This window comes from Dipodomys spectabilis, unplaced genomic scaffold (assembly GCF_019054845.1).
Source record: "Dipodomys spectabilis isolate Male_0828 unplaced genomic scaffold, ASM1905484v1 ptg000145l, whole genome shotgun sequence".
In the NCBI taxonomy this organism is placed as follows: Eukaryota; Metazoa; Chordata; class Mammalia; order Rodentia; family Heteromyidae; genus Dipodomys; species Dipodomys spectabilis.
The window spans coordinates 26,205,208-26,277,296 of record NW_024870822.1 but is presented as its reverse complement, the minus strand read 5'-3'; the positions used below and the strand labels follow the sequence as shown (position 1 = coordinate 26,277,296).

Here is a 72,089-nt window from a genome sequence, read left to right as displayed (position 1 = left end):
GACATACCAAATTGAATCCCCTTGGTACAATTATAACAGTTAATGAAGTAAATAATAAAGTTTTTAATGATCAATTATAGAGTTTTAATAATTTCTTTAATGACAAATTATAGGGGTTTTCCTTTAAAGGTATATTTTCATGTGCCTTCAAGTATCCTTTCTCCACTCTGTCCACTAATTCTTACTTAATGTTGTATTTTGGAGTCACACAAACTTTTGTCCAATATGTAAAATCCACTAACATTCAAACACATACATGTGTATGATAATCTATTTAGTGTTTACTATATGCCAGAAAGTAAGATGAGAGATCTTTTAATTCTTGTAACTCCATCAGATAAATATTATAACCATTTTACAGTTGAGAAAATTTTGATGTAGTTAAAACAGTTTGCTCAAGTTTATGACTTTAACGTATGTTCACTACTGCTTGTAGTAAGAAGAGCTTCTTGGCCTCAGAGTATCTGACATCGGCTGGATAATTCTTTGGGCAGGGGTTCTCCTGCTTAATGGAGTATATTTAACCTCGTCCTTAGCTTCAACTCAATAAGAACTTCTAGCTGTGACAATCAAAGCTACATTCAGACACTGCCAAGTTGTCCCAGTAGCAAAATTGCCTATTGTTGAGAAACATTGACTTAGAGATTTATAGTAAAAATGACCCCTGAGGTGGGCTCTGTGGCTCAATACTGTAAAGGAGACAAGTATGTATGGTTCAAAGGCAGCCTGGGCAGGAAAGCCTATGAGATTCCTATCTCTAGTTAACCACCAAAAAGCCAGTAGTGGAGGTATGGCTCAAGTGGTAAGGGTGTTAGGCTTGAAGACAAAAGCTCAGGGACAGTGTCCAGGCTCTAAGTTCAAGCCCCAGGACTAGCAGGCATGCATGGACACACACATACTCACACAAAAACAGAACAACTGGCTCACAACTATAATCTTAGCTAATGCAGGAGAGTGAGATCTGCAGAATCCTGGTTCAAAGCCAGCCTAGCAGAAAAGTCCATGATACTCATGACCCATCTCCAAAATAATCAGCAAAAAGCCAGGCTGGAGACATGGGTCTAGTGGTAGAGCACCAGCCAAGCAAGCAGTCTGGGCAAATGTGAGGTTTGGAGTTCAAGCTCTAATACCACCAATTTTTTTTTAAAGTGTCTAGGGAGATAGCCAGGAGAAAGAGAAAGCATATTTCCTTATTCTAAAAAATAAAAAAATGAATTCATGTATTTTCTTATAATTTTGAGGAATATTATTTATTTTTGTTTGGTTATTTATACTGTTTCAAGATATTTGTTGTCAATGAGTCATATTTGTATCTTGTTTCAGTCTCTCAAGAAGCTGGAAACTGGCTCTGTGTGTGAAGTTCCTGGGATTCTTCTCCTTACTGTGATAGAACTTCATATAAATCATACAACACATTATGAACAGGTGTTAACCCAAGACTGAGAAATACTGTAATCCTCTAGGAGGACAGATTTGAACTACAGCAGACTTTCCATTTAGGACCTTTCATTTAGGAGGCTGCAGCTGCAGGATCAGTTGATGGCCATCTCAAACCCTCAAGACATGGCTCCATCTGAAGAAAGTAAGGTCCTGAGAGCAGATTTGTCCTGGGGACATATGACTGTCATGGACACCAATGGTTTGGAGGCATCTCGTCAGAAGTTCAGACATTTCCAGTATCCGAAAGTGTCTGGGCCGCATGAAGCCCTGAACCACCTCTGGAAGCTCTGTCTTCAGTGGCTGAGACCAGAGATTCATACCAAGGAGCAGATCCTCAAACTGTTGGTGCTGGAGCAATTCCTGGCAGTCCTCCCTGAAGAAGTCAGGACCTGGGTGAATTTACTGCATCCAAAGAACAGCCAAGAAGTGATAGCCTTCATCGGGGCTGTGATTGAAATGCTCCAAGACGAAGGTGAGAATGTACAAAGTTAGAGATAGAGTAGTTGACCTCTTCTCATAAGAAGAGAACTTACCATTTTCTCAAAATAGAATCAAGCTCCAGGTCATGAAAGACATTCTGTTTCTCTATTAGGAAGCCTGGATTGCATTCTGTAGGTGGGAGAGGGGTGAGAATTTGATCTCACACATTGAGCTTGGAGTAACACAGTTTGATTTGCCTTCTGGATATATTATATTGGTGCCAATCTTGGAGCTTGAACTCAGGGCCTGGGTCACTGTCCCTGAGCATTTTGGACTCCAGACTAGCACTCTTATCATTGAGCCACAGCTTCACTTCTGGCTTTTTTTTTTCCTCGTGATAAATTAGAGCTAAGAGTCTCTCAGACTTTCCTGCATGGGCTGGCTTTGAACTGTGAACTTCAGATCTCATCCTCTTGGCTATCTAGGATTATAGGTGTGATTCATGGGTGCCCTACTGCAAATTTCTATAGATATTTCCTGTGAGTAACATCTTAAAACGATTACTAGAAGCAGTAGAAGTTGCTGCAGGAAAAAACTTTCTAATATTTTTCTTCATCTTTCTCAGGTACACTTTGCCAGGACTCTGTCCTTCTGGACAGCGATTCCAAGGAGAAGCATGTAAAAGCTGACTCATCAGCAGGCACACCCCAGGTAAGTTAACGTTTTTTTCTTGAGTGGAAATATATATGTTTTTTTATAGCATCACCTCCTTTTACTTTCTTTTGTCTTTTAACTTTACTCAAACATTTCCATACATGGGCATGAGGCTCTCAGTCTTCCACAAGACTCTGGGAAACCTGCATGACAAAGAGACAGCAAGGCTTCATTTCTCATCTGAAAATAATAATAATAATAATAATGCCCTATCTTTTTCAGTAAAGCCTACATTTTTTATTACTGATTTCCTTTGAATCTACCTTTGAATCAACACTTTCCTGTCCTGAACTCTTTCTAGGTATATATCCCTTGTACTATGAAGTAGTAATACTTCACTCAATTGTCTTTTTTCTCTTCAAAGCCAAGTCAGCCTCAAGTAAGGAACTGTAGTTTTGTGGCTCTTACAGACAAACTATTTAAATGCCACCTGGATGGGCCCTTTAGACAGTTTGATATCTGTCACTTAGAACTCCAGTTTCGTCTGTATTGTGGTTCCCGTTCTATTCTTTCAGAATCCATTCCTCCTCTGTTAAGATTTTGGCTGTGGCCATTGAGTGAAAAGGAACTTGATGTTTTAGGAACCAATAACTCTGAGAGATGTGGTTGTGGAATTCAGCGAGGAAGAATGGGGACTCTTGGATCCTGCTGTAAAGAAGCTGTACAGGGATGAGATGCTGGAGAACTATAGGAACCTGAACTCGTTGCGTAAAGGTGCCCATCTGTCCTCTAGCTGTCTATGCATCTATCATGACAAAGCTATAGGACTGCTGACATTGTCAGGTTTATCTTGGGGCAGGCTTTCTAATATCACTGGGTACGAAAGCAAGATTGTCTTATTCTGTCTACTTGATAGTTTTTTCTAATAGCCAGAAATGCACAGGTCCAGGGTGCTTTTCTGGTTCTGGCCTTTGGCATCTGAGCCGACTGCTTTGGAATGGCTATAAAAAAATGTGTGAAGGGTCATGTATATGGATTGTCATTTTCATTTTCCCCCTCACCAGCTCGTGTACTTCGGGAAGCAGTTGAGACCCCCTCCTTGAAGAATACGAAAAAAAGATGGGTCAGAGAGGGAGATAGCCTCAAAAGGATCATATTGGGTAAGCACAGACAGATACGAGGTATCTGTCAGAAGTTACTGTTGGTTACCCACACAGGTAACGTACAGCTTGGCCTTTCAATGATCGGAACTTTGGTGGGCGGGGACCAGGAAGCATCATAGCCTTTCATTCACAGGTTCTTCTTCTTCTGTGGCAAAATAGTGCCATGAGCTAGGACCACAGACATTTATGCTGTGTGGCCTAGGACAGCCTTTGTGTCAGCTAGCTCTCCTTCACATCAAGGTGACACTACCTACTTCTAGGTTACTGAGAGGATTAAATATGTTGATACATATAAAAAACCTTATAGCATTACCTGGTATGTGCTATGTTTGATCAACAAGCATTTGCCAGCCTCACATTGAACATTATTTTTTCTTTTAACAAAAATGGAGAAATCTACCCTTGGATGTGTGACATGTTTGTAATTCCAGCTACTCAGGAGGCTGACATGCAAATGATTGAGGTGTGAGGTCAAGCTGGGTAGAAAAGTCTATAAAACAGCAGGGCTGGAGGTTGGCTGTCAAGGTAGACTGCCAGTCAAGCAAGCACATGGAAGGCTGAGCCCAAACCAAGGATTGCCAATAAAAATAAAGAAACCTCTGGTGCCGGTGGCTTACACCTGTAATCCTAGCTACTCAAGAGGCTGAGATCTAAGGATCATGGTTCAAAAGAAACCTGTTTTATATTAGCATGGCTTTTAATAATCTCCATTTTTCCTTTTTGGGTGTAGAAGTTCATAAGTTCTGCTTTAACTCCCTGCCTTCATTATAACCTCTTGATTTTCAGTAATACTTTTGGTTGAGAGTTATAAATAAGCAATAAATTCAGCTGGGCCCTAGTATCTCAAGCATGTAATACTAGTTATTCAGGAGGCCGAGACCTGAGAATCATAGTTCAAAGCCAGTCCTAGCAAAAATGTCCATTAAACTCTTACCTCCAATTAACCCCCCAAATGCTGGAAGTAGCACTGTGGCTTAAGTGGTAGAGTGCTAGCCTTGAGCACAAAAGCTCAGGGACAATGCCCAGGCCCCAAGTTCAAACTCCAGAACCAGTACACACACACAGGAAGGGAGGGAGGGTGGAAAGGAGGGAAGAAAGGAAGGAAGGAAAAGAAAGAGAAAGAAAGGAAGGATGAGAGAAAATAAAAAGGAAGGGAGGGAGGGAAGAATGGATAGACAGAGGGGCAGACAGATGGATTGATAGATGGATGGACAGATGGATGGAGAGAGGGAGAGAGGAAGGAAGGAAAGAAAGAGAGGAAGAAAGGAAGGGAAGGAAACTTCTGATTTAGAATGAGAAGATTCTGATTTCTAGCTTGGGTATTGTACAGACAAATTGCAATTTCTACCAGAAACTAAACCAGGTTGAATTGGAGATACCATTATTTTGTGTATTGCCTAACATAGATTAGATAAGAGAGAATAAAGACAATGATTATTCAGTGGCCTGCATTATAAAAATTAAAAGTACAGTGACTCCTTGAATTAAAACATAAGCATTGAAGGAAGTTCTTTCAAGTGTAAAGATGCAAACCTCAGTCTTTTATGAAGTTTTACTTCTGTAGACTTTATGAATAGGATTGCTTTTCTAACTTTCTCAGTATATATATTCTTGGTATATAGACAAGCTACTCATTTTACTCAATTTTATATTCTGATACTTTATTAGTTTTAGTAGCCTTTTGATGGAGTCTTTCAGTTTTTCTGTATTGATAATAATATCACCTGCAAACAAAGGTAGTTTGACTTCCTGTCTTTCCTAATTGCTCTGGCTTAAACTTCTAGTACTGTATTGAATTGAATGGTGTGAGTGACACCCTTGTCTTGATCTTAGAGGAAATGCTTTCAGCTTTTGCTCATTAAGCAGGATGTTAGTTTTAAGATTACCATGTGTAGCTATTATTATATTGAAATATGATCTTTCTATACCTATTTTGTCCTAGACTTTCGTCATGAAGGGATGTTGAACTATATTAGATTATTTCTCTTTGAGATGGTCATATAAATGTTTATCCTTGCATCTATGGATGTGATATATATCACAGTTATTGAGTTCCATTCTAGTTGATAAGTATCTCTGAGATGAAAAGAGTTTGCTCATGGGTGAATGATCTTTTTGATGTGTTGTTGAATTTGGTTTGCCTAGTAATCTGTTGAGAATTGTTGCCTCTATATTTATCATAAATATTAAACTGTGGTTCTTTTTCTCTGTGTCTGTCTCTCAGTCTCTGGGGGGGGGGTGCAAGGCAGTATGTCATTGTGAGTAATGCTACCTACATAGAATGGCTTTAGAAGGATTCTCTTCCTTCCAAAGCTGTATAGTAGTTTGAAAGAATTTCATTTATAAAAGTGAAGCAAGGAAGCAGTGACTTCATTCAGTCATGGGCTTTTCATTTTGGAGAGACATAACTTTCATTGATTCCATCTCAGTGTTTGTTGTATTCAACAACTCTTTGATATCTTAATGGTTCAACTTTGGTAGGTCATATGTGTCCACAAGTTTTTCCATATCCTGCAGGTCTTCCCGTGTGGTAGCATACACAGGTTACTTTGGTTCTTTGTAGAAGAGGAAGTGAGTGCTGACACCTCTTGTTCAGACCTCTTGCTCTAAGCTCACCTCACACTTTCATTCTGTATTTAGTAGTCATGGCATGCAAGTGTCCACCCTTCTGTGGTTTATCCTCCCTTTCGTTAAGCAGTTTCCTTTCTTTCAGTTACTCTACTTTTGTATTTCTTTTTAGACAGTGGGACAGTTTCAGAATACCAGGATTCGGTGCCACAGCAGATAGTTTCTGCAGAGGAATCATCCCCTGAAGCAGGGCTTACTAAAAGCACACATTCTTCCCTCCCTGAACGTAATCAAGATGAGCTGTGCTTGCAGCCAGTGAATGTCATTTGTGATGTACAGCAGGGACTTCCTATTGGAAAGAGGTCCCCAGAGGAGCAGAAGTCTCAAAGCACGTATAATTTAGACTCTGTGAGTAAGCGACATCCAAATGATAAAGAAGGTGAACAGGCCTTAAGCCTGAGTACACGTCATATTCAGCCTCCAAAACATCAAATCACCATCAGTCCATACGTATGTGATCAGTGTGGGACAGCCTTCAGCCGGAGTTCATCTCTCATCCGGCATCAGATCATCCACACGGGAGAGAAGCCCTATAGATGTGGTGAGTGTGGACGATCCTTCAACCGGTACACAAACCTGAAGAAACATCAAGAGATTCATACCAAGGCCAAGGCTAGGGAAGGTGACAAAGGGGAAGAAGCCTCTTCTAAGGGTGAAGACAGCAGTACAAGTCGAAAGAAACCCTATGAATGTGTTTCCTGTGGCAAATCCTTCACCCGCAGCTCCTGCCTCCTGAGACATCAGATGATCCATACAGGAGAGAAACCATTTACATGTCAGATCTGTAAGAAAGCCTTCAGCCGACATTCATACCTTCTTAAACATCAAAAAGGTCATGTGCAAGTCAAATCCTGAAAAGGAAGAAATAACTGGATGAGGGCAGGCAGAGTGCAGACTCATTCAGCATACATGAATTTATGTGAGAGGGAATCTTGAGTATACAATGATTGTGAAAAAGCATTTGTCTGAGGTTAATTCTTAAATAATGGCACAGTATTGGAGGGAAATCTATTTGTTGATGGGTTCCAGAAACTACTGGGTTTGAGGTTAAACATAATTCACCATGCAAGTCTTTGCTTCTCATTATTCTGATTTTTTTAACCTTTCTTGAGTATGTAATTGGGTCTGTGGTATACTTCTATTTGCCTGATTTATTGGTTAAGGGAAAGTCATGCCGTATTCATAAGGTGGATAATTAAAACTGTCAGCCCTTTAAAGAGGTTCACGGAAAATAACCAGGAGCATATGAGACTTCAGTACACTTGCTTAGGATTAATGTCTGTGGATGCATAGCAGGCAGACTGTGGTGGAAATGATCCCTATGAATGTGTTTCCTGTGGCAACTCCTTCAACCACAGTTCCTCTCTCCTGCGACATCAGATGATTCATTCTAGAGAGAAACAATTCGCATATAAGGACTGCAAGAAAACCTTTAACTGACATGCAAACCTTATTGTTTCCACAGCTGACAAGTCCTTGGCTTATCAGTCTCCTTAGTGACTAGAATTGGAGTTTCTAAGGAGCCTGGGGAACTAAGTCCAGTCACCTGGGGGCCTATAATTCCCACTTTTCGCAGAGAGGTGCAAGTGACTCCAGTCTTTTGTAGGATGCACCACACAGTACAGTTCTGTAGCCCTGGGCATTCTTTCTGTGCTTAACGTATTGTGTTGGCAGACAAATGCACTGAGTGTATTCCCAGGACCCTGCTTGGTGTCCAGAGTTACATGACACATAAGAATTGGAATCACCAGTAGACAACTATGTTGAAAATGAACTATACAACTTGTGGATGGGGAAGGGAAAGAAAAACTGGAGGAGAACAAAAGAGAGAGTGACATTGTCCAAAAAGAAAGGTACTCATTACCTGACTTGTATAACTATAACCCCTCTGTTCGTCACCTTTACAATAATTAAGAAAACTAACGAGTCACAACTGGTCCAGGGTCTCAGTGGGTTCTGATGGAATATACTTGATTTCCCTGAATCATTAACCTGAAGTTCCCCTAACTCTAGGATTTTTAACATTTGCTGGGACTTTGACCCTTTTAAGAATCTGAAGAAAACTGCAAACCGTCTCTTAACTCCTGTTCCTGCTCTTTTTACACACTCACACATGCACATACATGGAGAGAGAGGCCTACAGAATTGCAGTTGCTTTTGCATGGGTTGTTGGCATCTTGGATGCTGCCTTCCCCCAGACTTCCTGGTGCCCTCCAGGATGAGCAGCTGGTTTATTTACTAGTTATTTACCAGTTTCTACTGTTATAGAATTTTAGCTGGGCATGTAATAATGTAACTTTAGATTATTTCTCTTACTACTAAGTTGGCTAACGGGGCTCTGGGGGAACAGCTAGGCCCTGTTCTGTTTTCTTTGACTTCCCTTTCCCAGCTTTGCAGTGAAGTAATGAAATCTGTATTAACTATATATGACCACAAGAGGGAGCCAGTGTTAAGGTTTTTTTTTTTTTGTGTGTTTTTGTTTTGTTTTAATCTCAAGCAAACTGGACTGCTAATGAGAGAAACTTGTATCATATACAAGCTACTTTTTTATTTTTATTTTTTGGTACCACAGATTCCTACCTGTTTGTATAAACATCCCTCACTAGTATATTTTGGTCACTCTGTTAGGTTATTCAGCTAATCTCAGCCTTGAAATTTTACAAATTATACTCAGATGACCCTTCTGAAATACAAGTTTTGGGTTATTACCTACAAAAGTTCAAAGTTCATGTCAAGCCTAAACTATGAAATGAGATTTTTGTTTTCTTATATATTTTAAATACTTAACTAGTGTTAATAGTTAAGGAATTGGTTGTCTTATACAGTATGATCTATTCAGCTTAAAAACATTTTATTTGGCTATAATCCTGCCTACATTGGAGACTGAGATCAGGAGAATCAAGTTTCAAAGCTAGTCCAGGAAAAAATAAAAAGTTTTCAAGGCCCTCATCCCAACCAACAAAGGCTGTGGTGGGGAGAATTTTGGTGGTATATAATTGCTTTGAATGAGTATAAAATGAATACCAGGAAGTTGGGACATGAGGTGTGTGAGACTGAGGTCAAGGGAAGAGGGAAGTAGGGAATGAAGAGAGGAAGGCAGGGAGAACGCAGTCATAACATTCAAATATATATGTGAAAATGAAACAAGGGAAATTGAGGGGCTGGTTGAGTTTGGGGGTGATGGGGGGCGTGGATAATGAAAGGCGAGCTGTAGTAACCAAAACAGCCTAGTATTGCTACGACAGGCCACTGGGCTAGAATAGAATCACAGAAATAAGCCACACCACATCCACAGTCAAAGCGTCGATGTTATGACTGGACCAAGTCAGCCCCTTCCATAAATGATGTTAAAAAAAAAAAACCTGCCGATTCACATGCTGGAGATTCAGACTCCACTTCTCCCATTCTTCACAAAAATCAACTCAAAGTGGATCAAAGACTAAATGAAAGACTACAACTCTGGAATCATTAAAAAGAAAAATGGGCAAACACTGTAAGACATGGCCACAGGCTGTAGCTTACTGGATAAGACCCCCCCACCCCCAACAAGAAATCAATGCAGAAGTTGCAAATGGGATCACAACAGATTAAAAAGCTTCAGCACAGCAAAGGTAACATGGTAAGGAGACAACCTATAGAATGGAAGGAATACATGCTAAATAATCTTGCTCATTTCAATCACTAGCATGCTCCTGACATCCCAGCTATGTGGGAACCTGCTGGTACAAGGTTACACCAGACCCCATCGGAAAAGATAAAGCAAAACAACGGGCTCTGATATAGTTCAAGTGGTAGAGTGACTCCTTATGTTTCATAGATGATACTAAAACTAAAGTAGTGGCATAGTGCACAAAAGACCCAGGGCTGGATGCTAGTGGCTCACATCTGTAACTGTAGCTGCTCAAGAGGCTGAGATCTGAGGATCACAATTTCAATCCAGACAGGGCAAGAAAGAAAGTCCAGGACTCTTTTATCTGCAATTAATCATACACAAAGCTGGAAGTGGAACTGTGGCTCAAGTAATAGAGTACTAGCTTTGAGTGGAAAAAAAAAAAACACTCAGGGACAGCCCAGGCCCTGAATTCAAGCCCCAGGACTGGCACAAAAAGAATTCTAAGAATAAAATTGAAGAATAGACTAACCTATCACTGAAAATGTGAGCAAAGATAAAGTAGATGTTTATGTATGAATGTTATACAAGGTTTAAGAAAAAGGAGAGGAAAAAGTATAGTGTATAGAAAGAATGATGTTGCATCATTTGCAAAGAAACTGGGGGGGGAAAGTCATATAAAGTCAGGTCCAGGAGATTTTCTCTCATATGTGGAAGCTAGAATTCATTTATAAGTAAACACTTTAGGGTGGTATGCAAGTGTACACAGATGTATTAACCAAAATATGGTAAATTCAGGGGAGAACTCATGGTTTTCTTCCTTAGAAAAGCAAATTCACAGTCCAATAAAATAAACACCAGGAAGGCAAAGGATGGGGTCCCAGGGAGGAAGGGAGAGGAAGGCAGAGGGAATGCCTTCATAAAATTCAACACATATTCTACAAATTAAGAATTAATTACAATTAAGAAAATCAAGGGGGGGGGGCTGGGAATGTGGCTCAGTGGTAGAGCGCTTGCCTTGCATGCATGAGGCCCTGGGTTCGATTCCTCAGCACCACATAAGCAAAAAGAAAAAAGCCGGAAGTGGCACTGTGGTTCAAGTTGTAGAGTGCTAGCCTTGAGCTGAAGAGCTGAGGGACAGCGCTCAGGCTCAGAGTTCAAGCCCCCACGACCGATCCCCCGCCAAAAAAAAATTAAAAAAAAAGAAAATCGAGAGGGTAGGGGTGGAGTTGGAGGGATGGGGAGGATGTATATATTTTTTAAAAAAGTATTAGAGTGTATAAGCAGGGTCACATCATGAGAAATAGTCACAGATTATGCGTGTCTACTACAAACTAGAGCTGACTAAACTTTAGTCATACATATTTCAAGATTTTGCATCACTAATATTTTATGATGAAAAGTTCACACATTTGCCAGAGTAAAGAGAACTGTAAAGTGAGGTCTCATGCAACCACTCAACCATTACGAAACTTTTTGTCACCTTCCCAGCCCCAAACTTCTTCTGTAACGTTCTCTTCCTCCTTTTAAAAAAATGATACCATTGGTGTGTTAAATCCGAAATTTATCCCATAGAAAACTCATCCTCAAGTATCTTCTATGCACCAGAATCACCTGGACGAATTGTTAAAAACAGGTTCTAGCTAGGCACGAGTGGCTGAGGCTTAGTTACTTAAGAGACTGAGATCTGGAGGATAGTGATACAAAGCCACTCCAGGCAGAAGTATCTAAGATAGCCATCTCAAAACTAGCAAGCAAAATGCCACTTTGGAAGTGTAGCTCAAGTGGTAGAGTGGCAGCCTAGCAAGTGAACTGCTTTGAGTTCAAATCCCAGTACTGCCTGTCCCTCCCCCAGTACGAAGTTTTCTAGGCCATTCCTAGAGATTAATGATTCGGTATCAGATGGGCTTCAAGATTTTGCATTCAAGCTCCCAGGTGACACTCAGGCTGCCGGATCTGGGACTGCATATTAGCACTTTTTTGGTGTTGGTGGTAATAAAGACTGAACTCGGATCTTCATGCTCTACTACAGGGTGGAATGCTGCTTTTGTCCAGGCCAGCCTCAGATCACAATCCTACCTATGCTTCCTAAGCAGCTGGGATTACAATCATTCACCAATACACATTGCTTGTTTTTAAAACAAAGTATAACTTTCTCTGGGGCTAACCATGATTTTCCTATATCCACTTCCAAAGTAGTTTGGATTACAGGTTTGTACTACTATACCCAGTGTGAGTAGCAATTTTGTAGCACATCCTAGCCCTGCTTTGACTGAGGTTTTCTTCTGAAAAATGAATCTGCTGTACATTTCCTAAAACAGAATGTACAGATTCAGGCCTTCTATACTAACATTCCTCTAAACCTAAGTGATGCTAATTTCTAAATGTCATTGTAGTAGGAATTGCAAATCGGATCTACAATTCTCCCATTCCTTGTACATATATTAACTATAATTTTGTCATAAAAAATGTGTCCTCTTTGGACCCCAGTCTGTAATAGTACAGCATTTAGGAAGGTGACTTTGGCTGAATTACTTAGCATTTTTGTATCAGGATAAGGTACCATAGTGAAAAACTTCAATGATGAACTGTTGCAGTTAACAATTTGAAACCAGTCCCTGGCATTCCAAATATATTTACACTCCCATTGTATTTCCAGTTTAAAGGTACTCTTGTTACTTCCAGTTTCATGTTTACTGGGAGCAGGTGTCTGTCTATCTGCCTGGCCCCCAGCACACAGTGAACCCCTCAGTATCTTATACTTGGAACACCATGTATCTTTGTGCATGGTGGCTTGACCACTGGGAAACAGCGTAGCAGGGAGTTGAACCATCTGAGGTTTTGTTGACAGAAATGACTTTGGAGTCTTTTGATTGTTAGGTACTGGGTGAGAGAGTCAAGTAATTGAAGTGCTCACCACCAACTGGTTCATCTAGAAGGTGATTCCAATAGAGACAAATGATTGTGGTTGCTTGCGTCCTGACCAGTGAGAATGAACATCTGGGCCAAGCTTTTCCACCATGGCTAACGCCACTACCAGATGAAGACAAGGAATGATCATGTTAGGAATAATATGGGTCATCCCTATAATTTGCTTTTCAGTATTCCTGGTATGCAAAAACATGAAGTGTTCGCTATGTATTGTTGTCTAACTTATATTCTCATCTTACTATGCTTTGAGATTAAATGATTTTGAGAGGGTGTGAGTCGTAACTGGATTGAGGGCATTTTTTAAAGCCCATTTGGAAAGAGATGTGAAATTTAGGATTTTGTTTCAAACAATTGTTTGCTAATTAACAATATTAATCCACACAGCCCTTTGCTCTCATATACAGTAATGTCTTTTTCATTCAAAGGCTAGTGACAATGGGTAAAAGCAGGGCTATTTTTTCCTCTTTATATAGATTTCTTAAAATCACAAGAAGGGACAGCTTTTCTCTGTTAAAGTACAGAAAGTGTAGGAGATCCTAAAAAATCCCTATCTGTATGAACTCCTCCATTACTTAAATATGCTGTTGTCTGCTTCTAAGCTTGAGAAGTGAGGCTTACCGAGGGAGAAAAATGATAAGGATAGAGCATGGACATAAATACCTATGTGGAGCATGGTACTATAGATGTGAAAATTGAAATTGTTGTTTGTGCCAATACTGGGACTTGAACTCAGGTCCCAGACACTTTCCCTGAGCTGTTTTGCTTGAGCCAAAGCTCCATTTCTGGTGTTTTGGTGTTTGATTGGAAATAACTCTCATAGACTTTCCTGCCTGGGCTAGCTTCAGACTGCAATCTTCAGATCTCAGACTCCTGAGTAGCTAGGATTGTGTTTTTTGTTGTTGCAACCTTTTTTTTTTTTTTTTTTTCAAAGGAACCTCAGATCTGTGGAGCCCACCCTAGGAGATCCAACCAAACAAATGTGCTGGGCTTTTGATTTCTGACTGTGATTGAGATTTTTCTATTCCACCTTGCTCCCTAGCATGCCCACACCTTAGGATCAGCTGCCTCCCACGTGCAATTTGCTTATTGCCAAATCGAATGCTGGTTTTTACTTTGGCAGTGAAGTTCAGAGGGCTGCCTGAGGAATCCACCTAGAGAATGCTGCCTCAAACAAGGTGGTGGCTCTCTCCACATTCTTCTAAATCTTGCTGCTGTGTAAACACAAATAGGAAAAAAAAGCAACAGTTAAAATAAAAGGAAGCCATGCTGGGCCACCCATTCACTCCTTTGTTTCATAGCTGGCAACCGAGAACCATTCTAATTCTTGAAGCTACTGGATTCTAAGCCCACTCTGAGATCCCTACCAAGGTCATGACTGTACACCAGAGGCATCTGGTCATGTGGGATGTGGAGGAAATTGTGCTCTCCATATGTCAACACACTGTATGGGAACCGTCGTGGGTGATTTGATTCCGATTTTCCGTAAACATTCAGGGAGGCTCTGGCTCTAGTGGTCTTGGCGCTTGTGATTTCCTTATTGGCTTCATCTCATCTTCCAGAGAGCTTCATGGCTCACACTTACTTTCTGCAAAATGTCACCTTAGCAGTGTCTTCCTCATGAAGTTAGAGAAACATGACCCACCCTCCAACCCACCCCAGCACAACATCCTTTCCCCTACTGTTTTTATTTTTCTCCTCAAAGTAATTACCATCACCTGGGAGGCTGCTCTTCCTTATCTGTGCTCCTTGATTTAGAATGTAAACTCCAGGAGGAGAGGCGCAGCGGACTGGATATACTGTTCACTGCTAGGGAGCACACACACACAAAATCACCAGAAATGGCCACTATGGCGGATTACCTGATGAGGGAATTCAGGGATACTGTTTATTGGGAAGTCAGCCAGTCTGTGAAACAATCACTGAAAAGGTAGGGCTCAAATACTAGATGGCCTCCCCTCCCTCCCTCCTTCCTTCCCCCCACTATTATTATTGGTCATCTGCAAAGGAAGGAGCAGGTGAGGAGCAGGTGAGCAGAGAGGGCCCAAAGTGTCTTCTCCTGGGGCAAAAATCATGGAGGAAACAGGTGGGAGGCGTAGACATCCAGGCAGGGCCCCCCCCCCCGACCCTTCCAGCCAATGAGAAGAGAGACTCTCTGGGCGGGCCCCTGGAGGAGCCAACCACATTGGACCAGCCCACTCAGCCCTCACATCCGGCTTGCTGCATTCATAGCCCAGGAGAAAAGGGCTCCAGGGTCAGTATTCCCTTTCTCTTAAACGGGTACCTGCTGAGCCTCTGGTTTCGGACTTTCTTTCCCTCTGATTCTCTGGCTCTCCAATGTGGAATTCAACCTCACCACCAACGCCCAGTAAGATCCAAGGTATGAAAGGCCCCTTTTTCTATTGGACTTCGTGGGAATCCTTCTGGTGTCCCACATTCTGTATGAAAATAAGAAAGGTGATTCCCCCCCTCCCACTCCCCCCCCCCCCCCCAGTGAGGGGCAAGAACAAGGGTTCCCAGCACTCTCGGGCTGTGGCATGACTTGACAGCGGAGGAAAACGCTGGAAAAGGCAGTGGTCAGGGTAGGGTCTGTGGTCATCTGGGGTTAAGGAGGGGGTGCTAGAAGCAGAGTTCACAAGTAGCCTTTTTGTGGAGACCTAGTACTGCGTATCGCCTGCAGAGGCGTCTTAACTCTTCCCACATTAAAGTGGTGTCCATCAAGCAGAAAAGGTCAAAAGCTATGTACCTATGACCAGCTAAGATGACTTTAAGCAAAATGAACCCCAAGATAGGGACACAAGTGTGGTTTTTTTTTTTCGTTCTTGCTATTGTTTCGAACGTATTGATAAGGTACCATGTGATTTTTGTTGTTGCTTTGTATGTTTCTCCCCCATGGTATAACCTCTATTTTCACTATATTTGATGTTGGTATAACTTGGGGAGGGGAAGGGAAAAAACGAACTGTTTAAATAGGGATGCAGGTGGCCCCATTGTTACAACGAGATGTACAGGACACTGTTGAACGAGGAACTTTACAATTTAGGCGGGGGCGGGGAGGGTGGGTTTGCCGGGAAGGGGGAGTGTAGTTGTGGAAGTAGGAGGGAAGGGATGGTAGGGGAAAAAACAGAGGAGGAGGCAACAATGCTTGATAGGAAATATACTCATGACCTTGCTCATGTAACTGTAACCCCTCTGTACAGTATCTTCACAATAAAAAAAAACATAAAGTAGTGTCCATAGAGCCAGGCCTGGTAGGACGCACTTGTAATTCCAGCTACTCCAAGAGTCAGAGGTGAGGATTCTAGGCCAGCCAAGGCAAAAGCAATAATAACAACAAAACCTGGACCCCTGCCCCCCCATCAGAAAAATAACTAAAGCAAAAAAGGGGCTAGTCCAAGTCCTTGAATTCAAACCCCAGTACCTCCTGGGGGGGGGGGTAGTATGAATCGAACAATTTACACCTGTGCTGGTGAAGGCAGGCACTCCCTCCTTTTTGCTGCCAGCCCCAGCTGCCTGTCCTAAAACCCCTGGCTATTTCAGTCACCTGTGCAGCCTGGCATTCCTCCTCCCTAGCTCAGAGCTGCTGTCCTGACCCAACATGAAAACAGGTGCTCCAGTATACAGCACATCTCTCCTCTTTCCAGCAGACTTCTGGAGTTAGGGTATGGTCCAACCTACCCTCTCTAGCCCAACCTAGAATCGTTCTCCTACCCAGGACTATGAGCCACCAAATCCAAGTATGGTTGACAGATGCTCATTTCTTCCTCTGCGATTTGAGAAATGTTTATTGCTGCAGGACTGTCCTATTTTCGTGACTGCTAACTTTGCTTGAGGTAGTATGGGATATTGTGGTTATGAACTACCATGCTGGGCTCATAACTTCTTTTCTAGCTTCATATTTTAGCATAGACTAACCCCCTCTCTCCTCCTCTTGTCTCTATCTCTTCTATCTGGTTCATTAAAATTTGTAACTTAGTGAATAGTTATCAAGTAATACCTATCTGACCAGCTCAGGAACTAGAACATCACCAAGAGCTAAGAATCCCAGGATCATTTATCTCATTGGCAATTATTCCTCACTTCCCACAGAGATAATACTAAACTGGTATTTATGATAATTCCTTATCCCTAGCCTATTCAAACATATCCATCCACAAGCAATCCAATAGGCTTTTAAAAATGGAAATGTAGGGCTGGGAAGGTGGCTTAGTGGTAGAGCGCTTGCATGCATGAGGCCCTGAGTTCAATTCCTCAGCACCACATAAGCAGAAACAAAAAAGCCAGAAGTGGCGCTGTGGCTCAAGTGGTAGAGCACTGGTCTTGAGCTGAAGAGCTGAGGGACAGCACTCAGGCCCAGAGTTCAGGCCCCATGACCGGATCCCCCCAAAAAATGAAAATGTATAGTACATGATCTTGTTGGATTTGACATTCATCTTGGTGACATGTATCTTCATTGTATATAAACTCTCAATGTATGAGTTTATTCTAATTTATTTCTGCTATTGATGGAGACTTGGATCTTTTGTGGTGCTTAAGAATTAGATGAAACTCCTGTGGTGATGCATGCACACACAAATTTCTGCATGGAGATTTCTGAGGAATAGAATTGTTAGACCATAGAGCATGCATAACTCCAATTAAAACAAATTTTATCATAATATACTTTCATAGTTTATACTTAACTTCCTATGTCATAACTATGGCATATTTGTTGTAGCTAAGATAATTACTTAAACAACTAAGTTGCAGTCAATTGGGATAGCTGTAGTTTTCCCTAGTGTTGTTTTTTTGTTTGTTTGTTTTTGTCCTGTCCAAGATAACATATCACATTTAGTCTTTCCCCACCTCATCTCTTCTGGTCTACGATGGTTTCTCAATCTCTCTGTGTGGCCAATGACATGAAGAGTTTTGAGACATACAGGTCTTCCATGTGGGTTCATCTGATGTCTACTTAATGGTTGGGCTGAGGTTGTGGGTTTGGAGGGGAGGACTACCACAGTGGTGATATACCGTTCTCATCACCTATCAGTTGGGCATGGTATAAATAACGGCTGATGGCGTCAGCCTTGATCATAAGGCTGCTAGAACTATAAAGTTGCTCAACTCAACTCTATACCCTACTCTTTGGAAATAAATCAGCATGCCCATTATTAGGGGTGCGGTGGGATGGAATGGGGTTGAGCGCCACCTCCTGGGGGAGGGAGTAACTACACAAAAGTATTCAGCTCTTGTGTAAAGCTCTTCTGCTCTTTTTGTCTCCTTTATTTAATCTATACCACTATGGGTTTAGAAGATGGTGTAGGTTTATCTTTTATATTTCTAGCTCCAGCCTTCAAAATCGTGAGTTAGTATATTATTAAAACTTCATATGGTGCTGCACCTGTAATCCCAGCAATCAGAGGCGGAGGTAGGAGAATCGATTTCCAGGCCATTCCGAGCTATGTAACAAGACCTCATCTCAAAAAACACATGTTCAACTTCTGGCATATTATAATCTGAGTGCATGTATTACCTTCTTTAATCTTAGGAGGTGGGTAATCTTGCTACATCAGTTTACAGTTTCAATTTCAAGAAAATTGAAGCTGGATTCCCATGGTTCACTCCTGTAACACTAGCTACTCTGGAGGCTGTGATCTAAGGAGTGCAGTTTGAAGCCAGCCTAGGTAGGAAAGTCCATGAGACTCTTTTTTTGGGGTTTGGCGCATGGTCCAGGTGGTAGGGTGCCTGCCAGTGAGCATAAAGCATCAGGTAGTGAGTTCAAATCCCAATCTCTTGACAGAAAAGAAATGAAACCCCAAATATTTTTTGCTTTTTTTTTTTTTTAAATAACAGGATGGTAATGAGTTATCCTAATGGAATTCCGGTATTAAGTTTGAGTGAGGTATAATAGAAGGTAAACTATTGAAATGTCTGGAGAAGTCAAATGAAGATTATGTGGAATAAACGTTTATTTAATGTGTAACTCCTCTGCACAGTATTTTCACAATAAAAAACTTATTAAAAAGAAAAGAAAAAACAAGAAAATTATTTAAAAAATGACATTGGATTTGGTTATGTTTAAATGCTAAGGGAAGGATCTAAAGGACAGAGAAAGGTGAAGATAGAGAACAATGATCATGTTGAGAACTGCTGTTAATGCTGATATTGGAGATAGGCTCTATAGAAAGTGGATAATCCAGTGTTTAAAAAAAAAAAAACCTGGGTAGTGTGCAACGGTTACAAATAAATTAACTGAAGTATATTCTATGGACACCTCAAATAGTAAATCTTTTAGAGTATGTCAAAATCAACACCAGACAATGGGTACATCCAAGAGGCGTTTGGGGCCAAGGGGAGAAGGATAAATGAATGAAGTTGGGAAGGGGAGAAGAATACAGTCAATACCACAAAATTAAGAAAAGTAAGGAAAAGGATGGGTCAAAGGGGGTGAGCCTGTTGAAGGGGGTGATCAAGATGCATTATGCTGATAAACTGTTATATGACACCTCTTTTGTATAACTACTTGAAGATAATACATTTCTTAAAGTTGTTAAATATCTTCCCTGTTCTTAAAAAATTACTCCAGCTGGGTGTGAGTGGCTCATGCCAGAAATCCTAGCTACTCAGGAGGCTGAGATCTGAGGATCGAAGTTTAAAGCCAACTGGGGCAGGAAAGTCCATGAAAAACAGAAGGGGAGCTGTGGCTTAAAGTTGTAGAGCACTCACTAGCCTTGAGTGCAAAAGCTCAGGGACAGTGCCCAGGCCCTGAGTTCAAACCCACAACCCCCCGCCCCCAAAAAATACTCTTAAACTTGTGAGATTTATCTGTAATCTAAATATTTCTATAATGTAGTAAAAAAAAAATCCTAAAAATTCCTAAAACTGTTAATAGCTCACAAGTAGCTGTAGAATAATATCTGTATTCTGTGTTTTAGAAAGGTGGTGTGTTTTAAAAAGTTGGACTATTCCTTCTGTACATTTTTGTTTCCACTATCTTTCCGAGTGCCATTAACCAGGAGAGATGAATGATCAGAAATTTAAATTTAAGTTAAAGAACGATCTAAGCTGAATTCCATCTCTTTCATTTATTAGCTCTGTATCTTCTAGCAAACTACTGAAGAAGAGATGAACTTGAAGATGCTAGGAGAGAGTGGATTAAGTGATGGACTGAAATGTTCCTGCTAAATAAAAAAAAAAATAAGGCTCTTAAGACAGCTAATAAATAAGAGGAAATGCAAGACGTCAAGGATTGTGATTGCGCGGTTTCAAGAGCTGTCACAGTAGGGAACACAAAGCTGTTTAGTTAGCTGGAAGATACTAGTAGAAAATGGATGGAGAGTGTTGTTATCAGTGAGAATTACTCAAACTCTTAAATTGCTAAGTGACAGCATCAGAAAGAAATGCTCAAATGTGGTAAGGATATGGGAGTTGCTATCAAGGATATGAGAGAATGTTCTTGTAGGTGATCTTAACCCAGAGTAACTGATTTGGGGAAGTGAAGGTGGAAGGAGACAGTGAACTAGCAATACATCCTCAGTCATTATGGATTTGTGGCCAGAAATGACAAGGTGGTGACATGTTCCACTCATATGCATATACTTCAAGAATAATAGTGGCAGGGTACAAGAATCACATTTTTTTTTGTCGGCCGTGGGGCTTGAACTCTGGGCCTGAGTGCTGTCCCTCAGCTCAAGGCTAGTGTTCTTCCACTTGAGCCACAGTGCCACTTCTGGTTTTCTGAGTGGTTTATTGGAGATGAGTCTTACAGACTTTTCCTGCCCAGGCTGGCTTTGATCTGTGATCCTCAGATTTCAGCCTCCTGAGTAGTGAGGCATGAGCCACCAGCGCCTAGCCAATAATCACATTTTATAGAATGAAATACATGTCACATGTTGGTAGGGGAGGGGAAATGTTGAAGAAACTAAATAATCATATAAACCTATTCTGTGTCAGGTGGTATAAGAATTCTAACTCATTTAATCTGTACTATAGTCCTCTGGAATGGATTTTGATATCATGTCTTTAGAGAAGAGTCTGGAGAGATCTAGAGAGATTAATTTCTGTTATAATGTTTATATTTGGATGTGTTGGTTTGGGGGAATGAATCCTGGAAGTATGGAAGAAATGTAGTAGGGTAGTCTATATTAGAAGAATAGCTTGTGGTTGGAGATACAGAAGATACTAGGTCAGTAGCAAGCGTTCTATAGTAGATTTAAACAAATGTTTATTCACTTCCATTTCTAAAGGTATTTTGATTTTCAACTCAGACTTTTTCTTAGATCTTTATTCTGTGTTTTCTTTTTATTCCCGCCCATGAAGTCTGAATGCTGATCTGTGGACAAGATGGCAGTCGCGCTACCCTCCTCTTCCTCATCATTTTCCTTCTTTTCTGATTTTGGGCTGCTTTTGTATTTGGAGGAGTTAAACAATAGTGAGTTCAATAAATTCAAGTTACTCCTAAAGGACACTGTGGAACCTGGGTGCTGTCCAATACCCTGGTCTACACTGAAGAAGATCAAGCGGGAGGAACTGTCCAACTTGATGAGCAAATACTATCCAGGACAGCAGGCCTGGAATGTGACTCTCAAAATCTTTGGCAAGATGAACCTGAAGAGTCTGAGTGCAAAAGCCAGAGCAGAGATCAACTGTAAGTCAAGGGATAGAACTGGGAACAGGGAAGGCAATATCCTGGAAGCCATTGGGATGATCCTACAGGAGGGATCTAGATTAAACTAGTCTGTAGGACACAAGCTCCATGGTGGTAGTCTCCATGGCAAGCTCATGGGATCACTCTAACACTACAGAGGCAGAGTTTTAAGTATTCCTTTTTTATAGCAATTTTTTTTACTGTGATTAAGTGATACATAAATTTCACAAATTTCATGATATTGTAAGACAGTGATACTTAAAGTCACAAACACATTCTAACCTTCATGGGCAAATTATCTTTATCGTGATCTATAAAGTTTGAGTTCTATGAGCTTTGACAAGTATTAAGTATTCTTGATGTAGGCTAAGTCTTTTTTTTTGTCGGTTGTGGGGCTTGAACTCTGGGCTTGGGCATTGTCCCTGTGCTCTTCAGCTCAAAGTGAGTGCTCTACTGCTTGAGCCACAGCACCACTTCCAGGTTTCTAGTGGTTTATTGGAGATAGGAGTCTCATGGACTTTCCTGCCCAGGCTGACTTTGAACGGTGATCCTCAGACCTCAGCCTCCTGAGTAGCTAGGATTACAGGCATGAGCCACTGGTGCCCAGCGGCGGAGTCCTTTATATAGTGGCGATTCACTACCTAAAACCTATTACAATGATGTAAGGAATTAAGTGATAGGAATTATCCTATTCAGGTATAACTTTGTCTAAATGACATTAACTAAATTTTGAAAATCCTCAAAGTATTTGCTGAAATATTTCAACAATGGGCTAAAAAATTACTAAAGGATAAAGCCAATCCAGGCTTTAAAATTCATCCCTAGGTTTAAAATATTTAAAATGTCATACTCATATGCAAAGCTTTTTGAGCTAGAACTATGTATCTTTTGTCTTCTTTGAGCTTCACACTGCCTTTTGAGGTCAGGATGGCCAAGGACCCTGAAACTTAATGCTGCATCGTGTGTACTAATGTTACAGGGTGAGAGGATTGAGAGAGGTCTATGCTTCTTCCCTCAGCTAAGCTGGTAGAGCTTTTGGCTCTAATTTTCTTAAACTAAGATGGCCCAAGAATGGTAACTCTAGGAATAGTACTTGACATCATCAAGCTTTTTATTTACTGTAAATCTCATGATCCTTTTGGACTCTATTTCAGGGGCAGCCCGGGCTGTAAGACCAGTGGAGATTGAGGTTGAGCCCATGGAGGTAGAAGGGGGGGATCAAGAGCCAGGGCCAGGTAAGTATTTGTCCTTGGTGCTATAGAAGTATGATAAACAGTTTGCATTCCAGAGACTATTGTTAAAATCTAACTTCTAATATTAAACCTATTCCCTGAAATGTTATTAGTTATTATTAATGCTAATGTTAAAATTGGAGGTCTGGCCAAAGAATGGGGGCTGTGTTGCTTCAGGGCTTCAAAAATAGCAGTATTGGGAGCTGGGAAGGTGGCTCAGTGGTAGAATGCTTGTCTTGCATGCATGAGGCCCTGGGTTCGATTCCTCAGCACCACATAAGCAGAAAAAGTCGGAAGTGGGCACTGTGGCTCAATGGTAGGGCACTAGCCTTGAGTTGAAGAGCTGAGGGACAGTGCCCAAGCTCAAGTTCAGGCCCCACGACCGACCGGAAAAAAAAAAAAAAAAACCAAAAACCTCAAAAATAGCAGTATTAGAAATTGCCTGATTGCACTGTGGTGTATGAGGCTTCTTTTTATCCTGCATCCTTGCCAGCAACTCTTGTTCCTTGATAACTAGAATGAGATGTCATCTCAGTGTAGATTTTACATTTCTCTAAAGCTAAGGATGTTGATCATTTCTTTGTGCTTTGTGCTTCTGTACTAAGGCAAACTGTTCAATTCATTTGCCCATTTATTAAATGGATTATTTGATTAATTTAGCTCTTTTATATTCTAGATACTAATCCTTTATCCGTTGAATAGCTGGTGATATTTCTTAACAGATTTCTTAAATTCAGGTGTTAATTCTATAGAGAAATTTTGTATGTGAATTCCTTTAAAGTCTATGCCAGCTTTCATTTCAACCTGTATTAAGTTCAATATTGTGTGTATATGTGCGTGAATGTGTGTGTGCGCGTACGTGTGTGCAGTGTGTGTGTGCATGCATGTGCACTGGTACTGGGGCTTGAACTTGGGACCGTAAGTTTTCACTTGATTTTATTTGCTCACAGTGAATGTTCTACCATTTGAGCCATGCCTCTAGTTCTGGTTTTTTGCTGGTTGGTTGGTAGTAAAGAATCTCTCAGATTTATTTGCCTTGGCTAATTCTGAACTAAGATCCTTGGATCTCAGCTTCCTGAGAAGCTAGGATTTAGGCTTGAGCGACTGGTGTACTGATAAGTTCATCATTTTTAGCATTGAATTGAGTAGAACTTGTTTTGACCATGTGTGTCTTTTCCCCCTTGGGCTTCATTCTAATGGAGGTAGGTGAAAGAACAGGATACAGACATCAAATGAAGGAAAAATTTAATCTGTTACTGAAGAACCCTTTGCTGAAAGATGCTGCAGATATTAGTCTTGAAATTACTCCCAAAGAGCGACAAATATTGGAACACATATTTGATGTGAATGTCAAAACTGGTAAACAACCACGAACCATATTGATTCAGGGACCTGCTGGAGTGGGGAAATCAACATTGATGAGAAAGGCAATGTTAGAGTGGGCAAAGGGCAATCTCTTTCAGGAGAAGTTTACTTACGTTTTCTATCTCAATGGGAGAGAAATTAGCCAGATGAAAGAATGCAGCTTTGCTCAACTGATATCGAGGGACTGGCCCCCAGCAGAAGTTGCTATTGAAACAGTTCTATCCCAGCCTAGTAGTCTCCTTTTTATTGTGGATAGTTTTGAAGAGTTGAACTTCGCCTTTGAGGAGCCTGAGTTTGCGCTATGTAATGACTGGACACTGGAACACCCCGTGTCCTTCCTTATGAGCAGTTTGCTAAGGAAGGTGATGCTTCCCCAGTCTATCTTATTGGTGGTAACGAGACTCCCGGCTTCGAACAGACTGCCGTCTTTGCTGAAGGGCGAGCGTTTTGTAAAGATTCTAGGAATGTCTGAGGATTCGAAGATCATTTACGTTCACCGCTATTTCAGAGACCGGAAATTGTCTACGAGAGCAGTCAACTCGCTCACAAAAAATGAGATGCTCTTTAACATGTGCCGTGTCCCTGTCATGTGTCGGATGGTTTGTGCATGTCTGAAACAGCAAATGGAGAAAGGTGAGAACTTCATAACAAGTTGCCAAACCACCACCACTCTCTTTACCTACTATATCTCTGACTTATTTGCACAGGTAGAGGGAGGCTCTTCTTCCCTACCTAATGAAATCCAGCTGAGGAGCCTGTGCCATTTGGCTGTAGAAGGAGTGTGGGCCATGACACACGTGTTTTACAAAGACAGTCTCAGAAAGCATGAGCTAACCAAACTTGATCTCTCAAAGTTTCTGGACGCAAAAGTTCTCCAGAAAGATCCTGACGTAGAAAACTGCTATGTGTTCACCCACCTGCATATTCAAGAGTTTCTTGCAGCTATGTTTTACTTGATGAAAGAAGATTGGGGATTCAGTGACCGTTCTGTCCCATCTTGTGAAAATGTGAAGCTGTTACTGGCACATAAAAGTTATCAGTACTCCCATTTGACTCATATGAAATGGTTTCTCTTTGGCCTTCTGAATGAACATAGAGTGAATCAGTTGGAGGAAATTCTTAATTTTAAGATGTCCCTGGCGATAAAGCAGCACATACTGCAGTGGATAAATATACTAGCAAACAGCGAATCTTCGCAATCACAACTGGACCTGATGGACTTGTTTCACTGTCTCTATGAGATGCAAGATGAAAAATACACAGCCCAGGTAATGAGACATTTCCCAGACATGGTCCTTAATATTTGTGAAGTAAGCCATTTGCTTGTGTCTTCATTCTGCCTTAAGCGTTGCAAGCTTGTGAAGACCCTGAAAGTATCTGTGACTACTGTATTTGAAAAGATTTTCAGCAAACAACCGGAAAATGCAAGTTGGTAAGTGTGTTTGGTCAGTTTTCTGGAAGTGTTTTATGGAGTAGTGAAGGAAGTGATTTTTTGTCAAAGGAACAGTTACCTTGCTAAGATCCCAGAATCAGGATAACTTGTTTTTGTTGTTTGACGTTACGGGGTGTGAATACAGGCTTGCTAGAAGGCACTCTACAACTTGAGCTACACTTCTACTTCTGACTTTTTTCTGGATAAATGGAAATGAGTCTCATAGACTTAATCTGCCCAAGATGGCTTCAGACCATGATCCTCAGGTCTCCGCCTCCTCAGTAGCTAGGATTACATGCATGAACCACTAGCACCTGCTTTAGTAAGGGGCCAGAAATCTCTTGCTGAAGCTGATCTATGTAGGTCTGACTTTGTTTTGTCAATTTGGCATGATCTCAGCCCTTTCATACATGCCTGGAGTCTTTTAGAGATTAGAAAGAAACAGTAGGTGGTGAATTCAGAAAGAATGGCCATTTTACATTTATCTATAGAAATATGTGTTTTATAGGTATAGTGTGCTTACCCTGTTCCTATTTTGTACATTCTTAACCATATACTCTGCCAGCCATTTTATGAGGTAGGTACTATCTGTTTCAATTTTACTTATGACAGAATTGAGAGGCATAACTTGACTGGGATCACCATCTGACTAGTCCTTGGTATTCCAACCTTGTCATTATAAACAATTGCCAAACAGTCTTTGAAGAAGACTCATTCATTTCTCTTGAAACTTTGGGAGTTAAAATTATGAGCTTGCCTTCTTTGAGGAGGTATGATTTCCTTATTGTAAAGATACTATATAGAGGGGTTACAGTTACTTGAGTAAGGTAATGAGTATATTTCCTCTTGAGCATTGTTACCCCCTCCTTTGTTTCCCCTTTACCAACCCTTCCCTCCCCACTTCCCCAGCTCTTCCCCCCAGCCAAGTTGTAAAGTTTGTTTTTAACATAGTCTTGTACATCTCATTGTTACAATGGATCAACCTGTATCCTTGTTTCAGCATTTTATTTTCTTTCCCCTCCCCAAATTATAAAAATGTATGTATAAGATGTAGGGTACCAGAATCAAATACAGTGAAAATGGGTTATACCACGGGGGAAGAACATGCAAAAGAAACAAATCACATAGTACGTTATAAGTACTTTAAAAACAACAACAACAAAGAAAGAACCTCTTGTGTCCCTATCTTGGGGTTTTTGGGTTTTTTTGCTTATCACCATCTTATATGGTGATATGTGCATAGCTTTTGACCTTTTTTACTTGTCTGGTAAGATTATCCTAGACATATAAGTTATTGCAAATAAGGGAAACCATTGGACCTATGTTTCTTTGAGCCTGGCTTACTTCACTTAGTATAATTTTTTCCAAGTCTTTCCATTTCCTAACAAATGGAGCCATGTCATTCTTTCTGAACTCAGTGAGTTTTCTTAACTGACTTTTAATTCTATGAGACTGGCCAGGGAATTAGAATATTTTTCATACCTAATAATGCCAGGAATTAATCTGACTACTAGATTGTCAGATCTAGCTGGATGCTAGTGTTTTGTATCAATAATCCTAGCTATTCTGAGAATCATGGTTTAGACAGAAAAGTCCATGAGACTCTTACTTCCAATTAACCACCAAAAAAAGCTGGAAGTGGAGATATGGCTCAAGTGGTAGAGCAGGTAGAGTGCTAGCCTTGAGCAAGTGAGAAGATGAACCCTGTGTTGAAGCCCTGGGTATGTGCACATGTGTGCACACAAACATTGTCAGACCTAATTTGACTTTTCTCACATGTGTTAACAGTTACCTGACGTTACAATTTGCTTTATTGGTAAGAATGTCTGAAAAGCCATGTTGTAAAAGGCACATTGTAGGTGACTATAATGTGCTCTTCAAAGTCACTGGATTGTAAATTTCTGTCCACTCAGTTGCAAGTGTTTGTTGTTGAATATGTTGCCTATACATCTTATCTAAGTATTTTAATATAAACACTTGCTAATATACATGATTAGGAACAGACATGTTGGTAAGCATTTTCTATAGGTGCTTTCACAGTAATCCTAAGGAATAGATACATTGTCTCTTTTTTTCTGAGATGAAGAAACAGACTCACACAAATTAGTAAGTTTACCAGCTTGCCTGCTATTCAGGCTGCTTGCTTCCAACATGTGCCTGTTAGACACTAGTGCATGGGCTTGTGGTCACTAGTGCATGGGCTTGTGGTCACTAGTTTAAACTGTTTTGCATTTTCTTCTTTGCTTATAATTTTCCTGGTGGTCATATACCCCATAATTCAAACATTTGAGCATGTGCAAAGTACTTTTGGGAGGTGACATTTCTGTTTAAAGATGAAGTAAACTTAAAGGCCACAAAAATCAACGTGATTTTTCTTAAAATAATAAAGGCATTTAAATGATAAACTTGGTGCTCAAAGCAGTGGTTCTTTGTACTACATTACATTTAAGTGATTACCTGCAAATTCTAATTTTCTCTTTATGGTTACTATTTTTTATGAAAAGCTAATGTGAAGCTTTTTATAAAGATTTCTCTTATTTCTCCTGGCTCTCTTCCTCCAAAGCAAAGTCTCTCTAGGAAAAGAAAGGAAGTAGGTAGTTGAGAGAGGAGACAGAAGCAAATAACTCTTCTAGGGGCCCAGAGAAGATGTCCTGGTGGACTGCCCATAGTCAAGCTAAAAGGATATTCTTCTCATTGCCAAATTCCATTTGTTTTTTTTGTTTTGTTTTGTTTTGTTTTACCATGATTGCATCCTTTCAGAGTTGGCCTGGACTGAAAGAGCTTCATTGATCTTTCCCTTTTTCTAATTCCATAGGCAAAGGAATCGTTCTCAAATTCTTCATAATTGGCAAATCTTCTGTTCTGTGCTTCACATGAGTGAACAATTGAAAGAAATGGAGCTGTGCCATAGCATCCTTCATGAAGTACCAATGAGAATATTTTACCAAGAGCTAAGCCACCCAGTATGTAAACTGCAAAAATTACTGTAAGTCTGGCATGAGAAATTTTAATGAAGTTTTCTAGTTTTTTAAATTATGGATGGGTTCCAGCTCTGCTCCTTTTTACAAGAAACCAACAGAACTCAGGCAGTGATGGCTTATGCCTATAATCCTAGCTGTACAAGAGGCTGAAATCTGAGGATTGTGATTTAAAGTCAGCCCAGGCAGGAAAGTCCATGAGACTTCATGTCCAATAAACTACCAAAAACCTGGAAGTGGAATTGTGGCTGCAGGTGTGCAAATTACTAGTCTTGAGCACAAAAGCTCAAGGACAGTGTTCAGGCCCTAAGTTCAAACCCCAGCACCAGCACATACATATACAGACACAAAACCAAAACCCAAAGACAAAAAATAAACAGAAAACCATATAACACACAATATTTTATGAAATATACAGTTCTATTGCCTGGTGACTGAATAGAGCCACCTTAGTGGGAAGACTATTGTGTTTACAGAAGGATGCAATTTCCAAATGACATGCTACTCTAAACATAGTTAGCTAGGCACAGTTATATTTTAACCCATTGTATAGAATACTCTGAGAAAGTGAAGAGTGGAAACTTTTTAGACTATGAGAGTTTAACTTGTTCTAGGAAAGGCTCCATTGGTATAATAAGCAGTTGGCATGGGTTTTTAAGGCTTGATCAGGATTTTTCTAGATGAAGAGCACTGAGCTAAATCCTAGGTCTAAGCAATCAGCATCTGGAAAGTACAGTATTTATCTTTTATTCTACAAAATTACCGTTGTTGGCTGGGTGCTGCTGGCTTCTTCCCATAATTCTAGCTACTCAGGAGGCTAAGATCTGAGGATCAAGGTTTGAAGGAGGTCCCATTAATGACTAACTCCAATGAACTACCCCAAAAAGCTGGAAGTAGAGCTGTGGCTCAAGTGGTAGACTACTAACCTTAAGCAAAAAAACTCAGACAGTGCCCATGCCCTGAGGATGAGACACATACACACAATTATGGTTGCATATTTTGAGTTTATTGCTAATTATATGAATATACTCCCCATTTTTCTCTTGTCAATAGAATCCTGGGGTTTTCCCAATTTTTTAGCTATTAATGAAAAGATTATGGATTGATTTGTGGCACATGTTATCATCTTTGACTAATACTGGGGAATGAGATGGCAAGTTTCCAAATGTATATCTTTCTTAAAATGCCAAACAGTTCTGCAAATACTGTAGCACTTGATGGTTCTATCAGCCATATATGAATGTCCCAAGTTCCTCATTCTTGTCAACTATTACTGTGGTCAGTCTTTTAAATTTTTATCTTAATTCTAGGTACCCTCATCTTTTAAAATGTACTTGTTTGCAAGTGACTACCTTCCTTTTAATTGGGTTTATTAGAGGCTGGAAGTGTTTTCTATATTCTTTTGTACTTGATGCCTGTCAGGGCCCTTAATTACCAACAATGGTAATTTTGTAGAATAAAAGATAAATACTGTACTTTCTAGATGCTGATTGCTTAGACTAGGATTTAGCTCAGTGCTCTTCATCTAGAAAAATCCTGATCAAGGCTCTTTAACCTTCAGTGCTTAATAATACATAATACTGAACAAATGATAGATCCTTAACTTCCATTGTCACCAAACATGTTCTATTGGGGGGAAAACAGCTTTTACATTGGATATTTTCCTCAGGGTCTAAGAATTTTGAAAAGAGTTATGATCTTAGATTTCAGTCAACTAGAGTGGGTCTGGTCTTCTAGATAGATAAGATGAAGCCATTGGATGTGTCATAAGGAAGAGATTATGGAATTCCTTCTAGTTACCCCCAAGCATCTTGTTCACGGGACCCCTTCATTGAAAGCCATCAGTCCAAATCTTTAACCAATTCCTTCTTTTAGGCTAGTCTACTCCTTGAAAAATACCACGGTCTCTCAGGGTTAGTAACGTGATGGTTCCCCAGCCTTTGTCAGCTTAGTGGCAGGTCCTTTCCCACTAATGAGTGAGATTGTGCTTCCAACTGATACTTACAGAATACCTTAGACACTTTTACTAAACGAAGATGGTTACTGTTATGAACTTGTAAAATTCTTATATTGGTAGAGGAAATTGGGGAAGAGGTGAGTAGTGGTTAGGGGGAGGAGAGATGGCATTATAAAAGGAGGCTTTGAACATTTAAAAAATGTGAATCCGGTGAGAATTTGGGTCAGCAATGGCACAAGTATCATGTATGTAATATTGATGGGATTAGAAGAGAAATACCAGAAAATTTAATATTTTGCTTGGACAAAGGAAGAAAAGATGACAAGGAATATATGCAACAAGGTGTTTTGTTAAACACTGGTATCATTTATGAACTGACTGTGGAATATGGAAAGAATTTCAATACTATGAACCGTTGCAGTATTTAAAATGCACCTTAATCATTATTGGTAGCCCATCCTGAGATGACAAGTTCAGAGCCTGCTCTGTGCCTCTCCCGATGTTATTACCTCCTCTTCCTTTAAGGCCAAAAAACTAAGGAGTGTCAGGATAAAAATGGAAATACAAGTTGTAATCTGTTGCCTTTTGAAGCAATATCCTGAAACTCAAATGTATGGTCTGAATATGAGAAACCAAAGAGTGAACTGGGAGAATAATCGTAGACTATCCAAGCATTAGATTAAAAAAACTAAACCAAAACAAAACAGGATGACAACAGCCAGGGATGGAGACAGGTGTGTAATCCCTCTGTGAATTTTTCTCCTGAAGGTTGAGATTTGTGTCTCTGCCTGTGGATTGTACGGATATCTTTAGCTTTTTGCTTCACAGCAAGACCCTGATACATCTTGATCTGAAAGGGTCAAACATAGGAGATAATGAAGTAGTAGTCTTATGTGATGTCTTGGAAAACCCACAGTGTATACTACAGAGTCTGAGGTAAGTCATGCATTTCTATTTGCAAAAAACTTACAATTCTGATTTTGACAAGTTGAATGATATACATGTAGCCTGGACTTTTTAGAGCTAGCTTAAATCTATTTTGATAAAACAGTTGTAGAAATCAGTACTAACTACTTGAGAGGTAGCTGTAGGAGGATCAAGATCCCAGCAAAAACTCAAGACTCAATGTAAAAAAGTAAAAGGACTATAGGCATGGTTCAAGTAGTAAAGTGTTTTCTTAGCAAGTAGGAATCCATAAGTATTGAGATCCCTAGAACTGCAAAAACAATTTTAAAAAAAAATAGCAAGGGATGACTGGCTCATGTCTAAAATCCTAACTATGCTGAAGTCTGAGACCTGAGGAATTGAAATTTGAATCTAGCCCAGGTAGAAAAGTCAGAAAGACTTCCATCCTCAGCAAAATGCCAGGTTGGAGGTGTGACTACAGTTGTAGAAAGCTGTGAGCAAGTAAGCTAAGGCTCATGGGTTCAAGCTTTAGAGAGGGGGGGGGGGGGAGAGGGGAGGGGAGGAGAGGGGGGGAGGGAGAGGGGGGGAGGGAGAGGAGAGGGAGACAGAAAGAGCTGACCCCCAGGAAAACCTAAATTTAAGCTAAAAGTGAATCTATCCTGATATTTTGCTGCCTTTTAGGGATCAAAATAAAGCCCAAGTTGTCCACTCTCAACATTCCTTAGATTGACTTGCCTGTGATTGATATTATGTCTTGATATTATATTTTCATATAAACAAGACATTCAATGACTAGGAAAACCAGAAACTGTCTTTGGATGAAATGTAAAGAAAAGAGGCTTTTTTTTCCTTCTCATTCTGGAGTTGAATAAGGTTGAGGAGCTATAAATAGTGATGGCCTTTTTGCTATCAGAGTCTCAAGGTGGGATGAGACATCACGTGGCCATGGAGGGGAAGGAGTGTGTTATGTCCCCTGGGCTCTCTGGAGCTGTATGTGAATGGTATAGTTTATGTTCTGCAGTTGCTTTCGTAGATGTACGACAACGTGGGTTTTTGATCCCCACTTTCTCTCAGAACTTTTACTCTTCTTAACTCCTCCACTGCCTGTTTTTGTCATTGGTGATGTTAGGATGTTTTCATTGCTTTTGCAGGAAAATACTTTAGATCTACTGGCAAGCATTTTTCTTATTATGGTCAGAAAGGATCTCTTTAAATTTGTTTTTAAAAATGATTGAAGTTGGAAGTGGCGCTGTAGCTCAAGCGGTAGAGCGCTCGCCTTGAGCTGAAGAGTGCAAGGACGGCGCCCAAGCCCAGAGTTCAAGCCCCATGACCGACAAAACAAAAGCAAAAAAACAAAAAATGATTGAAGCTCTGTTTCTCTTTTTTGCTCTGCTTCTCAAGAGCATCTCATAGTCATTACTACAGCTCTTTGCCTGAGTCATTCTTCTTGTCATTTTTGGGGGGAGGGGGTCCTTTTTCAGGTGGAGCCTCACACTTTTTACCTGCGACCAGCCTTAAACAGTTATCCTTTTACCTGCAATCTTATTCACCTTCCACGTGTCACCATTCTTGGATTATTTAGATGAGGTAGCATATATTTTGGTTTAGGCTGGCCTCTAATGGTCATCCTTTCAATCTCTGCCTCCAGTGAGCCACTGTAATGAACATAGTAACTTTTGATTTGTGTGTTCAAGGTTGCCCTACAAAATACTATAAACCACCAGCTATTGTTTAATTTTTTTTCTCCATGGTGAACTTGGAGGTAGAGACAGAAGGATCAAATGCTTGAAGCCCCCCTGAGCTACATTGTGAGTTTGATGACAGGCTGGGCTACACAGAAAGGCCCTATCTCAAAAAACCAACCAAACAAACAAAATCTCACTTATTTCCCATGACTCCAGAGGCTGGAGGTTTAGGAGTGAGGTGCAAGCAAGTTGCTTTCTGGACAGGTCTCTGCTTTGCCTCTTTTCTTTTCTTTTTTTTTTTTTTACATTAGGATATTTCTTTAATTCAAAGATTGCAAGGTCTTTGATATACTACATAAGTTATTAAAAAGCAATAAAAAGCTATTTTGAGTTCATGAAAGTTCTATAATTCTCTAGTTTTTACATGTTTCTTTTTTTTGCACTGATCCTCTTTGTTTTTGTCCTGAAACTTGGACAACTGCTGTTGAACATCTAAATTACTATATATAAGTTGTGGCTACAAAGCAAGGAACACTTTATATTTTATTGGTCAGAATATCTTTCTATAAGTTCTATATGTGAATTACATGATCTTTTCTTGTACTTGATCTTACACATGTATCTCTTGTGTGTGTGATGTTGGGGATCAAACCATGGCCTTGGCATGCTAGGTAATGGATCCACCACTGAGTCCCAGCCCTCTTATAGAGAATCCCAGTACCATTGGATTTTGCCCCTACCCACATGACATCATCTAACCTTCATGACTTCATTTTAGGCATTGTCACAGCAGAGGTTAGGGGCTTTATCATACGAGGTTTTCAAGAACACAGTTCAGCCCAAGAAACCAAGTGGAAGTGGAAGTTTTCAGCTTTAGACTGTGTTCCAAGATGCCCATCGAAACCAAATTCTGGACTGAGAAGGCTTTTCCTGTTATTAGCTCTATAATCCATGATTTTCATGGGGAGAACCCATTCCCAGGAATGCTGCTACCACCTGACTCTTACAAGTAGCTAGTATTACCCCAGCTATGTATAAGTACACATTGTCTCTAAATTATCTCTACATAACTCCTCCATGCTCACTCATTTTCCACTTCCTTTCCTCATTTTATTTTCAAAATTCTACTTTGATTGACTTTTATTTTTAAAGACTGGGTCAGGGGTTGACTTGTGAAGAGCTCCTGGGAGGCATAGCCTTTGTTCCTGATCCCCATTCCACCTCTTCTCCACAAATCAGTGGGCAATGGGGCAGTCCTCCTCCTGTCCATCTTCTAAGTGGGAGTTGGAGGAAACTCCTCCCAGACTGGGAGAAAAAAGAACCCTACAGTACTAATTTAAGGTGAAAAAGGGAGAGACAAATGTTCTCAAGGTGAGTGAAGGTTGTAATTCTTTTCTGGAATGTACAATTTCTGTGGTTTTTTTCTGTATTGTTTTGCAGATTGGAATTTTGCAACCTAACTTCAGTTTGTTGTCCAAGTATAGCTAAGGCTCTTAGCAGAAGCCAAAGCCTGATATTTCTGAATCTATCAGCCAATAATCTATTGGATGATGGAGTGAAGTTGTTGTGCAAGGCCTTAGAAAATCCAACATGTTGCATAGAGAAATTGTCGTGAGTCAGTTTGTTTATTACGTTATTGGGATTTCAGTAGGAAAGATGGATGGGTAGCAGTAAGTGGCAAATTTATGAATACTAGACACATTTTATATGTACCCTCCACAGTTCCCTTATCTTGGTTACCCTTCCCCCACAATACACACACTGAAGATTGAACCCAGGATTTTGTGCAGGCACATGTTTTACTACTAAGTAATACCCCAGACCTTTTCTTTTTTACTGGACTTTTAAACACTTTTCTTTTGAATGATCTTAGTCATTCCTTTGTAGGCTTTTCTTGTTTTCATTTCATCATATCCTGTACACAGGTGCAATGGAATTCACAATTTAAGTAGACCTGTTAAGGTTGGTTTTATAGTAGAAGTATGTGAGTTATAAGCAGCTATTTCCTTGGGAAGAGAGGTATGAATCTGAGAATTAATGGATCCTTTCACATTTGTGTTTCTTGTTTAGCCTCCAGAGATGTGGCATCACAGAAGTTAGCTGTAAGGATCTTTCTATGGCTCTCATCAGTAATCAGAAGCTGACACATTTATGCCTGGCAGAAAATGTCTTGGGAAACAATGGAGTGAATCCTATAAGTGTTGCCCTGCTAAAACCTCAATGTACTCTGCAGAGCCTTGTGTAAGTGTCTACTCGTTTGCATCTTGCCAGTAGATTATTTGGAAACATAGTTAAGATGATGTGATGGTCCAGATGTGTGTCTCAAAGTTCATGTGTTGGAAACTTAATGCAGCAATATTGTGACCTTTAAGACATAAGTAGGGCCAGTGCCAGTGGCTCACAGCTATAATCCTAGCTCAGGAGTCTGAGATCTGAGAATAGCAGTTCAAAGCCAGCTTGGGCAGCAAAGTCCAGACCAAGCTGGAAATGGATCTGTGGCTCAAAGTGGTAAGAGTACTAGCCTTGGCAACAAAAGTTCATGGATAGTGCCCAGGCCCCGCATTCAAACCCAATACTGACGCAAAAACCGTGATTAGATCTGAAGAGCAGCAAGTAATGCCATTGCTTCGGAGTGGGTTATAACAGCTGTGGATCCTGACAAGAGGATGGTTTGGCCCCTTCCACTTGCTCTTCTTGTACTCCACTGTCCTTCTGCTTACTGTGTGGTGATGTAGAAAGAAAACCCTCACCAGACATTTAGCCCCTCAATCTAGGACTTCTCACCTTTCAGACTATAATTTCTTTTGAAATTGATTCTGTTATTATGTATGGTTGCATTAAACAGACAAATATAAATGGAGCCATTTTTGAAACAGATTCTACTCCTTGATTTCCCATACTATTACTGTTAATGATTATCATGGTGATATTACTAGACTCTAGACCCACTACTAAATTTATTTGATCCAGGCCATAGTATCTGAGGGTGTCAAATTGTTTGGGGTCCTGCCATGTACTTAGAAAATTCAGTGTTTTGCTTAATGTCCCAAAAGAAATTGAAGAATTTAGGACTAAAGTCTACCACCCATCTATCAGCTTTGCTTAGAACAAATGAATACATGCATATGAATAGAACGAAATCTAGCCTTTTATTGCATGGCCAGATCACAATGTAATCCTTGAGTATATTTTCTCTAGATAATTTCCATTTGGAAACCAAAGTGATTTTTTAAAATCATATATGGGTAAATTTCCTTCTAGTTTATCAATAAGTTTTCTGGCATATTTCCAAGTTTATAGCCATTTTAGGAATATAGAAGTTTAAAATGTTTGTACAAATTCTGCCTCATGATGACTGAGGGTTTTTTTTTTTTTATCTAATCCAGCAATGCCTTTTTAAAAATCCCCTCATTATCTTCTCATAATCTTTGTTAATTTTTTTCTTTGTAAGAAATATTAATAGTGTGTGTTATGGATTTACCCCTGACTCATCATTACCAGTCATGTTTGAGTCCTGTAAGTGAACTGTAAATTGGAAAAGCAACACTAACGTGCAGGAGAGTTAGTATTAGGGAATCAAATTATAAATAACTGCCTATCCAAACCCTTGTGACAATTCCTTTCAGTTTCCTTGTGTACAATCTTGTTATGTTTAATTTTTAATATTACATTGTTCAATTCTATTGGAGATCATCTCATGGACTTTCCTGCCTGGGCTGACTTTGAACTGTGATCCTCAGATCTCAGCCTCCTGAGTAGCTAGGATTACTGGCTTCAGTTCCAAATTAATTTTGTCATAAGGGTTCTACTTATTTCCCCCATGTATCAGTTTTGTTGTAACAAAATCGCAAATGGCATGTCTCTTTCTGTATAAGTAACTAAAGAATACGCATCTTTATGTAGATAAGAATATATAAATATGCTTATTTACAGATAAAAAACTTAAATATAATGAATACTTATTTTTAGTATTTATACTTGCCCATTCCTCAATTCTCTGTAGCTACTTTTACACATAAGCAATGTAAAGAGATTAGCATTTGAATTATAATCCAAACAATATGAATCTAGTTTGAAATCCTCTTTGCCATAGACTTAATCAGTCAGACTGGCAATGAGATATGGAGTATTGGAAAGTAGGTAAGGGATCATAAGATGAATCTTTTTCAAAGATCTATATCTCTGGGCAGCAGAGCAATGACTTCCTCTTTCTCACATCATCCTTCCTGTAGGTTGAGAAACTGCCACTTCACTTCACAGGGCAGTAGATGTCTCTCAATCTCTCTTCTACAGAACAAGAGCCTGACACATTTGGATATGGGTTCAAACAGGCTTGAAGATGAGGGAGTGATAACTCTTTGGAATCTCATTCGACAGCCAAGCTGTAATCTCCAGGATTTGGAGTAGGTATCTGTGACTTGACTTTTAGGTGGTTTCAACCATTGATTCTCTGTGGGGGAAAAAAAGGAGTTGTACATGAAGAAAGACTTAGATCTGAGTATCCATCAGAGAAGCAAGCTGTATCAATACTCTGAATATTTACAACAAATGGGAGCTAGAGGTAAAGGGGACTAATGATCACTAAGGTGATCTCATCTGCAAGTAACACAAAATGCTGATTACAAGAAAAGGGAAATCAACTTATAATGTATTCCATATGGTGGTATAAAGATATGGCAAAGAACAAGGAACGGGTTGTAGGGTCTTGTCACTTAAGCTTGAAAGATGAGGATTTTGTCAAATGGGCTACTGCAGGCACAAGAGAAGGGAGTGGCAGGACATGTGGTGTATTTTGAGGAAAATGCACATGAAAGATTAGGAAAACTTTGAAAACCTGAGGCCAGATTATGAGTGCTCTTGAATGCCACTTAGAGAACCTGGCATGCGCTAATCTTGAGGCTTGAACTTGGGTCCTGGGCACTGTCCCTGAGTTTTTTTTTTGCTCAAGGTTAGCACCGTACCACTTAAGCCACAGCTTCATATGCAGCTTTTTCTGAGGGTTTGAGGGAGTTAAGAGTTTCATGGAGTTTCCTACCCAGACTGGTTTTGAACCATATTCCTGAGACCTCAGCCTCATGAGTAGCTAGTATTACAGGTGTGACCCACCATGACCCATAACAAGATTATCTTTTTCCAGCTTTTTTTCTTTTTGCTTATGTGGTACTGAGGAATCGAACCCAGGGCCTCATGCATGCAAGGCAAGCGCTCTACCACTGAGCCACCTTCCCAGACCCCAACAAGATATCTTTTTATATGTAACTTGCTTCATTCTTTGGAGATAACACTAAGAATCCTAGAATGCTTGTCTTAAAAAATACATAAAAAGTGTAAATGGTAGAGACATGTTGGTACCTTTGAAAGCTTATATTCTGTATTTTAAAATATTGGTCAAAATAAGTGTTTATATGCTTTATATATGTTTGATTTATAACCAGTGTGAGAAACATTTTGTTTCTTTAAATAAATGAAGCCTACTTTATTGAAGTTAATGATAAAACTTTTTTAGCACAGCTGTTTCACTTTAAAAAAGTGAAACTACATACTACATTTCTAGCTCAGTAAACAAATGAACCTAATTTCTTTGAATGACATAAGAATTCATGGTTGAAGGAGGAAAAAGAAGCTGAAACTATGAATATGTATTTGTTTCATAATCACTAACGTTAAAGTAGTTAATTCAAAAGAGAAACATTTTTACACACTGGTTTCTTACCTTGCTCATGTAACTGTAATCCCTCTGTACAGCATTTTTACAATAAAAACATACAAAAATATTCTTAGCATATTGTACTTACAAGGAATAATAATAAACACCAAGACTTAAAAAATAAAGAAATCCCATCTTTTTCTGAGAATTAGAACTTTCCTGATTTAGAAACAAAAGGAAGTTTCGGATGCCTAGGCAACTCTGAGGAAGAAACTAAGAATTGAAGGGCTCACTTCTCTTTTGTATCTCTTACAGATTGAATGGCTGTGCTCTAACTAGGGCATGTTGTCTGGATTTGGCTTCTTCTATTTTGAACAGCCCCAACCTGCGAAGCCTAGATCTGGGGAACAACAAATTGCAGAATGAAGGAATGCAAATCCTGTGTAATACTTTGAGACATTCATACTGTAACCTTGAGTGTCTTGGGTGAGGCCACAGTTTTCTATTATGAAAATGATACCTACTTTGGTGGCTAGTTCATATATGAAGAGAAAATGAAAAATTGGGCTAAAGTTAAGTTCCACTAAAAAGAGTCTACATTTCAAATGGATCAACATGTGGCATGCTTAGCTTAGAAGCCATATTTCATATTTTTATTATTCATGCCTTTGACAGATGTATATAAAATGTGTCAAATTTGGATCTTCTATATTCTGTCACCTTCCAGGTGTTCCAGTTTTCCTTTAAATTTGTTCTATGAACTTGAAGACTTTATTAATCCTAATAATCAGTGTGCGTGTGCGTGTGTGTGTGTGTGTGTGTGTGTGTGTGTGTGTGTGTGTGTGTGTGTGTGTGTAATGTGCTATGTGAAATCAGTGTGTGTGTGTAATGTGCTATGTGCTGGTACCAGGGTTTGATCTCAAGGATTCATGCTCTCAGCTTTTCTTGCACATACTGGTGCTCTGGTGCTCTACCACTTTTCAGCCATGCCTCCAGTCTAGTTTTTTGATGGCTAGTTGGAGATGAAGTCTCAGAATTTTCTGCCTGTGCTTTTTTCAAACCACATTTTTTCATGTTTCAGCTTTCTCAGGTCTAGGATTAAAGGCAGGAACCGCTGGCATCTTGATGGATTCTAAAACTCTTTGTCTATGGATTTTTTTCCCTAGGGTATTGTGTATTCTATTAATGTACCTTGTGTCATAATTAATGTGACTCTTTTCCACATTAATGCAAATCCCCTGTGGGCAGCAGCAACTTTAAAACTTATATTCTCAGATCTTCAATGGCTAGGAATGCATAAGGTGAGAATTAAATTCAAGTTGCTGGAGGATATCACATGCAAAAGAGTGAGTTTAACATAGTTCCTGTATTATACTATGGCTTGTGCCAGGGACCTTGGTTTTATGGTTAATTGTCTCCATTGAGTATTCTTTCCAAAGTGTAGGCAGTTGATTTAATGAGCTTGAAATGTGTCATAGAATTATTACTCTCATTTACATAATGGCACTGTGCTAGAGACATTATATTCCTTGCTCTTTAAACACACAGTATCTAGTTCTAAAATCTACGGTGCTATATTTTGTGTGTGTGTGTGTGTGCATGCATGTGTGCTGGTCCTGGGGCTTGAACTTAGGGCCTCAGCATTGTCCTTGAGCTTTTTTGCTCAAGGTTAGTATGTTACCATTTGAGTCACAGCTCTGCTTCTAGCTTTTTTACTGGCTAACTAGAAAGAAAAGTCTCAAGGACTTACCTGCCTAGAGCTTAGATCTCAGCCTCCTGAGAGGCTAGGATTACTAGCACCTGGCCTATGTTGCTATATATATGTTTTTAGTGATCCTAGTTCAACAATTAATTTGTTTCATAGTATTTCATAGTATGCTTGGACTGTAACTTATGAACTTTTAATTTCTCATTCAGTAAAAGTATGTCCATCTATAAATAGCTATTAAAATATTATAGATACTGTAATTCTTGAATATACCCTAACTTTTAAATTTTTTTGGTGGTACTGTGGTTTGAATTCAGAGCAAGGGGCTTGTTAAGTAGGTGCTCTACCACTTGAGCCATGCCCTCAACCTTTTTTTGCTTTGATCATGTTATATAGATAGGGTCTCATTCTTTTTCCCAGGCAGGACTGGACTGGACCTAGCTTCCTATTTGTCCTACATAGGTAGGACATCAGGCATGATCCACCCAGCTTATATTGGTTTAGATGGGGTGTTGGTAACTTTTTGACTGGACTGGTCTAGAACTTCCTATCTTTACTTCCCAATTAGCTAGACTCACAGGCATTCACCACCATATCTACCTTTTTCCAGTTTCTGAAATCATTCCCTACTCACAGATCTCTTGTATGTTTGCTTTGTGATGAGATACAGTCATCTTTTCTGTCTTCTCTATAGGTTGGAACAGTGTGGTTTGACCTCTGTCTGTTGTGAAGACCTATCCTCATCTCTTCTCAACAACCAAAGACTGATAAAAATGAACCTTTCACAGAATAATCTAGGGAGTAAAGGAATTAGAATATTATGTGAAGTCTTGAGGTCTCCAGAATGTAAATTACAAGTTCTAGGGTAAGTCTTTAGCAGCTTCCTGTAGTGATGGATTGGGGAACCCTCTCATTCATTTCAGACCACGGAATCCACCTGATTGTAGACCAGTTGGGATATCCTAGATCTCTGAATGACATAATTCAGCATGTTGGTTATGATCTGAATATTCTGGAGCCAAACTATCTGAATCTGGTCTTCTTAACTGTTTAGGCAGTTCCTTAATCTTTGTCACTGAGCAAGTATAGACTAAATATATACTACTACTTAACTAGTGAATGAGTAAGTTAGCTGCCTTCATCTTTGCTTAGAGAAAATAGCTTATGAAGGATTCTTAATTTTAATCCACGTCTCTCACTTCTATATTTCATTCTCCTTTGCTGTATCTCCTTCACTGTGTAATCCCTGGTTCTCTTTTTTCTCTTTTTAAGTTTATTTTCTACATTATCAGATAGGTTCTCTCCCTATACAGGCACTAAAATCTTTCACAGAAAAGTAGATATCTGTGGGGAAATTGAGGGAAGTTCAAAAACCATGTTCCCTTGTTTTCTCAGGTTATCTAAAGACTCATTTGACAAGCAAACCCAGAAGCTACTGGAAGCTGTGGAAGTTAGCAACCCACACCTAGTCATTAAGTCATACAGTAATGACAATAATGAAGAAGATGGGTCCTGGTGGCAGTGTTTCTGACTTGGAAAACCTGGTGCTTCTTCAAAAAATAAAAATAATAGTCTCATAGTGGAAGTCTTAGGTTCTTAGTTTGTAAAACACTTTATTCCCAGAGATATCACACTAGATATTCCTTAGGTACAGGTTAGTCACTTCTCTCTGAAACACACATTGTACTTGACAGGGGTTAAGTAACTAAAATACAATAAAAAACACACAAAACTTTGGGTAAATAAGGTGTTTTTAATTCGATAAAGAGATAAAGAACTCAAGCTTAGAAATCAAACTGGAGGATGGGATCCGAACATTAAGTGCTTTGTTTTCCGTTCATTCTGAAGGCCTTGGTTGGACTACTACAGTCTTGTTCACCTCGCTTACTGGGATGCCTTTCCTGTATCTTCTTGGGACCACCAATGTCAGAAATCACTTGGGTGGGTATCTTAAAATTGAGATTCCTATGACCTGCACAAGACTCAGTAAGTCCTTAACTAGGGCTTCAGATAATTTCTCAGGCAATTCTTTAGTAGTTGAGCTTCCAGATCACTAGTTTTAGTAGACATGGGGGTCCAGTTCTCCTGTGAACACTTTTCTGTAACCTGTTGTAAAAGAAAAGGAGGCTTAAATTTCCTCAGGGGCATGTGATATTGGGATTAAAACTAGAAAATAATGATACAATGAACATTTTTCTGAAAGACTATCCTGGTTATTTAAAGCTATGTAACAAACCATCCCAGAACTTTGTAGCTCAAAACAAACACTAAAAGTCAGGACTTGGTAGATTAGAATTGAGAAAGGACTTGGCATTTCTTGCCTTTCATGCTATCACTGGGGTCCTGTGGTGGCAGTCATCTGGCAGCCAATTTTCTCTGGAGGCCACAGGATAACTTATTCACACATTTGGTGCATTAATTATGACAGAAAGGGTGGGTTCAGCCGGTGGCGCCTCTACATTTTCTCTCAAGGAAGATAAATTTGGAGGGTTTGCATGAAAAGGGATAGCTCTCCTAAACACCAGTGCTAGGACCAGGGCTGCAGCTCAGGGGTGAAAGAAGGCCCAGGGTTTGATATGCAGCACTGGGGATAAGGAGGGGAGGAGAAGCTGGGTCCCTTATGCCATTCACCATTGGTGGACATAGCCCAAACTAGCCATGTTCAGGGGCAGTGGAGGGCTTATAAGAGCGAGAACAAAGAATTTGGTTTCCATACTCCAGAATCCATCAGTTTTTTTCTCCCTCAACTAGCTATAAATGGAAAGCAAACTTTACATAGTTAACATTCACATTCCGGTTGCCCAAATGTGTAGGTTTAAATATCAGTCCAAAAAAAAGGAATTTGAAAAACTACAATAGCAATAGGCAAATGCAAAATTGGCCTTATATGTCAATAATCCTGATATTACTGACAATATGTAATGCTAGCGGAAAAGAATTATTTGTAATGCTATCAGGTTCCTACAAATAGATCTCTACCCTTACAGAGCTGTAAATCTGATCATGCAGCAGATTAACTCTAAAAAATTAAATCTCCAGCCTGTTTGTCAATGTCTAGCACTCCAGCCAAAAATGTTCACTAATCTTTTACCTGCTTTTAAGTTTTGGGTAATTTTTCTTAACTGCCTATTCCTTAGAATAGTGGCTCTTGAGTGGGGCTGGAGATGTGGCCATTTTTAGTTGTCACAACCAAGAAGCTTCAAACGGCAAGTAAGGAGAGGCCAAGGATGTTGCTAAACATTGTATAATACAGAGGTCAGGCTCCCACAAGAAAGGAAACAAACCAAAATATGCATATTGCCAAAGCTGAGAAACCCCAACTAGAATAAGCATTGTGGCCAAGGAGTTAAAATTCTTAAGATTTACTTGTAGGGGGGATCAGAATTACCAACAGCCCACTCTGTAGCCCTCAACCATCCACACTCATGAAGGAGTTAGGATCAGCACGAGTTTGTGGCTAGATTACAACAGGTAGAAATGGGAGGTGTGGGAGGGAAGGAATAGTAGAAAAAAGAACAAGAAATGTACTCATTACCGTACTCATGTAACTGTAACCTCTCTGTACAGCATCTTTACAATAAAATACAATTTAAAAAGAAAAGAATTGGAAAACTGAACTTGGAATGAAAAAGATGTGAAAATTCTGTTATTACTGGCAAATCTAAGTTCTGTGATATTGGGCAGTGTATTTAGTATGCCATATCTTAAGCTATCTATAAAAGGGAGATTGGAACGTATATCTTACTAGAACCTTTGACTTTTAGCTTGGAAGAAAATGAAATTTAAAGGTAAACAAGGGAAGAGATGGCAGTGCAAACATGTCTACCCTTCTGTCATCAATATTCTTTGCCACAAGGGAATAAATTATATGGGAAATCAAACTGGAAAGTTGTCAAATCTTCTTGCCACAGACTGTCATTTCCTATCTAGTCTGTTTCACTCTTACTAGATTACATTCCATTCTCTAACCACTGTCAAAGTGGTTTCTTTTAAAAACAAAATGGCAATCTGCATATTCAAGTCTCTCTGCATTCTCCTACCTTTACTGGGTACCTCAGCCTCACCTCCTGACTGCCTCCCAACCATGAAAACAGTGCAATACTAACTTTTAAACCACACAACTCACTTTGTCCCTGTGTTCCTTTACACACATTCTTCTGATAGTTCCTGATTTTTCATTGTTTTCTGCATTCATCATGGATGATTTTCTGACAACTACATGTGCTCATTCTCTGAAGAACCAAGGATGAAAACTGGATTCTTTTATAGCAAAGGAGAATGAGAAAGTATGGACAGTACCCTTGCCTTTGAAGATGGAATTAGCTCTTCACTGTTGTTTCAAATTCCCTGCACACAGTGCCTGCCATGTAGTAGATGATGAGCAGTTGTTGAATGGAAGATAAGGGGGTGATGTCAGAGATGAAATGAGCTCTCCCAAGGGCTGTACTTCCCAAATCCCTGAGTTCTCCGAGTTGATGACTCAGACCTCCTTATAGCTAATTATCTCTGTCCACTCAGCCCCCTTCCCACTCCTTACAGAGTTTTGGACCAGCTCTCATACTGCATTTTAAAAATCACCCCCTTGGAACCCTACTGCATTGTTGATGGGAGTGTAAACTTGTTCAACCACTTTGGAAAGCAGTATGGAGGTTTCTCAAAAGACTACACATGACCCAACAATCCCACTTTTGGGCATTTACCCAAATGATCACAAGGCCATACTAAAGCTACCAGCACAACTAAGATAATGGAACCAACCCAGATGCCCCTCAGTAGATGAATGGATCAAGAAAATGTGACATATATGGAATTCTATGCTACCATCAGAAAGAATGACACTGCCCCATTTGTTAGGAAATGGAAAGACTTTGAAAAAAATTATATTAAGTAAAGTAAGCCAGGCCTAAAGAAACATAGGTTCCATGGTTTCCCTTACTTGCAACAAATAGTATATGTCTAGGATAATACCAGACAAGTAGAAAAGGTCAAAAGCTATACACATATGACTATATAAGATGCTAAGTGAAATGAACCCCAAGATAGGGACATGAGGTTTTTTCTTTGTTGCTGTTTTTAATGTACTATGTGATTTTTTTTCTTTTGTATGCTCTTTCACCCTAGCGTAACCCCTAATTTGGGGAGGGGAAGAGAAAATGCTAAAACAAGGATACAGGTTGACCCATTGCAACAATCAGATGTACAAGACACTATGTTGAAAAAGAGCTTTACAACTGGGGGGGGGGGGAGGGATGGTAGGGGAAAAACAAAGGAGGGGGTAACAATTCTCAAGAGGAAATGTACTCATTACCTTACTAATGTAACTGTAATCCCTCTGTACAGTAGCTTTACAATAAAAATATAAAAAAATCACTCCCTTTGGGGAGGGGAAGGAAAAAATGTTTAAATAGGGTTACAGGTTGACCCATGGCAACAATGAGATGTACAAGACAATATGTTGAAAAACGAACTTTACAATTTAGGGCGGGGGTGAGGGGGAAGAAAGGATGGTAGGGGAAAAACAAAGGAGGAGGCAGCAATGCTTGATAAGAAATGTACTCATTACCTTGCTCATGTAACTGTAACCCCTTGGGTACAGTATTTACACAAGAAAAAACTTATTTGAAAAAATTCACTCCCTAGGAACAGTTGGGTACTGCCTTCAATATCATCATCTCTTGCTGACAGAAACATCACTTTTTAAAAGTTTCTTCCTACTCTCTCTGAGATTTAGTTTATTTCTACACTGTTTCCCTTGTTGTATGGTTTAGTGAGGATCATGGTGATTTTTTCCCCACTATTTTATTCCCAGTCCAATGCAGTGCTGCATAAAGCCCTCATTCAAGAATGAATAAGGGAATAAATGGATCCCAATGTATCCAATTTTCTCTGGGGCCATGTGTATTACCTTACAGCTAGTCCTGGCCACCCCTCCATGTGTGAGATCCTTTGTAAGGAAACCTGACTACTCCTGTAGCTTAAGCTCAGAACTCCAAGCGTTAGAGACTTGAAGCTGCAAATCACATATTAGGGTACCCTGCATCTCTAGCTGGCTTTGATAGAAAATAAGCTCTGAAACTGGGGTAGCAGAGCCCAGAAGCTCTTGGGCTTGGCTTCCCCAGTGTGCCCCCACCTGGCCTGTGGAGTAGGAGATGCAGGGTTCAAGTCCTTGGCTGAAGCAAGGCAGGTACTGGCTGAGCTTGCCTGTCAGTTTCCCAATAGCCTAGTGCCTGGAAGAGGCTGGGATACTTTTGAAAAAGAGGTGTCCCTGACCCTAGTTTTCCATCTAGCCAAAATCAGAACCATGGACAGCACTTAAGACACAGCATCCACTCTTAGTTCTGAGTTATTTGCTAGATGGGGCAATCAACTGAGAACTGAAGTCACAATCTCTGAAGCTACTACTACTTTCTAAAGAAGAGCAGGAATGGATTTTCTCTAAAGTGGAATGATTGTTACCACTCAATGAGATAACATATATATGTGTGAATTAAGGAAAACATTGAGAGCATTAGTCTCCTAGTTCACCCTACCCGAATAAATGAGAAAGTGGTCAGTAGTCACATTCGTAGAGACAGAAAGTAGAATGGTAGTGACCAAATGCTGGGGGTGAGGGAATGGAAAATTGTTTAATGGACATGGTTTCAGTTTTGTCAGGCAAAGAGTTCTAGGATGGGTTGTCCACCAATTCAGAAGTATCAGACTAGATACTTCCTAATGGTTACGATGATATATTTCATGTGTATTTTACCACAATTTTATATTTTAAAATTTAAAGGGGCTGGGAAGGTGGCTCAGTGGTAGAGCGTTTGCATTGCATCCATGAGGCCCTGCGTTCGATTCCTCAGCACCACATAAGCAAAAAAGAAAAAAACCTGAAGTGGCACTGTGGCTCAAGTGGTAAAATGCTAGCCTTGAGCTGAAGAGCTGAGGGACAGCGCCCAGAGTTCAGGCCCCACGACCGGACCAAATATATATATATATATATATATCTTATTTTAAAATTTAAGAAACCCAGAAGGATCCCAAGCTGCAGACTGCCTGGGAAGTTCTCTCCACTCTCAAGGAACTTGTGGCAGCAATATGAAGCTACGGTACTGCTCTGTGTGTCTAGATGTTACACTGGGCCTCAAAACTAATTAGAAAGTTCAAGTCCCAGAGAACAAGCATGAGGTGCTTTTTTTCCTGGGAAGTTCCCCTGACATTCTCACTAGGTAGGATGAAAGTGTCATATTATCTGTGGGATTTCTACCTTGAGTAGAAAGGACATGCAAGATTTTTCCTGTGTTCTCCAACTCCCTTGTCAACACAGCTCTGCAGAGATAATTTTTTCCATTTAAAGAAATATAGGAATTTCTCTTTCTTGAACTGTGGAATCTTTTTCTAGGTGGTAGATAAATTCCTTTTCATCATCTTGTAGCTTCTGTGCCCCTAAATTACCATGTAAGTTTCCCTTCCCACTTAATCTTGTGGAGCAACTGGGGTCCTGTGGCCAGTGATAGAGTCCACAGAGAGGTTATTCTCATTATCTAGATCTTGCTCCTTCAGAATTTTTTTCCTTGTTCATCAGTATTCACACCTTCATTCCCCATCTAGACTATTACACTTGGTAGCAGTAAATGTACAAGGAGGGAAGAAATCATCCCATATCTTGATTTCATGTGGAACAGTGTATAAACCCAGTTTATTCATCTGTTTAATGGCTTTTTTACAATTTCAGGTATTATATTATTGAATTATTTGGAAATTAGTACTTCAGACCGAGTGTTATAATCATGGAAACCACAAATTAGAACCACTTAGCTGCAGGTGACCTGCCAACATTGCAACAAGTCACCAGAGGACCCTATTTGTAGCTGGAATAGAAACTGAGAAGTCTTGTTGCATTCTGGTCCAACCCCTGATATTTAGTGGCAGAACTAAATTGTAGGCTATATGGTCAGTGCTAAACAATTGAGAACTGCTACTGGTAAACACTATGCTATCACTCTTTGAACACTGCAGTAGCCTCCCTCCAAGCCAACTACCAATTTAGGCATTCCCTCCCCCATCTCAAGTTCAAAAATTCACTAGAACCAGCATAGAACTCAGGTAAATTCTGTGTAGTTATAGTTTGCTATAAAAATACAAATAAATAGGTGAAAGTGTACAAAGAAAGGAGGGGAGAGTTTTCAAGCTCTCTTTGGGCTCACCAAACTCCTAAGAAATCCAGGTGTCCACCAGCCTGAAAGTTCCAGGCTTAAAAACAAAAAGAACCACAGAAATTACTCCAGATTGTGGAGTTTATCATATCACTGAATGATGAATGGGTCACTGAAAATATGGGAAATCTAAAAGTTCATATCCAGGGGAAATGAAAGCATCCAGAAGCTTAGGACAATAGCAAAGGCAGTTCTAAAAAAATATTTATAGCTATGAGTGCCTACATCAACAAAGTAGAGAGATCTCAAATTACTACTCTAAAGATGTACTTCAAGCTCCAAAAAAAAAACCCTGAGTATGTCAAAACCAAAACCAGTAGATGGAAAAAAATGAAGATTAGGGAAGAAATTGATGAAGAAGAGACTAAAAAAAATACAAAGAATCAACAAAACAAAAGGTTTTTCAAGAAGACAAAACTGATGAACCCCTACATAATCAGACCAAGAGAAGAGAACTCATGAAAATCAAGTGAGGTTTGAAAAAAGGGATATCACAACAAAAACAGCTTGGTAGTAGCACAGAAACAGACCTGAAGATCATTGGAATAGAATAAAAGGCCCAGAAATGAACCTACATACCTGCAGTCATCTAATTTTTGACAAAGGAGCAAAAAGTTTATGTTGGAGAAATGATAGCCCCTTCAGCAAATGATGTGGGGAATTGTGTATATGCACATGCATAAGACTGAAACTTATCACTCATACAAATATTATGTTCTAAACAGAATTCCAGGGACTCAGCAAATAGTAAACTGACAAATGGGATTGCAACTAGCTAAAAGGTTTTTGCACAGTGATGATATAGTGAACAAGCTAAAAAGACAGCCTAAGCAGGGTGCTGGTGGCTCATGCCTGTAATCCTAGCTACTCAAGATGGTGGTGGAAAGCCAGCCCATGCAGAAAAATCCATGAGATTTATTTCTAATCAGCTATCAGAAAACTTTAAGTGGATCTGTGGCTCAAAGCTCAAAGTGGTAGGGCGCTGCCTTGAGCAGAAAAGCCCAGGCCCTGAGCCCAAGCTCCATGACAGACAAAAAAATATAAGCCTAAAGAATGGGAGGTTTTTGATAGCTATATAGCTGATAAAGGTCTAATTAGGAAAATATACAAGGAGCTCAGAAACTAAATCTCAAAGAATCAATAACCAAATTAATAAATGGCAAAACAGACAATTCACAGAAGTCGTACAAATGAAGAAATGCTCAATATCTCTGACCATAAAGTAAATACAAATTAAAACAACACAGATATCATCTCATACCTGTCAGAATGCCCATTATTAAGAATACAAAGAACAACAAATGCTGGCAAGAATACAAGGGAACGGAACTCATTACACTGTTGGTGAGAATGTATATTAGTACTACTACTATGGTAGTTATGATCCAGTGATATGATTGTGGGCATTTATCCAAAAGAATGGAAGTCTAGAAAACTATGAGCGTCTGTACACCACGTTCATTGCTGCACTATACACAACCATCCAGTTATGCAAACAATAAATTTTGTTTAAGCAAAAAATGGACCGAGAAAATGTGCTATGTGTGTACACATGCATATATATGCACACATCCATATGTGTGTATACATATATGTATACACACATATGGATGTGTGTGTATACACACAAGTGGAATTTGATTCATTAAGCAGGAAGAATAATACTATTTGCATGGAAGAATTATGCTGAGTGAAGTTAAGTCATGCTCAGAGATTTATATGTAAAGGTTATACCTCGAATGTAAACATGGAAACACATACAGGACCATATGGATATATACATGAGCAAACTGACTAATTTGCAAGGTATATGAATGGCTGAGTTCCCCTTGGAACAATTAACAGACACTTTAACAAATAAATAACCAAGAAGCTGAAAAATATCCTGTGTGAGAGGGAGGTGGATAAGAGGAGAAAGGAACAGTGGGCAAATACTGTCATAATCATCATAGTACACGAAAGTGGAACTAGAAAACTTTGGGAGGCCAGAGGGGGTGGCTTGAGGAGCGCTGAAAGCATGGCACTGATTAAGATGCAATTGACATGTAAAATGGAATGCCCTTTGATCAACTACTTGGAGATAATAAAAATCCACAAGCTAAATAACCAAATGCAAAAAGGGGCTGCAATGGCTTAAATATTCAAGCACCTACTTACCATGTACAAACTCTAATATTGCCCTCCCTCCAAAATTGCTAAGGCATCCTTAAAATCATAGGCTGTTTTGCTGGCCAAGCACAATGAGAAGATGTTTAAAATACCATTAGGTAAGACTGTGTGAACTAACCCTCCCTCTCCAACCTTAGATGCTTCGCCACTCTGGCAAATAATCCTGGAGCCATTCTAGCCCATTCTAGCTCTTTCTCACTGGTAAAAATTTATATGGAAGTCTATTGAATTCCAATTCAATAACCCCCTTTCGAGGTTCTGGGACATTTTAAACTCTTCTACCTAAGAGGAGCCCTGGAACTAAAGAGATTTAAAAAAGTGTTACATGCATAATGATCTCCTTGCTCTGCTGTGTACAAGAAAGCCTAGAAGTAGTTCAATCTGTCACCCCTTTCTCCTTCCTGGGGAGGAAGAAAAAAAGAAAGGAAAGTGGGAAAAATAGGTTGTGGAACAATCATAAACCAAATACTAACAAATCAGACTAGAAAGAGTAGCCTACTGGTATAATAAATGTGTAACTAAAAAATATGCTTACTCCCTCAGCCTGGATAGAATGGCATTATTTTGGTAAGGGTAGAAGAAACATTGTTGGAGGTAAAATTTAAAAATTTTAGGCTTTAACATATAAAATTAGTCAAGTGGTAAACAATAGTTGAAGAAAATTTATAAATTTAGTGGAAAAAATAAAGGAAACTATTCAAAGAATAAAAATAGAAGGCACAATTAAGTATCAGGCTAAACCAACTGACGCAAAAAAAAGTTATTAAGGTAAATAGAGACAATTACTTAATTTCCCACAGTAACTTTAAATTACATGAAAGAAAAATGAATATAAAGCAAAGAGAAATTGCCAGATCTACAACTATGGAAATTTAAAAACAGTTCTTGGTCCCAACCAGTAAATAAACGAGGATAATAAGTGGGGTGCAAGCAGAGTGCCCCACATGGTAGGGTACCTGCCTATAAATGTGAGGCAAAGGATACATATACGTGTATATGTATATGTCCATGCATGTGTATATGTGTGTATATATACAGCATAATGAAATCTATCAAATGCTGTTCGAAAAACGTGGAGGGAAGAGAAAAGAAGAAGGGAATATGGTTTAGGGGTGATTTTTTTTTCAAAATGCACAAAGAAACATCACAATAAAACCCTCTCATATTACACATGTATGTTAACTCAAAAACCAAAAAAAGAGGATTTGAACTTCACAATTATTTAAATAACACATACAGAATGCACTTTCTTCTAAGTATATATGGGATAATACGCACATGCACACATGTACACATACACGCACATTAAGTCACCAATCAAGTGCCAACAACAAAATAACCTACAAATAACCAAAATGTTTGTATGCTGGAAAACTTAAAAGCATACTATATATAAACTTTTGGGTCAAGGAAGAAACAGGAAAATTAAATCCTATGTATTACTGCTTAGTTGTTAATCACACATAAGTGTTCATCTTAGATATAGCTATTATAAGAAATATTTTTAAAACTCAATGTACTAACTGCCCTACCTAAATAAAACAAAAATACAAATTTTAAAAATGAAAAACACAGAGAAAATTACTAACAATTAAAATGTTGAAACAGCATTACCAAAGTTGAAAGCTGATTGTTTACAAAAGAGCAGAAAAATAAAATTAGGAAAGACTGGTCACAGAAAGGGGACAGGGAGATGGAGAAGAGATGAATATTGGCTAAAGGATGAAGGAAAACAAAAATAGCACAGCTATAGACAAAATAAATTTGAAATTTCAAACAAAAATAACATTGTTGGTAAAGTATACCTTACAAAAACCAAGTCAAGAGGAAAGATTTTAAAGTCTAGATAACTGAAAAGTGGATACACTGGCTAGTAAAACAAACCCAGAATACCAGCCCAGATGGATCTTATTCCCCAAAATCTTCTAGCCCAGCATGCAGAAAAAAATGAATAGGTGAACACTCTTAATGCTTAGACTTCTAAAGAATACAAACGAAATAAATTCATCAATTTTTAGAAAACGAATACATCCCTAAACGTGGGTTTACCTTGTAACACAATGTTTTTATAATAAAAATCGGTTACTTCATTTTACTGACAGGATGCATTTAACATTAAATTAAATTCATGCATGCTAAAAATCTTACAACTTTTAAAAGCACCTCCATTAAAACTGGAGGCATCCCTCCCGGTTTCCACTAACTTTCAGCTTTATGTATTTATCACTATAATCCATTATAATATACAAAAACGTGTGTGTGTGTGTGTGTTACATGAACTCCCATGGCTTTTTTAAAAATTACCTTTTGAAAGTACTGTTTTTATTTCATCCCCAAAGAGTCTTTCTGTGCTATGCCTTTATTTTAAAGGGTAGTTTGGACATACCTAGGAACCCTTTAAGGGATGAATAATTGAACACAGAAGTTCGAAAACAACAACAGCAAGAGCCAACTAAGATCCATCCTAAGACAGACTCTTCTTGGGGTTCCACCAACCAACCTGTCCCTGCATCAGGTCTTCATTTCCCCCCCTCAGATGAGTGCAAATGTTTTTTTCTTTTTTTTTTTTTACTAACCATACAAACTATTACCAACTATTTTCTTTTCTTTTTGAAAAACGTTTGCGGACAGATCTAAAGGCATGATCAATTTTCTCATTCAATTAACGGAAGGGGTCGATTCGACTTTCCCAACCTTGAGGCTTTTTAACTGGGCTGCTGCGCCTTCAGAGTGGGCTTGGCTGGTTGGTTAGTAGTGGGAGGCAAGAGGCAGGAGGCGGGACTACCCGGGCCTGAGGTGCAGAGCCGTCGACCAATCACAGACGAGAGCGCCTGGGAATGGGGCGGGAGGAGAAACAAGGGGGCTTTCCTCCCACTCCCACCGTCGGGGTCCGGAGTTCCGTCGGAGCAGGTGGGGGGTGGGGAGGAGGACGCCCCCGCGGTTCCGGCTACGCCGCAGTTCCGGCCTACGCCGCCCGACCGGTAGGAGGCGCTCTGGGCACGCCGCCGCGCAGCCTCCGCACGTCCCCTCAGACACGCGCACGCTGCCGCTAGGCTTCCCGCCGCCACCGCCGACCGCGCTCAACTCTGCGCTTCCCACAGCCCTCGCCGACCGCGCCGCCGCCGACATGGTCGAGGCCGACCGCCCGGGGAAGCTCTTCATCGGGGGCCTCAACCCCGAGACCGACGAGAAAGCCCTGGAGACGGCGTTTGGGAAGTACGGCCGCATCTCTGAGGTGCTCCTGATGAAGGACCGGGAGACCGCCAAGTCCAGGGGCTTCGCCTTCGTCACCTTCGAGAGCCCCGCCGACGCCAAGGCCGCCGCCCGCGACATGAACGGCAAGTCCCTGGATGGTAAGGCCATCAAGGTGGCCCAGGCCACCAAGCCGGCGTTCGAGAGCAACCGGCGCGGCCCGCCGCCGCCCCGCAGCCGCGGCCGCCCGAGGGGCCTTCGCGGGGCCCGCGGCGGCGGCGGCGGCGGCCCGCGGCGCCCCCCGTCCCGGGGCGGGTCCGCCGACGACGGCGGTTACGCGGGGGATTTTGACCTGCGGCCTTCCCGGGCCCCGATGCCCCTGAAGCGCGGGCCGCCTCCGCGCCGCGCGGGGCCTCCCCCCAAACGGGCCGCGCCGTCGGGCCTGGTGCGCAGCGGCGGCGGCGGCGGCAGCGGAGGCGGCGGCGGCGGCGGCGGCGGCGGCGCCGGGATGCGGGGGCGGGCGGTGGCCGCGCGGGGCCGCGATCGCTACGCCGGCCCGCCTCGTCGGGAGCCGCCGCCGCTGCGCCGCGACCCTTACCTGGGGCCGCGGGAGGAGGGCTACTCGCCCCGCGACGGCGGCTACTCGAGCCGCGACTATCTGAGCGCCCGCGACCCCCGCGATTTCGCCCCGTCGCCCCGCGACTACGCCTACCGCGACTACGGCCACTCCAGCGCGCGCGACGACTGTCCATCCCGAGGCTACTGCGACCGAGACGGCTACGGCGGGCGCGACCGCGACTACGTGGACCACCCGAGTGGAGGCTCCTACCGCGACCCCTTCGAGAGCTACGAGGATCCGCGCAGCGCCGCCCCAGCGCGGGGCCCGCCGCCATCCTACGGAGCGGGCCGCTACGACGACTACCGAGGCTGCTCGCCCGACGTGTACGGAGGTGGCGGCCGCGACGGCTATGGAGGTGGCCGTGGTGACCGCTACTCCGGGGGTCGCGACCGGTCCCTAGAAAGGGGTTGCCCCCCCTTGCGTGATTCCTACAGCCGTTCGGGCCGCAGAGAGCCCCCCAGGGGCGGAGGCCGCCTGGGAAGCCGCTCGGAGAGAGGGGGAGGCCGGAGCAGATACTAAAGCAAGAAAAGAGAGAGAGAGAGAAAGAGAGAGAGAATGCCTGATGAACAGACTTGGGACCCCTACATTCTTTTTCCACCCAAGAAGAAGTTGGTTTTATGGTAACTACCCAAGGACTAGTGCAAAGAAGAGTTGTTTTTAATCGTTTACAAATTCATTGTTAACTTCCTCTCCCATTTTGAATGCTTTTGAGAGGAAACCGAAAAGTTTAAAAAAAAAAAAACAACCTCGTTTAATTTCATGTTGGAATTGTTTTAAAAAAAAAAGTTTTCTTTCAACAAGCTCATGTTAAAAGTATGACTTGCACCTGCGTACTAGTCTTCTTCTGTTCCAAAGTAGAAATCTTAAAGCTTTCCCTTCTAAGTTGGCCTGATAAATGAGGGAAATGGTTGTAAGATCTTTTACAAAACGTCCACCCACCTAAAATGGAAAGTGGCTCATTCTGCCCACTGAAAAATCTAGAAATTTTTTGGGAGAAGAGTGGGGGGATTGATGTATGCTGCACCATTTCAGGGTCTTATGCAGACTGAATCTCAGTGTTTTCAGTATTAAAAGCCAACCAGCAACAACAAAAATCACTTAAATGCTATGTAAAGGAAGTTCTGTTCACTCAGTAACTAAAACAAATGGATAATATATCTGGCCTTTTTTTTTTTTCTTTTTTGCCTTTTTTTAGGGGGAGGGAAATCTGACATATCTTCTGCCCCCTTACTTCCCCAAATACAATTTATAACATTTGAACAACGATGGAATATTAGAAGTTTGACCAACCAACCACAAAGCTAGAAAAGGAAACAAACCCAAACACCAATTGATAGTATTTATTTTCACCATTAGCAAATAAGAAACAAGTAGAAAATATATCGATGCTGGATTTTTAGGGTTTGTTATGACTTCCATTACTAACTGCAATATACTGGTTCTGGTGGAGAAAAATTGGGCTTCTTCCCCTAGGGGTGGAGTAATCAAACCTGAACAACTTCCAAGAGTACAGGTCAGCATTCCTGAAGGAGGTTGGCTTTTCCACATCTAAAGACTTCAAACTGGTGTGAAGGGGCAGGCTCTTTTCTTCTAAAACACAGTTCGGGTTATGTGTTCCCTACTCTTAAGGTTTGGAGCAGGGTTTGAGCAGAGGAAAATGAGAGAAGCTTCCTCAAACATACTTCTGGAGGAAGATAACTTAGTGTGTCTTCTTTCTGCCCCAAGCTTAGGGCAAGAAACAACTCCATTCAGCATCTGTGGAACTTCCTTGCTTATCTGAGAGAAAGGTATAGCACGTATGTTCAGTGTAATATTTGCTGGATGAAACAAATGAACACCTGAACAACAAAATACAGAAATCTGAATGCAATACATTTACATACACAATTCCAAAAAGACTTTTTTACTTCTGATTTTTTTTAACCAAATAATGTAGATGAATTAAAGAGTAAGGTCACAGTGGCCCAGAAGATCAAATGCAAGAAATAGATTTTCTAAATCCAGGAGTTAATCTAGCAAAGGTGCATAAGATCTTCATGGAAAAAAGTTACTCTTTTTATTAAAGGACAGAAAAGAAGAACTAAATGGAGATTCTTCTGTTTTCATGGTTGGGAAACTTTAACCATTCTCAGCCTCACCATATTGACTTGGAAAAGCAGTACAACTTCAAATGAAGTCAATATTTTTCTTCTTAAAGCTCCCTTCCCCTCTCTCCTACTTACATCATTTATTATTGATCAGTGATGGAATATTAAAGAAAAGATTTGGTAACTTATAAAGCAAAATTTCAATAGCCTCATGTTACCAACAAATTACTAAGAAACACGTTATTTTTTAGAGACCCTAATGGAAGATATAGCCAATCTTAAATTTACATGGTGGAATGAAATGAAGAGCCAGAGCAATTCTGAGAAACAATTAGGGAAGAGTCAAACAGATACCAAGACTTTATACTAAAGAAAGACTCATTGCAAACTCTGGTAATCTTATCTATACAATATCAACAGACAAGGATAGACTTAGTAGGCCAAGTTTATGAGCCTAGAAACAGGCCCACTTGTAGATGAATACATGTTCTATGGGGAGATAGCTTTAAAAGTCAATGTAAAAGAATGGACATTTTCTGTTAATGGCTGGCTCTACAAAAAGATAAAATGAGACAAAGATAAAAGCACATATAAGGTATGTTCTAGATTGATTTGAAAACACATGTGAAGAGATACTGGAAACACATAGAAGAAAATTAAGAAGAAATAGATTTATCACTCTTAAAATTCTTTTTAAGACATAAAATGCACAAACAAGGAAAATATTGATAATTTCACATTAAGATATGATTTTTAAAAAGACTGAAATATCAAACAAATTGGAAGAATATATTTGCATTGAGATAATTTACAAAAGAGTACTTAGAAATTACTAAGAAAAAAATGCCAAGAAAAGAATGGGCAAAAAAGCCCAGACCTTCTGGTAGGGTAAATTGACACCTTGAAAGTAATTTTGGCAATACATAGTAAAATTGAAGGGTTCCTTACCTTATGACCCAGAAATTGCATTGCAATCAAAGGACCTATAGAAACTTGCACATGTACATAAGGATAAGCACAAAATTGGTGTTTGCTGCATTCTGAATGTTTAAAAAATAGAAAAGCCTCCCAGGAATGCATCCATTGAGTTTAGTGAAGTTTGAGATGTAGACGCTAATGTGAATCGACCATATCTGCGTTACCAGCATAGGTAAGTGTCAAAATATTTGGTCAAAGGTACACTGCATAAATACAGTAAGAGGAACAAAAAATACAGTTGGAGTGATACAGAAAATCAGTATGTGAGGATGAACGAAGGAGATGGGATAAAGAACGGGCTTTTAGAAAAATAATGTTGCTTTAAATGTGTCAGATCATTAGAATGACAATATCTTAAGTTTATGTACACTGGCATCTATAAATAAGTATTTTATAATAGAAATTTTAGTGTGAAAAATAAGGCTTTGCAGCATCTGACATAATAGCCTCAAAAATAACTTATTCTGTAACTGAGGTACAAGATTTGGCAGTGATTCTTTGCTTTGTTTTCTCAATATATGTAGTTAATCTAGTTGATTTAGTTTCTAGAACCTTCCTATTCTACAGTGTGCTTAACAGCTAGTATAATATCCTTATTGTATAATTTTCATATCTTAAGTAGTTGCCCTCCTTTCCATCCCCTCCCCTCCCCTCCCCTCTCCCTTTCCTCTTCTAGAGATCTGCAGGTCCTGGAATTTGACCCCAGAGCCTGGATCCTCAGATCATCTTGGCCTCCTATGTAGCTAGGATTACTACAGGTATGAGCCAGCAGCACCTGGAAAATCAATTAATTCTTTTTTTGGGGGTCCGGTCGTGGGGCCTGAACTCTGGGCCTGGGTGCTGTCCCTCAGCTCTTCAGCTCAAGCTAGCGCTCTACCACTTGAGCCACAGCACCACTTCCATCTTTTTTTTTGCTTATGTGGTGCTGGGGAATCGAACCCAGGACCTCATGCATACAAGGCAAGCGCTCTACCACTGAGCCACCTTCCCAGCCCCAATCAAGTAATTTTTAACCACCAAGTTATAAACATTTGTTTTTAAAGACATCTGAAGTTTATATGAGTACAAGAGGTTAGTTTAGTAAGGTGAATTTCTTATGTTTTATATATACATAACAGCCCTAATATTTCTATCCTAGTTACAAAAGTTAGGAAATGAGTACACTTCTTTTTGGATAATGTCATCGCCCTTTCCCCGATTCTCTCCCAGTTCTCCTGTTCCTACCTACATTTAAATGATATGTTAGAAAATAGGAAAGTGATGAGAACTCTCTTTATATTTACTTTAATAATTAGAGTCCAAAATCTCAACCAGAGAATAAATTTTAAGTGTTTTGAATAACCAAGGTCTGTATTTTCTATCTTGAGCATTTCTCAGTCTACTCCTAAGACCCTCAGTCTCTTCCACATTTCTTTGATTCATATAGGTCTCTCCATACTATTCATGGAGCCACCAATAGAGTTATAGAATATTTCCCTAGGAGTTGAGCCACTGATAGAATTATAAAATAGTTCCCGAGGAGGTGAGGCTTGATCAAACCCCGAATCCTAGCCCGGCCAGTGGCTTATGCCTGTATTACATGCCTGTAATACTAAAGAGAACTGGAGGTAGAATTCATTTTCTGAAGAACAATAGCCACACCCCGCTTCCCTTCTCACAGGCAAGGGGAGAGAGATTTTTATTGTCCACACAACTTCTAACTAGCACCTCTTTAATATTTCTGTCTTTAGATAATGTGGTTTCCATAATAATCCCCCTTCTAGCTTCATTGACTTTTAGGCAGTGCAACTTTTCTTCCTCCTCAGAATATTTGTATTTGGGGGATAGTTTATGTCATGAATATTTTCCTCTTTAGGGCATTTTTCATAACCAAGGAGAATCACTGTGTTGTTTTAGCTGTACACTTTTCCCAATGGTATTAGGAATTTCAGATTTCTGTATATTTTATTTGCAGTGAAGTTCATTCTGAATGTAGCCTGGGGATATCTCTGAACCCATATGTGTGCGTGTGTGCACTGTATCCACTTGCATTCCACCCACTCTAGTCACACCTCCACTTTTGGTGTTTTGGTGATTAATTAGAAAAATGAGTCTTTCCTTCTCTAGCTGGCTCTTTTCTGCCCGATCTAGTTTGGAACTATGGTCCTCAGCTCTCAGCCTCCTGAATAGGGCTAAAAGCATGACCTGTCATGGTTGTGCGAGGGGGTGGATTTAGGGTTGGGCAAGGAGGCAGAGGTTAAGGAAAAAGCCATTATGTCTAGGGAGGCTGGAGGCTTTTCAGGTGGGCCCACAATGCTTAGATAGATTGCCCTGACTGTACATCAAGCACTTCTGCACATACCTGGTTTTTTTTCTGGAGTCTATGTGCCTGGCATAATAAGGTGGGGATCAATCCTTCATTTCCAACCCGATGGGTTTTTCTTTCCTTTTTTTTTTTTTTTTGGGTACTAAGGCTTGAACTCAGAGCCATATACTCTCCTGCTGTTTTTGTTTTTCCTTTTTTTTTTTTTTCTCACCATTGGTGTTAACCTTTGAGCCATATCTCTAGTTCCGGTTTTTGCCTAACTAGAGATAAGTTTTGTAGATTTTATCTACCTAGGTGGGCTCTGAACCTCGATCTTCACTGGTAAGATTTTTTAAAAAACTCACCAGCAGACACACGGTACCCTATTCCTAAAGTAGTCTGAGTTGAGGTATAAAGATGCTGTTATCAAGGCCATGATTCCTTCAGATCTAGTAGGGTTTAAAGTTTTATTCTTTGGCATAAATGCCTTAGATCTACTTTTATCTCACAGATAATCAAACTAAGTGCCTGGATTTTAGAAAGTGAAGCTATGACTTGAAGTTAAGCCAGAATTTAATACACCTAGAGAAGTCCCTGGGATGCAATATAATGTAATTTAAAACAAAACTGAGGTCTGGCAAGCTTAATGCAAATCATTTAAATCACTAGCACTGTGATCTTAGTCACAGCACATAATTACTCTTGTTTTACCTTACCTTATGTGTCTGTCCATCAATTTTCTTGTTAGATGTAATGCAGAACATATATTTGTGTGGAACCCACTCACAATCCATCACTGTGCTTCCATACCATCAAGACAGATAGCCAAGCAGTATGTATTAATTGGCTGTTAGATTTGTGTTTACAAAGGAAGATTCACAGAGATAGAGCAGTAGCAATTGCTAGCTGCCTACGTGCAACTAGATAATGCAGAGATTTAGCAGAATTGGGAAAGAAACTACTACATTTGTGTTGTGGGTTTTTTTTTTTATTGTGAAAATACCGTACAGAGGGGTTACAATTACATGGGCAAGGTAATGAGTCATTTCTTATCAAACATTGTTGGTTATGAGGTTCTTTGAGTTGTATAATATAGAAAGTTCTAGCTTCTACCTGGAAAAATTCTAAAATGAAACCCTAGTCCTGTCAATTTGTACTCATGGCTAGTAATTGAAGGAATTGAGGCCTTGGTATAGCATTAGTCTCCCTTACTTTAGCACAATTAAAAATAAAACACTTAGCCGGCCGCCGGTGGCTCACACCTGTAATCCTAGCTACTTAGGAGGCTGAGATCTGAGGATGAAGGTTCAAAGCCAGCTCCAGCAGAAAAGTCTGAGACTCTGATCTCCAAAAAGCCACTAGAAAACCGGTGTGACTCAAGAGGTAGAGCACCCACCTTGAACTGAAGAGAGCAGGGACAGCGCCCTGGCGCAGAGTTCAAGCCCCACAACCGACAAATAAATAATAAATAAATAAATCACTTGTTGAATATCTTCTCAACAGTCCAGCTGTTGAGCACTGGAGAAAGCAGAGATGGTGCAGTGTAAATTGAGACTATAAAGTGTTTGTGTTAGTAAAGCATTCTGTAAGGTGATGGTGAGCTAAGGTCAAAGCTGCAATTAAAAGCTGTATGACATAGGGAACGTGTGGCAGGATGTACTACACCAGCCTTCGTAATTGGAGTCACACAGAGCTTCGGGGACAATTGTGATGGCATGGTTAGCTAGTGTGAAGCTGTCTACGATGGACTGTCACAAAAGAATTGGGTCTAACTTGTGTCCAGTAAATTTTAAGATAGCCAGCCAGTCACTGGTGGCTCATGCCTATAATTCTAGCTACTCAAGTGGCTGAGTTCTGATGATCACAGTTTGAATCCAGTCCCTGGCAAGAAAGCCCATGAGACTCTTATTTCCAGTTAATCACAAAAAAGCTGGAAGTAGAGCCGTGACTCAAGTGGTAGAGTGCTAGCTATGAGCAAAAAAGTTCAGGCCCTGACTTCAAGCCCCAGGATTAGGGCATGTGCACACGTGAGTGTGTACACACACATGCCAATCCCTTTCTGGGAAGTCAAACTTCTGGGGGTAGTTTTGCATAAATTAACCCTTTTGCTTTTAAGAAATAGAGGCATTTAAAAAATTACTGTTTTTGTTGGTTGTGGGGCTTGAACTCAGGGCCTGGGTGCTGTCCCTGAGCCTCTTTGTGCTCAAGACTAGTGCTCTATCACTTGAGCCACAATTTCATTTGTTTTTTGAGTGGTTAATTGTAGATAAGAGTCTCACAGAGACCCTCTTGCCTGGGCTAGCTTTGAACTGTAATCCTTGCTCAGTCTCCTGAGTAGGATTACAAGCATGAACCACCAGGACCCGGCTTAAATATTATAAATTTTAAACATTATTAATCCTCAAATGGATTATTGTCCAAAGGGGAAGATGGAGTTTGGTTAAATTAAGTGTCACCATAGTTAAGCATAAATGAGTTACATTAGTGCTATAGTATGTAAGAGTAAAAGCCTTGTCTATTACAGGACCTGACAGCATGCAACTGAAGTGGTAATTGAAATAAGATATGGAGGATGAGATGGATGCTAGAATTCTATTAAACTAAATGAATATATATTTTTTAAAAAATGTAGCAACTAGCTGAGTACCTATAGTTCCTGCCTGTAATCCTAGTTAATTAGAAGGCTAAGATCCAGAGGATCATATATTTAAGAAAGCCTGGGCAGAAGAGTGTGAGAGACACTTATTTCCAAAATAACCAGTAAGGGCTGGGATAGAGGTATGGCTCAAGTAGTAGAGTACCAGGTGTGAGTAAGAAGCAGAGTAACATGATGTCCTAAGTTCAGGCTGTGGTAATGAGAAAAAAGAAAAGTAGTAAATAGCAACCTCTAATTGAATGATGATTGTTTATCTTTTTGATATTGTTTTGACATCAGATAGTTTTGGCTGAGAGCTTATATAGGTGAGGTTGAAGGAATGTGTCGATGTCACAAATATTAATATTAATTAAATATCTTGATGTTGATTACGCAGAAAGCAGAAACTAGAATTCCAAAATACAGGTACTCAGGCAGTTGAGATCTGAGGTTCAGCTGGGGCAGGAAAGTCCATGTGAATCCTATCTTCAGTTAACCAGCAAAAGCTAGAAGTGGAGATGTGGCTCAAGAGGTTGAGTCCTAGCTTGGAACAAAAAAAGCATGTGTGCACACACACGCAGACATACAAATATGAAATCAGTTCCAAGTCAAATTAGTCAAAAAGGGAACAGGTAACATGTAGAGAAGCTGGAAGGTGGAGATTGGCTGGATTAATGACGTGGAATGAACTATGAGTATAAATTCTCAAGCCAGTTGCACAGAGAAACTTACTCTAAAGGTGTCAGGGTCAGACTATTTGAACCAAGTTAACCAGACACTTTGTTTTAGTGTGGGTAAGGGACTGTTCTATATCGAACTGCCTGAGTGAGAGAAGTGGGGAGGGAGGGAGAGGTAGAAAGAGAGAACTATGAAACAGACAAGGGCGATGTGCTAAATGAGTTAATTAAGGGAGGGCTTTTCACCTAAAACTGATAGTTCCTCTTTGATGCATTTTATCCATTTTAAATACATCTAAATTTACTTGTTCCTATTTGTAGTCAATTTGAGGTCATTCCTCATCTTTGTTGATTTTATTTTCCATCTTTTCTAACTTACATGTACAACCCATTGCTAATTGGAAGCGATTAGAACTTCTGAAGACAGAGATGATGATTGAGCTGCACTTGATCATTACATTTCTAGAACCTTAAAGATGGACCAAAGAGAATGGCAAGAGGCCAAGATTCATCCTATATGTAATCAGACTTATTTTTTTTTATGGTTAAAATTCTGTTGGTGGTTTAAAAATCTAGTGGTGAGATGGGCCTTCCTGACACAGCTCATAGTGTAATATCAAATAGTCCACTAGATGTCACCAAGAGCTTAAAGATAACAGCTTCGTGTGTCCTTCCTTACTCCTGCCCCTTAGGACTTGGGCATCAGGGCCTGATAATTTAGAGAAGGGATGGTGTTTAGGTCTTCTTTTTGGATAGATGAGAATGACAGATAGACACCTGGAAATTTCCATCTAAGGAGATACTAAGCATTTGCTAAATTTAAAAACTCAGATGATTTAGGCTGAACTTGCTAACTACTTTGAGAAAAATTATATAAAACAACTGGGCATGGTGGCTCATACCTGGAATCCTAGCTACTTGGAAACTAATTTTGGGAGGATTGAATTTTTGAGGCTCATCTTTTTTGGCAAGATGTTTGAGAGACTCCATCTCAATAGAAATAAAGCTGGGTATGGTGGTACCTATCTGTCATTCTAGCTGCTTGGGAGATATAAACAGGAAGATCATAGTCCATACTGGTCCAGACAAAAAGAGAAGACCAATCCTCAAAATAACCAAAAGCAAAAAAGTCTGAGGACATAGCCCAAGTAGTACAGTGTGAGGCCTTAAATTCAAACCCTAGTACAGCCAAAAAAAGTGTGTGTGTGTGTGTGTGTGTGTGTGTGTATGCCATTATATACTAAAATGAATTCCAGATAAATTAAGTTTCTTTTAAGGAAACACTTTATTTAAAAAATTGTGGGGAAATACACATAACAAAGTTTACTACCTTAGCCATTTTTATTGAGATAAGTTCCATGGCATTGAATGCATTCACATTATTTTTCCACCACCATTCACTTTGTACATTGTGAATTAATATTTTAAATTAATATTTTATATACAATCAACAGAATGTTAGAAGAGAGAGATGTGTTTTTATATAGTTGAACATGGGGAAAATTTTCTAAACAGAATAGAAAGTATCAAAAATTATATTTTGTTACATTAATTGCCTAAAAACTATTTTCATTTAAATAACCTCAAAGTTGATGAATTTCTCATATTTTTGAATAATCGTGTTTGTGTGGCTATGATCTCGAGTTTTTTTGCTAGCTATCAGCCAGGGTCTGCTCTCAGCTTAGGTATCTCCTGAAATTCCTTACCTCACATCTCTCACGCAGGCCTCTGAGCTGGACAGCCAGCATGCAAGAGAGTCCTTTTTCCAGTCTGTTAATGCAGTTGTATATACAACTGTATCAGTACAATCTCCATTGCTACATAATATAACCTCTTCCAGGAGGTGCTTATCCCATGACTGTACACTGTAAATACAATTTGTGGAGAGGTATTATTACTAGAATGAGAATAGTGATTTGTGGAAAGTTAAGCAATTGTTTAATCTGTTTTCTTCAAATTTTAAAATAAGAGTTTCATAGAGGTGAAGATATGTTTTAACCTATGAGGTCTCTAGGTTTCTTTTCTGTCTTTGGTGTTAGTAATAGAAAATACTAATATTTATGAGTGATTGCTCTGGGTAGGCCATGAGATAAAATAGCTAATTTAGTCTTTACAATGATTGTATGAAGTAGCTGTCACTTATAAAACCACAGTACAGATGTGGAAACTTCAATCTAGAGAAGGCAAGTGGAGTCCCCAGGTTAAAATGGTAGACATTTAATAGAATAATAATCTGATTGACTTCTGGCACCCAAGGTTTTATTTGACTATTCTGCCAGAAAGTCACCTGTGTCAGATGAAACCATAGCATAAGAGCCAGCTCTCTATTCCATAATGTCAATCCAAGTAACTCAGTCCTGAAGTTCTAGAAAAAATTGTGTTCTCTTCCTACCCAATAATCATTCATTAGTGTAGTTATAAGAAAGTAAATAACCAGAAATTCATTTAAAACTAGTTGGTAGTTAATAAAGATATGGCTCTTGCTATACCTATTTCTCTCTAATGTATAATATCTTTGAAAACTTCACACATTCTTCTTACATGGAAACACTAGTGGTTGGGGTAAGAAAAATACCTGTGTAGCTTCTGTGGTGTTCTTTACTGGACCAGCCTATTCTTAATTATTTTTATTTTTTTGGGGGGGGGTCCGGTCGTGGGGCCTGAACTCTGGGCATGGGCACTGTCCCTCAGCTCTTCAGCTCAAGGCTAGTGCTCTACCACTTGAGCCACAGTGCCACTTCCGGCTTTTTTCTTTTTGCTTATGTGGTGCTGAGGAATCGAACCCAGGGCCTCTGGCATGCAAGGCAAGCGCTTTACCACTGAGCCACCTTCCCAGCCCTTAATTATTTTTATTATTAATTTTTTGGTTATCATCTTACTGATTATCCATGACAGCTCTTTTGAACGAGGAAATCTCACAGTGACTTTATTTTGCAAGTTTTTGATATCTTTTTTTCTCTATTTTTAAAAATTTTATTTTATTGTAAAGATGTTGTACAAAGGGGTTACAGTTATATGAGTAATATAATGAGTACATTTCTTGTCCAACATTGTTATCCCCTCCTTTGTTTTTTCCTATTATCCCGTCCCTCCCCCACATCCCCCCTCCCCCCCCCCAAGCTGTAAATTTCATTTCCAACTTAGTAGTGGTATAAAGGATTTTCCATTCACCAAAGCAGTTTATGAATACAGTGCATCATGAGCTCTGTCACCCCTTCTAGCATTCTCACCCACCCCTCTTAACTCACTGCTTCACTACTTACAATTTTTGGTTATGCATTTAGTTTTTTGCCTTTTTTAAAAAATATGATTATATTATTTTTATTTTTATGTGGTACTGAGGAATTGAACCCAGGGCCTTATGTATGCTAGGCAAGCTCTCAGCCACTAAGCCACTTTCCCAGCCTAGTTTTTTGGCCTTTTATCAAACAAAACAGTTTATATGCACAGTACATCTTGATCTGTGGTAAGCACGTGGTTACAAATGAATTAACTGAGATACAACAGATAATGGAGAGCACAAATAGGTCCAATTCTGCAAAAACAAAAAGGCCCCCAAAAGTCAAAGCCCAACAAAAGAAATACCAAGAAATGGGTACTCACAAGAGAGTAGGGCAGGGCCAAAGGGTGAGAGAGAGGAGAATAAAGCTGGAAAGTGGGGAGAATGCAGGCAACAATTCATTGTATATACCCCAGAATGGAAGATTTTGAAGTGATGTCACAGTGACTCAAATTGGAGCTGGTGTGTATATTTTAAAAATACAGTGTTTCTTAATACAAACATAACATTGGTTAAATTTATTTGGAAAAGAGAGGGGAATAAGTGTACTTAATCTGGTAAGATTATCCTAGACGTATACTAGTTATTGCAAATAAGGGAAACCACAGGACCTATGTTTCTTTGGGCCTGGCTTCCTTCACTTAATATAATTTTTTCCAAGTCTTTCCATTTCCTAACACATGGGGCGATGTCATTCTTTCTGATGGAGGCATAGATAGAATTCATATGTATATACACCACATTTTCTTGATCTGTTCATCCACTGAAGGACATCTGGGTTGGTTCCATATCTTAGCTATGGTAAATAATGCTGCGATAAACAGTTGTGCTGGTAGCTTTACTATGGCCTTGCTTGTGATCATATGGGTAAATGCCCAGAAGTGGGATTGCTGATTTCATAGGAGAGCTTTATGTTTAGTCTTTTGAGGAACATCCATATTGATTTCCAGAGTGGTTGAACAAGTTTACACTCCCACCAACAATGCAGTAAGCTTCCATTTGGCCACATCCCTTCTAGCATCTGTTGTTAGATTTCTTGATTATTGCCATTCTAACTGAAGTTAGGTGGAATTTCAATATTTTTTGATTTGCATTGCTTTTAGGGCCAGGGTAGTTGAGCATTTCTTCATGTGTCATTTGGCCATTCTTATTTTTCTTTGTCTTTAGCCACTTACTAATGGAGCAGTTAAAAGCTATGTATATATGACCATATAAGATGATGCTAAGTGAAATGAACCCCAAGATACAGACACAAGAGTTTTTTTTTTGTTGTTGTTGTTGCTGTTGTTAATGTACTATGTGATTTTTTTTGGTTTATTTTGTATGTTCTTCCCCCATGCTATAACATACCTTGTTGTCACTGTACTTGATTCTGGGGCCCTGCAACTTGTATTTGCATTTTTCTAATTTGGGGAGGGGAAGGGAAATAACAAAATGCTGATACAAGGATACAGGTTGACCAGTTGTAACAATGAGACATACATGACACTGTTGAAAATGAACTTTACAACTTGACAGGGGAGGAGGAGTTGGGGGTTGGGGAGGGAAGGGATAGTAGAGGAAAAACAAAGGAGAGGGTAACAATGCTTGATAGGAAATGTACTCATTACCTTACTAATGTAACTGTAACCCCTCTGTACAGTATCTTTACAATAAAAATTACAAGAAAAACAAGAAAGTAACTAATACAGGGTAGGAATTTATCAGGATATGTTCCATGCATGTATATTAATAGGACAGTGAAATCCTTGTGTACAGTTAATTGTGCTAATACTAAAGAGAAGCTGAGTACAGTGGCTCACACTTGTAATCCTACTTGGGTATCCTAATAACTACTTGGGAGGCTGAGATTGCTAACCCAGGCCAAAAGTTTGTGAGATCCTCATTTCAACCAATAAAAAGCTGGGCACAATGGTTCACATTTATCAACTGTGCAGGAAATATAAATAGGAAGATCATAATTCAGGCTAATTTGGGCAAAGAGCCAAGGACCCTGTTGGAAGAATAGAAAGGTAAAAAGGGTTGGAAGGTGTGGCTCAAGTAGTAGAACATCTGTCCAGTAAGTTCAATGCCTTGAGTTTAAACCCTAATTACCGCTAAGGCAAAAGAAATGATAGCCTACCTCCATAAAGTCATCTTTAAAAATTCAGAAAAGATTTTCTTTGGATAAAAATCATTCTGGGCCAAGAGCCCGTGGCTCATGCCTTTAATCTTAGCTGTAATAGTAGGTGGCTGAGATCTGATGATCATGGTTCAAAGCCAGCCCTGGCAGGAAAGTCCGTGAGACCCTTATCTCCAATTTACCACCAGAAAAACAGAAGTGGCCCTGTGACTCAGATGGTAGTGCTCTTGCCTTGAGCTGAAGAGCTGAGGGACTGCACCCAAGCCCAGAGGTCAAGCTCCAAGACTGAACAAAAAAAAAAAAAATCCTGTGGGGCATTTAAAAGTCTGAGAATGCAATCTCAATTTCCAGATGTTCAGGTTTCCATAAAATGACCAACTCAACCAGTAGGAATGAAGGAACAGGCAGCTTTTGACTGGAAGCCTTACATGCTTAGGATTATGTTCAACCTTGTATTTACTCAGTAAATATTAGTTCAACAGTAACTCTACTACCTGAAGGTGGAAATAGAAATAAAGGGCAGAATTCTGGTCTCTTCCTGTTCCTAGTTAATAACAGAAGAAAAAAGAAAACCCAAACTTAAAACCTAGTAATTACAATTCAATTTACATAGAAGAGTACTAACAATTCACACTGGCAGCAAAAACAAGCCTTTGCTTTGTAATAGAAGAAAAATTGAAAACTAGAAGAGACTAAAAAAGAAGGCAGATGGGAAGACCTTGATAAAGTTGTTTTTATCTTACATATGCAATGAAATCTTCTTGACATAAGAGTCTAAAAACACATCCTTAACAATGAACTGAAAAAGCAGTCATAAATATTACAAACATTTTGATATACTAAAATTGCAGATTAAGAAGATTTTCACCAAATGGATTTTATGGTTTCAGTAATAACATTGCTCTATTTATCTTTATTATTTCCACTGGAGTAAACAATCCACATGTCACTAATATATTTGGATTAAATATTTGTGCTTCATTTGTTTAGGGAAGGATTAGCAAAAAAGCTAGATTTATGAGCTGTGGGGGAGGAGTGTGCTTTGCTGAAACACTTATCTGATTTTTATACTAGTATGTTTTATAAACAGCTGTGCTCTTAAGACCAAAATGATACCCCAAGGGAGATGGATGTAACAAGGCCTCAGCTCCATAAGGGTATAATTACTGGGTACCCAGAATAATAACTAAGATTTAAATAGCAGTAGAGTACTGTCCAGGCTGAGGTCATGCAAACAAACACTATTCCTGGCACCATATGATGGCCAGGTACTGTTCCCTCCAAATTCTACAGCTTCAAACTGTTTGCTGTATAGACAGTACCTGGCTGTGGGAACTCTAGGGGAATCAGCTATAGATGTTCATGTTATATCCAGGATTCTGACATGATTCTGGGAGTAGCCTTTCTCTTCTCTGCACTATTGTCTCTGTCCCTAGCTAAGGTCAAGCTCTGCCTTGGTTTCTTCTCCCTGATTTCAATAAAATAGATGTTTCCATAGAAACATACACTTTTTAGAAAAGGATCAAGAATAAGTAAGGTATGTAAGTAGAAACATGGAAACATTTTAAATCTGCAAAAACAATTTTCCAAAAACATTTTTTAGATTTTAAATAATTCATATACAACATAAATTATTGAAAATTATTTTAGAAGATGGACAGTTTCTATGTTCATTTTACAAGCCCATATAAAATTACTGCTAAAACTTGACAGAAAAAGAAAGCTTATAAATGCTTTCTATCCATGTATATAGGTAAAAGTATATTTTTAATAATAGTCAATTGGACCAGCTGTTATTAAAATAGCATTATTAAACAAATAATTATTAGTGTTATCCATAAAATGCATTGTATAAAGTGTCATGCATGAACAAGCACATCATTTTATAACATCTAGACTATTTTATATCAGTAAACAGAAAAAAAGCTTACATGTTTATTACCATAGTCCTTGCTGAAGTATTTTTAACAGTTTACTGTCTATTTTCAATACATATTCTTAATAAACCAAAACTACAAGAAAACAAAATGTGTGTCTCAGGATATCACTTCACAGTACTCACGTTAAACTAAAGGAAGGTAATTGAAGTAAAAAATTTCAGATGTCTAATAATGGTCTAAAATGTTAGTGAATGAAAGAAGGTTAGTTTAAAAAATTAAAGACGGAGATAAAAGTATTACTAGCTGCTGACATCTTGATTATTTATTCATTTATTTGTTTAAAAGAAAGGGCCTATACATTCAGACTCAAGAATGAAACAGTTTTATTTACCTCCCTGTTTTTTCAAAAAGAGAAAATCAGAATGCTTCTACTCCCTAGTTTTCTCCTTTCTCCCTTTGCAGTTTTGAATGGTGAAATATTTGGGATTTTTAACTCACTGTTTTGTATTATTTAACTTCTCTGTCAAAAATAACGAGTGACAGTCTATTTGATTCTATGAATGCAGTTTTTAGTTATCTTAGGTTGTTTGTTTTCAATAATTAGTAGCATTTTTAAACCATCTTCCCTTCTTCCCCCCTTCGGTACTTGGCCTTGAACTCAGGGTCTCCTGTTTACTTGGCTGATACTGTATTACTTGAGTCAGGCCTCTAGTCTGGCTTTTTGCTGGTTATTTTGGAGACAGATTCTCAAGGACATTTCTAACTTTTTTCCAGGCTGGTTTCAGAACATGATCCTCCAGGTCTTAGGCTCTTGAGTAGCTAGATAGACATGAGCTACTCATTGGTACCAAGCATCTTTTATTAAGTTTGAATTTTTAAAATGTTGTGGCTGCTAGTTAGATATTTAAATGATCATATTTAGCCATGTGATAACAATCAAACTGCTTTCTTATTTTTATTAGCACATCAGATGTATAAATTAATGGGATTCAGTGTGTATTTTCATATATGAATACATTGCACATTGATTATTGTATCATCCATCCTCCTCCTCTCGCCCTTCCTTCCTCTTGCTTCTTTAGTATACCTAAGAAGTCTCTCTTAATTTCTTTCTCTCCTTTCCTACATACCTACATAGTGGCTACTATTCTATTCTATACTGCTACAAGATTGACCCACTGTTTTTCATAATAAATGAGAACATGGGTATTTGCTTTCTATGTCTCCATTTTGAAAATGGCAGGACCTCATTTTTTAAATGGTTGACGAGTATTCTATTATGTAAATATACTACAGTTTTTTTCTTGTTACAAATTTCTAATACTGGTGTTTGAGCTCAAGGTCTTGTGCTTGCTAGGCCAGTGTTCTGCCACTGAGCCATGACTTCAACCCCTTTTACACAGTTTATTTGTGAGATAGGACCTTACTTTTTGCCCAGGCCTGCTCTTGGACTAAAAACCTCTTATTTTATGCTACCTGCCATATCTGGATGCATGCCATCATACTAACTGTTGGTTGAGAAAGGTCTGGTGAGTGTTTTGCCAGCCCTGGGACTTGAACTCTGGGCCTGGGTGCTGTCCCTGAGCTTC

At 39.7% G+C, this 72,089-nt stretch overlaps 3 protein-coding genes across 3 annotated transcripts in view; all 3 read left to right on the top strand.

Moving 5' to 3' along the window:
- Positions 1–7,255, top strand: part of Znf215 (zinc finger protein 215) — an 8,339-nt gene extending 1,084 nt beyond the window's left edge. Inside the window, exons 2-5 of the mRNA XM_042691769.1 lie at positions 1,515–1,912; positions 2,486–2,571; positions 3,156–3,357; positions 6,418–7,255. Of these exons, the coding sequence (XP_042547703.1) occupies positions 1,515–1,912; positions 2,486–2,571; positions 3,156–3,357; positions 6,418–7,160 (1,429 nt within the window). The 3' untranslated portion in view covers positions 7,161–7,255. The remainder of the gene's footprint in view (positions 1–1,514; positions 1,913–2,485; positions 2,572–3,155; positions 3,358–6,417) is intronic.
- Positions 7,256–21,165: 13,910 nt separating this feature from the next.
- On the top strand, positions 21,166–42,042 carry Nlrp14 (NLR family pyrin domain containing 14). Its single transcript, XM_042691768.1, has 11 exons — positions 21,166–21,469; positions 22,624–22,704; positions 23,851–25,498; positions 28,320–28,484; positions 31,202–31,369; positions 34,465–34,635; positions 35,095–35,265; positions 37,257–37,427; positions 38,987–39,157; positions 41,074–41,244; positions 41,775–42,042. Exons 1-11 carry the CDS (start codon positions 21,166–21,168, stop codon positions 41,908–41,910), a joined length of 3,357 nt encoding a protein of 1,118 aa, XP_042547702.1. The 3' UTR covers positions 41,911–42,042.
- Positions 42,043–53,873: 11,831 nt separating this feature from the next.
- On the top strand, positions 53,874–55,076 carry Rbmxl2 (RBMX like 2). The gene has a single exon (XM_042691703.1). It carries the CDS (start codon positions 53,874–53,876, stop codon positions 55,074–55,076), a length of 1,203 nt encoding a protein of 400 aa, XP_042547637.1.
- Positions 55,077–72,089: the final 17,013 nt, after the last annotated feature.

Coding starts and splice junctions, on each gene's coding strand:
- Nlrp14 (XM_042691768.1), top strand. CDS start 21,166: ATGGCAGTCGCGCTACCCTCCTCTTCCTCATCATTTTCCTTCTTTTCT. Junction 35,266..37,256: donor TGTACTCTGCAGAGCCTTGT/GTAAGTGTCTAC, acceptor TCCTTCCTGTAG/GTTGAGAAACTGCCACTTCA. Junction 41,245..41,774: donor TGTAAATTACAAGTTCTAGG/GTAAGTCTTTAG, acceptor TTGTTTTCTCAG/GTTATCTAAAGACTCATTTG.
- Rbmxl2 (XM_042691703.1), top strand. CDS start 53,874: ATGGTCGAGGCCGACCGCCCGGGGAAGCTCTTCATCGGGGGCCTCAAC.